This window comes from Liolophura sinensis, chromosome 13 (assembly GCF_032854445.1).
Source record: "Liolophura sinensis isolate JHLJ2023 chromosome 13, CUHK_Ljap_v2, whole genome shotgun sequence".
NCBI lineage: Eukaryota > Metazoa > Mollusca > Polyplacophora > Chitonida > Chitonidae > Liolophura > Liolophura sinensis.
In genome coordinates, this window is record NC_088307.1 from 14,286,986 (window position 1) to 14,359,074 (window position 72,089).

Below are 72,089 nucleotides of genomic sequence, written 5' to 3' on the forward strand. Positions count from 1 at the left end.
CAAACATACTACTGAATGACACGGACTGAACGAGCTGACATTCAAAAGAATCCATAGTAGCGAACGTCTCCAGCAGTATACAGATATTGTTCCAGAGTTCGACACTGGGTGATTCACGCTACCAATATTGTGCTTTCCCCTGTAGTAAATGGTGTGATTTGGAACTGGGATATCTGTATCGTTAAGAAGATATATACATAAAAACAAAATCGCTACAATATAATAGCGTAAAGTCAAGTGTTTGTTTAAATGCAGGGGCCACAGTATTCGAGTGGTTAGCGTGCCACCGCGGCGCAATGATTCAGGGGCCTCTCATCAAACGATCGCTGTGAGTTCAAGTCCAGTTTATGATGTCTTCCTCTCCGATCGTAAGTGGAAAGGTCTTCCAGCAATCTGCGGATGGTCGCGAGTTTCCCCCTGGCTCCGCCCGGCTTCCTCTCATCATAATGCCGGCCACCATCGTATAGGTGAACTATTCTTTCCCACGATGTAAAACATCAATCAAATAAATAAATACCGCATACAAGGGCGGACAGTCGTGTAAGTGGACTTACAGTCAAAGGCAACAAGACAGGTTGATGTTCGTCGAGGACAGTGATATTGCCGACGTGGACTATAATCACAATAAACCACCCGTTCACGCATCATCTCTACGTGAGCGAGGGCTCCAAAATTACTATCGCCTATACGCCTATATTAGCGGCATGCGTGACAAAGTTCGTATTAGTTGTTTGTTACAGTGACTTTGAGAATTGCGTGCAAGAGTTTTTCTCGTATAGTTGATAATACACTTCAGCTGATGGCAGTGTATATTATGGCGTGTAAGTGTTCAGTGCAGTGTCAGTCAGGCAGATTGTTTAGTATCCTTTCAGATGGGTACCTGAATGATTTAATACGATGCCCAGTCCAACTTACGTAATCCTCGTTGAACAGAAACGGTAAAAGAGGTGTCATCACGGTCAAAGTCATTTGAATGCGGGGTTTGCGAGTTCGGATATAAAATAAGGTATGGTACTTTGTGTTGTATCGCCACGCTGGGACAAGTCGATACGATTTTAGGCCTATATACAATAGCCAGGGTTAGCTACAACCGACGACTTTTATTTCCTGAAGGGGCCTCAGTGGCTCACTTGGCTAGCGCGCTATCGCAGCGTAATGACCCAGGAGCCTCTCATCAATGCCGGCGCTGTGAGTTCAAGTATAGCTCATGCTGTCTTCCTATCCGGCCTTACGTGGGAAGCTCTGCAGCAACCTGCGGATGGTCGTGGGTTCCCTCCGGGCTCGGCCCAGTTTCCACCCACCATAATGCTGGCCGCCGTCGTATAAGTGAAATATTCTTGAGGACGGCGTAAAACAGGAATCAAATAAATAAATTATTTCCTGAAATATTTCTTTTACAGGATTTGCAAAGGAAATTAGAAAATGAAGCTCATCTTCTTATGAATTATTTACATTATTGTATCATCCATGATAAAATGCATTGTTTTTGCTCTTCAAAATTCCAGTACCAAACTAATGTGGTGAAAATGTACGTCTATCCTCTACTTTCAGACTGCTTTCAACAATTCGAAAAACCGACATCGCTCTTATAGCAGACCAAAATATTTCCTGCCACTGCAATCCCAATAATATTGGGTGTCGCGGACGTTGAACCAGGCAGTAATGTAGAAATAGCTATGACATACATCCTAAGTGTGCGTGTTAAGTTAGTAAGTTAAATCGTGAGACAGTAACACCCCCGTGGCTTGTCAGGTGATCGGTACAATCAGAACACAAACAGATGAAGACGTGAGTTAGAAAGCAAAGGTGAATGCTTTAATGACATAATCAGCAAATATAAACAGTATGAGCTGTAACACTTGACGCACTACATTCATAAAGAGGCACAACCATATCGGACAGACAAACAACTCGTTGTAGGAGTCTACACATAGCATATTAGCACAACATTTTTCAACACCAGCAGCAAAATTTTCATTCCGCGGTTAATAGCAGTTCAGCAGGAAATATCCAACTCATGAATTATTGGCTCATTCGTTATCGTGCTGAGTGGTTATGAATATAACAATAATCGCTTTTCAACACGACAAATACAAAAGATCTCTTCCTGGGTTGGTTCCTGTCATTTTGGGCACTTTGTCTTCGTTAGTAACTATGGTGACACACTCTCCGCAAATCTGGCCTTATTGAAAAGGCCTAATTTCGAAATTTATTGAGAGCTTGTCATTCCTCGCTACATGTTCTTTGTTTTGTCTTTTGACAGTGTGATTTGCCCAGCTTCACGGCTAATCCCACTGTATACGAGCCTTTGTCAATATCACTCGGGTTGCGTCGAAAAAAAGGAAACGATGGTTTAAATAAAATTTATCCTCCTTGTCATACTGATTGCAAATCAAATCATCGCGTGAAATCTGTGCACTGCTAGATGGGCAAGCATAGGCACCATTATTGAAATGTGTGAAAGCGGAACATACCTTGTTTTAAAACAAGTTAAAATCGTCCTAAATTTAGAAGTATTAAAAGAAGAAATCTTGCTCTGTCGTCTGCTTGTACGTGTACACCTTTTCCGCCCAGAATTACACGGGCTCACATATTGTTTAAAAACAACCTTATATATTCTCGTCTACGTGAACAAAGTACCAAACTAGAACAGGGCGCATCACGTGAAAATATTGAACCAGAGGAAAGACATCGGGTAGAAATCTTTTCGCTGTAGACAGAATTCGTCACTGGCAGTAGAAATGACGCACAGAAGCGAGACAATACAACTTCTAAGATATGAGCCACATGTACCCCCATCACATATTTGGGTCAAATTGTATATCACGTAAAACGCAACGAAATGTTTTGTTTTCAGTTTATTCAAGTCTTTAACTCAGAAAGTAGCTATAATGTAAAACGATTCCCTTTACCTACAACAACAACAACGACAGGAACAAAAATACTCAGATTTATAAATCTGTGTAAAAAAATACAAGACGAATGCAAAATGTATTACCACCTCCGAACATACCGACAGCGTTTGTCTTCTAATATGATACTACTGCGAATATGACATATATTATTCATTATAAACCGACCTGTATTACCAATAAAATATATACCATTACGATAAGACATTTATTATACAACAAAAGAGACGATTAGCAATAAATAAAAACACGAAATGATGGCAGCGTTTGTCGTCTGAAGAGGACGTAGTGCTCGGAGGAACACGTGTCTCATGCCCTAACACTTCAAATCAGCTAACAACAACTACGGTCTACTTGCAACCAACAATCACATTCTATAAAACACTTTCGTTAGACAATGTGTTTTTTTACCAGTTTCTTTAAAGTTTTAGAACTTTGGCGTTTCGAGGAATGCAGTTTTTAAAAGTGAAAAATAAGTCGATTATTATAAAATGGTGAATATCACGGTATGTACTATATATATTAACACGAATGTACCAGTTCTACACACGCCTTTTTCAGTTAGATCACCTACAATGTTAGGCCTGCAGCCATTACTGGACAATTATTGTCACGCGACATGATGCTAAATAAAAACAACTGATTTCCTCTGTTTTCGCACATTACACCTTTTCTTTTCTCCATGACTTTATTCAGTTTAGTTTCAGGATTCTGCGTACATGGGAATTTTGAAAAACGTTACTAACCTAGTCCTACTTATGTACGTTGGCACAGTATTCAAGCCGTTCCTAAAACGACTTTCACATCTGGTAACCTGCCAAATTTAGTACGAGAAATCTACCAAGAGAATATCCCACATGCCCTTCCATGAGGGTAAACTACAACACATTGTGAACAAAGCATTTACTATCCTTTTAACAGATAACCACAACTACAACACTTTGTAAAAATCGACCATTAAAGTTGTGCAAAATAGCGACCAAGCTGTTGCTAGGCAACCAACACAACGCGCAACTGAAGCCAGTACCCTGGTGTAAATTATTTTAGTTGACTAAAAATGACTACAAAGTGTTAAAAGTGAATAATCTCTTAAGAATAAGGTGGTCCTTGGCAGTGTTTAATGATACAATGTCTTCTGGGTGTGACTGGCCTTCTCCTGTAAAAAGAGGAAGAAAATGTGTGATGAATGGGTCACAGAGGCCAGTCCTACAATACAATAACAGCCATCTTCGCCAAATCATACAAATCGACTTTACAGAAAGGAAAGACCTGTACTGAGAATTTTATATGTTTATATTTAGAAGCCAAAACCTTCAAATCAAGAGAATTTCCAGTGTTTCCAGAGAACTGACCATACTACAAACGTGTCCGCTTTTATTTTCTTCAAGATCTACGCAAACCAGGCGGGTACGTGGACAACTACTACGATCTTCTGACACAAAAGATAACCCTGGAGGGACAATTACTGGGCACAGAAGTGAGTGAGTGAGTGAGTGCTTGGGGTTTAACGTCGTACTTAACAATTTTTCAGTCACATGAGAACGAAGTTCTTAGAATCCATTTAGGTGTCAAGTGCCTCCTTCTTGCAGGAAGGATTTCCACCGCCCTTTTATCTAGTGTTGCTTCACTGAGACAACTTACTGAAATTTAGCAAACGGCCACACCCGAGCCATTATACTGATAAGTATCAACCAGTCGTTGCACTTCCTCTCAATGCTAAGCTCCAAGCGAGGAAGATACAACTTCCTCTTTTAAAATCTTAGGTGTGACCCGAACCAGGACGGACCCTGGGTTTACCGCTCCTGAAGCGAACGCTCTACCAACTGAGCCATCGCGGCCGATCATGAGCATAGAAAGGTATCATTATAGATGCACGTGCATTGTATAATGTGGCATATACTTGGCTATATTCAAGCTCACAAAATATACATGCATATATATCTTACTTCCCATGAGTTGGAGCCTTGCTCCGTCATCCATAACTGTTGACGTATGAAAGAGATCGAGGCAAAATGCAACCTAAAAGGCTCCAAATTCCTCATGGATTGTAAAGGGTTTAGCATTTGAAAAAGGGTAGTGTTGTTGTTGATTCTTACCTCGCCTGATCCATTCAGAAGCCTGGTCACTACCTGCAGACCAACACCCCAGCTGTCATCATCCTTGTGTACCAGGTCATTCATCAAAGCCTGGCTGGCATACTTCCGCGCCCAGATCTGAGAGGAGATAAATAAAAAAACGACAGTGATTTTCGGGGACAGAATCAATCGCCGCAAAAACTGGATATGGTAAAAACAAATGTGTCAAATGACCACATGTAGGCAAATCGCGCATCAATTGTGGCTCACTTGTGTCTAGTTACGCAAAACAAACATTTTGCTGAGTGGCATGTTTTCAGTTTTCAACAGAAAATACACCATTTAATCTACATGTAAATTTGCTGGCCCTCTGTATATGTTCACAGATATCGTATTGTTTTGTTGTTGTTGTTTTTGTCACACGAGCAGGTAGTTTTATGAGGTATATTGACATAAATAGGGGGAAATATTGTTCAATTATCCCTCAACATTGGTCGAAGCTCATTAAACATGGCACAATTTCAGGAGAAGGCAGAACGAAATGCAAAAAATGAGTGATATTTTACCTTGACACTCTTTCCAGATCGAAGAACGAAGCCCATTGGGAAGTTGTAGTACACCTCACTCTTGCCATCGATATTTCGGACAATTCTCCAGCCCTCAAGATTTTCATCCTAAATAAAATATCGAGATAGTTTTTCAGATTTTCTCAATAATACGTATTATAAATGAAATAAATCGCGATTATATTTGAGTCGGAAAGTTATTTAAGCAACTATCGTTTGATGGAGTTTGATGGACAAACGAAGTTTTATGGAAATGTAGAATATACTTGTCCGGATATAATATGATTCCTAAGCTTACTTTATCAATTAGTTAGTTTCTAGTTTATAACAAACGGTTAGTTCATGTAATTAGCTTCTTCTCTTCTATCTCTACCTTGCAAATATCCACACTACCTTAACGAAGTATGTTTCGTAAGAAATAGTATGTGTCCAGAGATTGAAAACAATGGTAAATAGCTACCATTATCAAAACCGGCCTTAAATTGGCCATTGTCTATAATGTGGTCGTAGAGAGTTACCTACCCTTCTGGTTGATCCGCTAGAGGTGTTTTCCAGCAGGATGTACTTCCCTTCCGGACTTGCCTCAGCAATCGACACGGCTCCCTTGGAGGTTCTCTGGTAGGTGGTTTTAGCCGAAACCTCGCCCCTCATCATCTTCATGGACATCTGGGAGTCTTGAGGAACCGTAAACAGGGAGGGGCAATGTTAATCCATGGCCCATACAATTAAAAATATACTCAGGTCGAAATAAACTTTCAATTCCGCGGTTTTGTATTGTTAAACGTGTGCTACATTGTTATTCGCTATCTGTCTGCGTCCTTCTGAGTCAAGCAATTGGCATCCTGCCTGTGTGGGATTTTATTCGCTACAAGGATTGTGCATACGAAACAGATAAGGCTAAAAGCTCTCAGTGACAGTGCGGAATATGGCAACCAGGAAACGTAACTTTTCATCTGCAAGCTGGAGTCTGGCGCACCCTTTCTGAACTATTCGCGCACCACTGGTATAACACTAGGGGAACTTTCTTTAACTCTACTCTAAAGTTATTTTTATATGGGACTGGAATTTCTAGATGCTTGCTCACTGTGTGAATACACGAAGTCTGACTGATCGTAAAAATAGAGGAATTATCATTTACTATCAGGTAAGGTAACGCTGTACTCATGTGATGAAATGGCCTTATGAATGACCAGTTGGCCTTGACATACAGTGCAACACAACCTACTAAAGTGTACACCCGAGAAAAATTATAATTGATATTAATTTTAGTAAGGTTTGTCGGATAAAACCTACATTACTGTTAATTTATACAGTAGTGTTAATTTTATACTTGTGCTGTCATCTTGGCAGTTGATTTAGTGGGCAACGATGAAGACAAGTTAGTTTTACACTTTCGTCGAATGCACTGGTGCCCAAATAGCAATAACTATTAAGGAACGAGCAGGATAAGTTGAAAATGATGTGAACAGCAACACATTCAGCGTTGTGAAACATCATGAGCATGAAAGTCGACCAGAGTGTGTTAGTGACCGTGTGGGGTTATAAGGCTACCTGCCCAAGGCTTGAAGAGTTCGTCAAAATTAGTGGGTAAATAACCAAAAACTCAACAAAGCTGGCTGGTACGTGGCTCAAAGACAGTGGTGGTATACAGTGTACATGGTAACAGGTTTTGGGAAGTTTCGTTTTCAACATCGTCTTTTTCTATTGACCTTCTAAACTGCGACTTTGGCACGCTACTTCGTATTCAAACGAAAATGACAGATTTGTGTATTTCCTGCTATTTTAGGCATGGTGGTTTATTCTTTGTTCTGTTCTTACTATGAAGAATACAATTGAGGTAAGTTTCATCAGACCGGCAAATACAAGTTATATCCGAAAAATGCTTTTCTGCGTTTACTTGTTTTACGCTTAACAGCCGAATATACAATGGTATCGCGCCAGAAGGATAGACAGATACCTGGCCAGTGTCTTTCCAATCCATTCTAGAAAGTGAAGTATTCTTCAATCTGGCGTAAAACAGAAATCGGAAACTAAATAAATCTAAACAATACCATGTATTCGAAAGTTTGAAATGGAAGGTGGGCATGAATCAGCCCAAGGGGACGCATACTCTGTTTTGCCATTTGACGTTTTCATCAGTTGTTGTGTCCTTTGGTGTTCGAACTTAAATCTGATTTAAATTATTGACTATTTCGAAATAAGATACAAAAAATCCTGCTATTACTAGTCTTTGAGAGTCTGTACCATCCAGTTGTGCTGGGGACAAACCAATCGGGGAAGAAATGCCAAAGACAAAGACAACACAGGGAAACACCAGGGTTAGTAACAACGCCAAAGACAAGCCAGGGTTAGCTCATGCTATATGGGTGGTTTATTGTTAACAATAAAAGTCCACAAAAAACGTGCAACAAGGTTAGTAATAAAAGCATTAACAAATTGACATGAAAACGCATGCGTGGCAATAGAAAGACACAACATCAGTAAACCTGCTTTGATCTGTTCGAGATTTTTGCTCGATCTTTTGGGGTCTTTCGGCACAGACGGTTTGGCGTCAGTGGGCTGGCTGGCAACCGTTTTGGCGTCAGCCGCTTGCATTTCGGCGACCTCAGCAGGTTTGAGATCTGAAGATTTTTGGCCGGTTTCTTTTGAGGGATTTGGTTTGGACAGATCCTTGTTCATCCCTGATAAGCAATACAGTTAGTCTGGCTATTTACTTGCAAGCAGAAATACATTGCGTGATTAAGCAGCGGGCATGACATGGGTAAGCAAAAGCAACGAAGACGGAAATAAAGCATATTTTCCCTACGTAACAAGGAAAATAGACAGTATATTAGGAGTGTCCGGATAACTAAGCGGAAGCATGAAAACAGGCGTCGTTTTCAATATTTTATTTGAAGTTTCAATGGCGTTTCTATGAATATTCGTGTACTCAGTTAACGTCTAACAGATGACTCCCTTTTCTGTCGTTTACCGGAGACTCCTAATAACACTGGCTGCTAACGTGGGGGGAGCGAAAACACCCAAAGCATTGGGGAAAAAAATGAATGTTTACTCTGCAGTTTGGTAGGGAAAAGACAGCCCATGGTTGCAAAAATATTCTTCCCTGGAGACACTGTGTGTAACTAAGTAAGGCTTTCTTCTAGATACATTTTCTAGAAAGAAGTTTCCCAAAAAGCCACTAAAACCATTGGCGTTATTAGTTAAAACCCTGAATCATAGCATCAGAGAACTACCTATTAAGCATTAGTGACTTCACCACCAACGACCATACCCAATTTAATTAATATAACTAATGACTACCCGCTTCCATGGCGAAAAATCAGGCGTGTTTAGTTTTCATAATATAACGAAAAAATATTATGAGGTAAAAATACGACTCCTTTAATAGAACGAAAGAGAGCCACACTGATATGTATTGGAGTCATTATGTCAACACAAAGATAACGTACATCTATATGGCTCTAGAATCACAAAGTTCTCTTATGTTTTTAAACGTCATAATTTGCTCCTTTCTTATTGTTTTTTACGCTTATGAAACCGCTCAAATTTAGTTTGGCGTCCCTGGCCGGTGAGGGACATCGATATTTGACACAATAAGTCTCTTGGTTACGATATCTGGACCTGCCTGCAGGTTAGAAACTTACATACTAGTACTGGGTGTTGTGAAACATCTTGTTAGCATGGCACAAAATTATCATTAACTTATTATTTAATTTGCAGACGACCTGACATATGAAAATAAAAAAATTAAAAAAAAAACAAAAACAAAACATAAAAAAAAAACACCTGAGTGATGTTCTTTCAAACTGGCTTGGGATTAGACCTAATTTATAGACTTCTGAACGTGGTACAGATTATAATGGACTAAAACACATCACACAATGCATAGCAAAAAGCACCGCAAGCAAACCTAGATATAAATATATCTGTTAGATTTGTCAAGTAATACTGCTTCTGTACTTGAAGCCACGTTATTCCTTGGCATCTTGATACGCACCACCGCTCTCGGCGCCATATCCCGAGCTACTGATGACTTCAGACAGACTCTGTCCGCCAGAGCTCCGGGTTGTTATCATTGACTCCACAACGTTTTTCAGACCGACTCTGTGTCAACAAAAGTACAAAGAAAATAACTGATGAACGACAACAACAACGGCAACAACATCAATGGATAACATAAAGCATAAACTATGGATGGAGCGTGTTGACAATATCAATACAACGAGGCGATGGGTGACAAACGCGCTGAAACCATAAAGGGTATGAAAAAATAAACAAGGGGGAAAAAGAAAGAAAAGGAAATTGTGGTCTGAAAGGGAGAATAAAGCGAAGTGTGACATGAGTACAAAATGCAATATTCATCCACGGCTGGCAATATGACGACATCGACAACTGGCGACACAACGACATCCTGACGACATGCTGAATGAACACAGGGTGGGCCGAGGCGTGAGCAGGCAGCATGCCAATTGTGACGCCACCTACCGTCATCTTTTGCCTCTCCTGTTGCCTCAGCAGAGCCACCCCCTCCACCAGATGTCGCTTCAGTAGAAGCGGATGATGTCGCCATGCTCGTGGAGGCAGAAGAAGAGCTAATGGCAGATTTAGATCCAGAACTTGAGGTAAACGATCCTCCCCCCGAACTACCTCCACCACTGACACTAATAGTGCCGCCTCCGGCACTGACGCCACCGCCGGCATCGCCGCCACCGCCACTGCTGCTTCCACCGCTAATTCCGCCGCCCTCACGTGTTATTGTTACTCCGGACGAACTGTGGTGAACTTCAATCCTAGTAAAAAGGTTCTTGTAAAACATGCTTTGCAACATAAAAAGATTAAAAGGCGTGCGAAAGTAGGGAGACTGGATGCTTTACTCTCTTGTTATGAGGCCCCCGATGTGGTTTGTGAGAAGGTATTGCGCGTTAACTTAATGTTGAGGCTGGCAGGCCGGACGAACAGCGGGTCCTCTGTCACCGACTGCTGGCCCCTTCCAGACCTATCGTGAGACATTTTGAAATAAGCCAGACAGCAGACTTCAGACGCATTGATTCTAGAAACGTTGACTGAAAAATAAATATATGTCAGTGCTTAGCTATAAAAGACTGTCCCCGACTTTACCGGACATAACGTTCTCTGAGCTGCTTTTATTTCAACCATTTTCACACCATCAGACACTGAAAACTTCAGCATATATCTTCTTTGAGTTAGAGTTCTGAAAATGCGCTACGAAGATTGCCATCTGGCTCATAATTAGAAAAATATGAGATCAGATGAGGTTCTTGGACCAGTGTAAACCTAACAAGGTTTCCTTTTCAAGGCAACTTTGTGGAAGATCCAAAGGAAAAATACATGAACAACAACCAGTTTTGACAGAAAGAGAAAGCTGAGCTCTTTGAGATCGTAGGTAGTAGTTTCCACCACCAAACTGAAGACACCGAAACCATTTCTGACGAAAGCTAAAATGTAATTGATCCACAAATTGTATTATTTTAGGTCTAATCGTCGTTAGACGACAAAGACAAATGTTGACGGAAACCACAGGGGCTTTGAAGGAGTCATTAAGAAGAGCTTAGTGTGGTTCCCCATCCACTTGGAATCAGGTGACGTCCTTTTTGTACTCACAAGGCCCAGCGAAACACATAACTACCTTTAGACTTAAAAATGTGTTAACAGCCCGAATGTCAAAGGCGTTGAAAGCTCTTTATTATTACTCAAACCTTCCCTAACGGTGATTCCTGCTCAGTATTTTTTGCATAAGGTCCGTATTCTCCAAATCAACAGTGATGGTCATGACTCAAACCACAAAGTCTATATCACAAAGATATATTGTGATTTCAGTTACAACGATCTTACCTGTACATCTATCTACCTGTACGAAGCTGTACTCACCTGCTCTCTTCTCCCTCCAGCAGCTTCCTGTAGGCCGCGATCTCTAGCTCCAGTGACAGTTTGGCGTCCATCAGGTTTGTAACTCTTGCAATATTTTTTCCATCTCCATTCTGAGCTGAGTTATCTCCTCACGGAGGGTGGCTTCTCTACGAGCAGCATCCTGATCCTTCTCGTCCAGCTCTCGCTGTAGTTCTCGGAGAGTTCTCTCCAGCTGGGCGTTCTGTAATGAAATTCACAAGAGGAATATACCTGTGAACTATGAGAAAATGACAACACTGTGTACAAGATGGTACACGTAACACTTATTGCGTATGTAATCGTTTGTTTTTTTCATTTGTCTAGAATGACTTTTAGCAGACACTTATGGAAATATTAGCATTAATACTTAACACTAGCAAATATCAAGCTCCGGAGTTGTGCTAAATTAATGGCTGAAATAACCGTTTGGCTAAATGTCCCGTCTAGGTCATAAATTTATGGGTGTATTTAATCATATCGGGCGACAAAACGTCTATTGTCAAGCGTGATTTTAAAGGTGTCGGCGATAGCGATTTAAACTATTATTTTAAATTACTGAATACTGAGATACAAATACCATGTACTACAGGCGCTCCTGCACATACAGATACACAATACTCGAGTTTAAGCAGACGTGGAGAAGAGCTTACCCTGGCTTCCACATCGGCCAGTTTCGCCTTCAAGTCCGTGACTTGGGTTCGCCATTTGCGGGTCTCTTCCTTGGAATGCTGAGCCTCCATGTTCTGTTTGGTGATGCCAGTGCGGATCTCTTGTACCTACAGCGTGCACAGAGAGTTCAGTAAATTGAACTGTTAAAGCAGTCATGTCAAATACGGCTAAGAACAGTTCGCTACAGGTATTAAACTGGTACAGTGAAGCAAAAGAAACGAGACAATATTAGTACACTTTGTTAGGATTTGGCAAAAATTTAGGGTATGGTGACTAACAGTGAAACAAGAAACAGTCTGTACCAAATAAATGCATGGCACTCTAGTGTCTTTTCATATCCCTTCTTGTTTTTAATCATTTATGAAGTTCACGGAGAGATATCAGCCCGAACTACGTTTGTCAGTCGTTTTCATTTTTTTTTACCTTATATATTTTTGCGAACTTTAGAATTAACTCTTCTTCTCTCTCACCTTCTTTCAAATATTTCAGTACACAAAATTTCCATTTGAAATTTAATCTTGCTTTAACCTTACGCTTACATGGAAACAAGTAGTGTTATTGAATGGTATAACTTCGATGACCTTGACCTGACGACTTCACTTCGTCAGACCTTGACCTACCTTGAGGTTGTAGTACCCCTCGAGATCACCTCGGATCTGGTCACACTTGGCGTCATACTCATACTGGATTTCACGGATGGCAGAGGACAGCTCGTTCTTCCAGAATTCCCGGTTCTCCTCGGTTGTGTCTCTGTAGGCCAGGTTCGCCAGTTCCTTCATTTCCTGTGAGAATGAAGAGGTACAAAGTAATGTTTCTTGACCAGTATGGTCACCGGTTGATCACGGATTAGTAGCTCGGATGCAGACTTAGAGCCGCTACATGAAGAGACTCCTGCTACAGAACCTGTAGTTTTATTGCTGATCGTCCCACGGACCGATTTGTGAGTAAGCCTCAATGGATGGGTTTATTTATTTATTTATTTATTTATTTATTTGATTAGTATTTTACGTCGTAGTCAAGAATATTTCACTTATACGACGGCGGCCAGCATTATGGTGGATGGAAACCGGACAGAGCCCGGGGGAAGCCCATGACCATCCACAGGTTGCTGATATACCTTCCCACGTGATGGTTTGTTTGAAGTGGCTACGTTATTAACAAGAATACACTTATAATCTTTCATACAGGACCGCTACATCAAAGCTAGATTTAATCTCAGTGAATAACGTATCAATGCCAAGTATCTTGAGGAGATCGTTACTCGGCTCAGTACCACTGACGGTAAGGCTCGTAAGGCATATTAAATTTCATTTAAAACAATTAGTCATTTATAATTATTTCCACTTGTGGTGGATAACAATCAAATCATGTTGATCCAGAACGTTTTCATGAGTTCTTTTGAAGTTTAGTCGGTAAATGTAAAAGTATAAAATGTGGACGAGCCCTTTCCATATCTAAATCAACACATTAATTCACTTGTCATGGTTCATTTTGGTGATGCCATGGAACCTAAAGACCCCATTGTAACAGTAACATTTGTGAATGGGGGACATCCCCGCAATAATCAACTTGGGCCTACGCTTTGTAGTCCATTGACGTTTAATGATCTACTGAGAAGGTATTACTCATGTATCGCCTAGAACAATAGCCCCAACTAGAGTCGCCATTGTTTGAGAAAAGATAGGCTTTTGGTGTACTAACCTGCTCGTGTAAACTTTTGGTGTACTAACCTCTTCGTGTAAGCTTTTGGTGTACTAACCTCTTCGTGTAAGCTCTTCATGAATTCCATCTCCTCGGCCAGGGTCTGCAGCCTGTTCTCACAGTCCAGGTGAGCGAGCGTCTCCGCGGCCAGTTCCTGGAGGGACAAGAAACAGAGTCAGTGCTCGGACGAAAGTCAAGGCTAAATGTCAAGGTACCCATGATATGTACAGGCATGTTTGTGTCTACACTGCTGCACACGTATCATCTATCATGTATTCCAATACGGTGAAATCTCATTTCAAACACATGATTGCAAGTGACCAGATGTCATATCGTGTGACACAAAACACTAAAATTGGTCCACACTATGTTTAGAGTAATTCTATGCTGGAATATACAGTGTCGTTTTAATGTTGCTAAAAGACAAAAAATGATAAATGAGTACTCAATACATGCACTTCCAGAACCGGCCGATGCATTTTTATTCATTTCCTTTGCGACAGAGCAACAGAGCGTTGTAACAATACAATTAAAGACGTACAGCATAGAAACTAAAACCAGAGCAGCGGCGACAGGGTGATAGGTGGAAAATGGTCACACGTAACGGGTGAATCACGGCCTCTTGTCCATTTTATTCTAACTGTCTATGTAAATACACAAATAACAGACAAAGGATTGTTTTGCTTAATCAGGTTGCGATCTACCGTTTTATCGTATTAAATGACGAACTAAGCATATTCACTTACTTTCTATATTCTGGATATTAGTGGAGCATTAGGTTATTTATAGCACAGAACAATCACGTGCAGCATTTGTACTGAAACAACTGTCTAAACTAATCCGCCAATTCGCTATTAAGCATTCTTCATCTATCACGAAAGCAAAAAATGTTTTTGCTGTTGGACCTTTCATTAGAAAATTATAATAGAATTATTATTCATCTTGATGAAATCAAGAGTAGAAACTGACATTTGATCCTTTGATGTGTAGTTTATTACCGATTTATAGACGCCCCGTCGTATACAGACTCCTTCAGCACATATAAACGAGATGTTAACTGACTGTACAAACAGCAGCTGTGTCTATAACGGACGATAACCGGCTGGTGTCCATGTCTGTATTGATCTCATAGCTGTCTATACGCCGCTAATGCGGCAGAGGTTGTTTATCATTCAGGAGCACATAACTCTAGCTGTGCACGCTCCACTGCTCTTGCGACTTGAGCATTAGGGGTAACTGTTGATGTGCTCGATGCGCTCTTGGTTGCTTGTTGCCTGTAATGGCCTTGGGTGGGGAGATTCTGTCTACATTGAACGTCTTTAACGTTCCTGTAGCATCTTCCCCAGTGTGGTATAAAGATTAGATGAGGACATAAGTGCCAAGTCAGTTGTTCTGTGCACAATGAGTATAACATTTGAAAGTCTTAGTGATGACAGCGCTCAAACCCGTTGGTCGACTTTCATGTATACACACAGTATAGCCACCATACCATTAAATGAAAGTTGTTCAAACGAAAAACTGACTAGATCCATCACCGACAGTAGTAATTCATAAAAACCAAGATAATAATTCCTATTCCTATCCCTATGCTGTCTTGTATGAAATTTTTTCCACAAATAACAGTCATATCTCATACTGTTTAATGTAAATTTTCTTACTGCACAAATTTACTGTTACATTATAAAGTCAAAATGCTAACCGTGTGCAGTTTTAGTGCCGTAAACTTTATTCAAGTTCAGAATAAAATGATTTCTCCTCTCATCTGAATCCCATTTAAGGCACTTATTTGCCAAACTGTAGATATACTGCTACTTATATATTTTAATTGCACTTGACATGTAATCAATGTTCTGGGGCTCATAAGGATAATAAAAGGCTCGTACGTCTTTTTGACATCACTGGAAACGTTTGACTGCATCTTTGTAAGTTATGGTGAAGGTAAGTTTATTAATAAAACTGGTCTTTGGGGAAGTTGACCTTGGGTATTGTTTGACGGGTTGGCGGCCTGAATTGCAGTTTGGGTTCTTCGACTACTAAACTATGTTGAACTTTTTCTCTTAAGGACTTAGGTAGATTCATTTCATCGGTTACCTTTTGTCGCTGATGTGCTTGTACTGTCTGTGTAGTAAACTGACTACCGGAACCCCGTACTAAAATGAAGTCAATACACATCTGACCCGACAAATTGTCTCCCGTACTTACCATCCTAAGCTTCTCGACCTCGGCGGTGAGTCTCTGGATGGTGACCTTGTCCCTCTCTCTCTCCTTCTCCATGTTCTCCAGTGTACGCCGTAACATGCTGATCTCGCCATCGTACTCGGACAGCTGCTGATTGAGCTTGTTGATCTGGTCACGGTCGATCTGACGGTACTTCTTGGCCTCGTCAAGTCTGCAGAAAGAGAAAACATGTATAAATTAGAGTGTGTTCTACTTGGGTTTGGTCAAGGATGGTTTTTAGCTATTTCTGCTTAAACCATGGTGCGAGGGGGCGTGTAATTTACTACTATTTAAGCATTTGCATGGACAGGTAAAATAAAATCCTGAGGTAAACTGACAGGACGCCGTATTTCAACCGTTACATTGTATATTGTGTATCAGTATTTATTTATTTATTTGATTGGTGTTTTACGCCGTACTGAAGAATATTTCACTTAAACGACGGCGGCCAGCATTATGGTGGGTGGAAACCGGGCAGAGCCCGGAGGAAACCCACGACCATCCGCATGTTGCTGGCAGACCTTCCCAAGTACGGCCGGAGAGGAAGCCAACATGAGCTGGACTTGAACTCACAGCGACCGCATTGGTGAGAGACTCCTGGGTCATTATGCTGCGTTAGCGTGCTAACCAACTGAGCCATGGAGGTCCCTTGTGTATCAGTAGACGGCTTGGATCTTTTGCTTACGATTAACACGAATACCATTTTTGAAATTGGTGACTCGGTAACAATTTTCCGGTACATGTATAAGCATATGTTTAAGAAAACGTGATCCTGATTTTGTTGATGAAGCTGGTCCAAAATTTCATTTTGCATTGGTTGACGACCTGAACTATTATTTGAATGCTTCTCTTTCTACACTTTTTATATCAGCTGTGTCATGCGTTATCCGATGGAAAAGTCTGCTTATACCAGGACTGCGTGGAAGAAATTGGTTATAGCCAGGTGGTAACCCATTGCCAAGTGTCAGCTATTTGACAAAAATCCCGGAAAAATCTGTACTCTAACCAGCGTTAGCCAAAGCTGAACCTGCGACCTCCATGTTTTAAGTCTCGTTTACTACTGTGGAAATCCATTAGGCCGCTGGGCTAGATAGTGCCTTTGTGGTGTGGAGCTGTCTAGACTGTTCCGTTGGCAAGGCTCCACAGTATTTCTTTACCATATCCCATAGCGGTTGCGTGGAGTAATAAGTAATGCTATCATATTAACATGGCCGAAGTCACGATGTCAATGCTGTAGAGGCAATGTCTGTCCAACCAGTCTAAAAGATGCCAATTTGAACGTCAGAATGTTATCTCCGTTATAGATGTTACATAACATTGTACCCTTGGGGACGTGAATAAGTTTATACAATATGTTTAAAATACATGTAAAAGCATAGATGAAGTGGGCGGAGCTGTTATGGCCACCTTTGTAGTAGGAATTGTCGGTTTTGTACAGGTATATATGAGGTTTTATTAAGAATACCATAATGGTCTGTTGCGTCTATTCATAGACCCGACTAGGATTGTTCCAACAAACGTACTGGCAAACAAAGTTCTCAAGCCCAGGAATAATCACGTCTTTGATCTTATGTTCCTCTTGGAGAAAAATGATTCATACAGACGGAGGTTTTCAGCGCGGATATGGGTGACACACAAGAGCTGTACAGTACAAGCCTTTGCACGACTCCGCCTGTGAGCAATGCGATGCTTAGACAGACTCCCTTAATGATCTGCTGACGTTGCAGAACAGCGTCTTACAAGACGATTATCCAGTTAGATTACTCTGTAAGGCCGTAGTAGACCTGATTCTGCTCTTAACAGTAACATAGGGTGGCCTACATCGCGGACAAGTTAAACAGGTTTGTTGAAATTTTTTTTTGGGCCCCAGAACTTGCCACACTGCAAACAAATTTACATGTTGACATACCAAGCCCAAAGGTAGAACGAAAATAACAGTACACATGTAAACAGTGCACGATGATAAATGATTTATCTATTGCTGTATTTATCTTGTGCATATTTAGCTAATTGAAATCAGGTCCTGGCATTTACGTCTCTGGCTTAACAGTGGATAAATTAAGCATATACAGTGTAATTATAATAATGGACAACGACACGTTTTGACGAAAACATTTAACTGATGTTGCAATCTACGATGATACAGATAGAGAGAATGACAGCAACAGAATCCTAGCAACGATGACACTGTTATGACTGATGTCTTTCCCCAAACAACCGAAATTTCACATAAGTTTAACAGTAGCATTGAGTCAAACTGTTAACATACTAGGAGAGAAATATACATGAATGATATATAGCAATTTACTTTCAGACGCATCTCCGTAATAAGAGATGAGTGATTTCTTAGAGCAACTGATGCTTTGGATATTCTCACGCTGGCGACAGGAAAAGAACCTACTGATATCGCAATAACACTATACATGCGATCATGGTATCCATATAGCACAGTATGAGGAGCGGTATCGGAGATATGTCTGTGCTCAACATACAACGTTCATAGTGTAAACAATGCTTTAATTGTATGCTGAAATGAAAAGACGGCGTTCACATATGTACATGAACATATTCATCTATTCGTTTAAACTTAAAACCTCATTACACCCATACATGTCATGCCAGCAAAGAATGGGCACAAATGTGACACTAGTTTATCTAAATGAATAAGACTTTTACGCGTCACTTCATATGTGTTGATATGAATCGCCTTGTATGTCTCTTAGGCCTATGGTGAACTATATTCTGGTCAGCATGAACGAGAAGTAGATGAGATTCAGTGCATTCTGTGCACCCTATAGATTGCAAGAAACAAACAATTGGCCAACGATAAAGTGTTTACCCCATAGTGTTATAATATAATTAAAGACACAGGACAGAGAGTGAAACAGAGAGTAAAACCAGAGGAGCGACGACAGCTGGCAAATGATCACACGTGACCGGTAAAATATGGCCTCTTGTCAGTTTACCTCAGTCAAGGTTTTATTCTAACTGTTCATGTAAACGCCTGAATAGTAGTAATTTACACGTCCCTTGTGCGCATGGCTTTAAAAATGGAGGGATATTATAGGACCTTACTTCTGACATTAATAACCAGGAAATCTTTGCACTTTAAGTTAACATGCAAGTATATATCATATCTTTCATAAATTTGATTTTAATATTTGGTGTAAGTGTCACCAGGTGTGTTATGAAGGAAACCACAAGCAGAAGAATTTGTGTTATCAAATAACTGCCAAATTTCCCACGCAAAATCGCAGATGTGTAAGTGGCAGGTAAATTGTATACGCGTGGGCCAGGCCTAGAAATATGTCACCCAGTTCGCACCGCTGTACGCTGTTGATATACAATATATACAGGCATGGTTCACTCTGGCTTCGGGATGTCTTACACGTTTAAAAACACGTTACAAACCATGAACAACTCACAGCCCATATATAGAAATATGCAGGTGTGACAACACATGCCATTGTCACTATGGTAACCAGCTTCCGTAGGTATGGAAATGGGAACAGGCTTTTTCCACCTTAGACGGGTGCGGGTAAGAAAGCTTGACCTTAACCCTTTACCCCGGCCGCTTGGGCTCTTAACAGAACCAGCCCAAGGAACTGGAGAAATCACATATTCCACACTGCATACCCTGGTGCTAATGGGGTAACTTTTCTTAACGCGGACGACAGAAAATCTTAAAAATTCTTGAATCTGCTTCTGGCAGTTACCGACAAAATGACCTATTTTAAGGCAGGCACTGTGATATACACATAGGTGTCAGTATAATGTATCGTCAATTTATGTCACATTACACACTACCCTTTGCCCAAGAGCTGTCATTAGCCAGTCATAGTGATGCTATGTGAAAATTTAATGAACTCTCCTTATATCCTCATAACTGATAAGTGTGTAACAGAACATTACATATGAAAAGTACAAACCTAAATATAAATCTGAAAAATACACAACTACAAAAAAAAAGAATATTATGCCAACTCTCACACTGTCGTCGCCGTTAGCTAGGTAGGGAACCGTTCAATTTGCCATCTCTCACACTGTCGTCGCCGTTAGCTAGGTAGGAACAGTCCAATTTGCCAACTCTCACACTGTCGTCGCCGTTAGCTAGGTAAGAACCGTTCAGTTTGCCAAACTCTCACACTGTCGTCGCCGTTAGCTAGGTAGGAACAGTCCAATTTGCTAACTCTCACACTGTCGTCGCCGTTAGCTAGGTAGGAACCGTTCAATTTGCCAACTCCTCACACTGTCGTCGCCGTTAGCTAGGTAGGAACCGTTCAATTTTGCCAACTCTCACACTGTCGTCGCCGTTAGCTAGGTAGGAACCGTTCAATTTGCCAACTCTCACACGTTGTCGCTTTTCTGGTTTTACACTCTGGGCTGTAGTCATTTATATCTACTTTGTAACAGCCGTCTTATGAAAACACCGGACAGAAGGTATATGATTCATGTGTAGATACAACACGCCTTGAAATACTACTTCAAACCCCTGGTATATCTAAGTCCCTGTTAAACCAAACCTAACAGACGGCCTCTCACAGTTCAGGCTTGCATGGCATTCAAATGTTAATCTGGCTCTACAGTAATTTAAAGACTGAATGAAATAGCAGGAGCGAGGTAGGCTATAGAAAGTTGCTGAGCAGGTACGGCCTGGGTTGTCAGACGTGTTTATACTTCTGTACACTAGGGCTGGTCACACAAGGTAGATACGTGAAAAGGGCTGTGATTTGAAAGTAAAACAGGGTTAACCTTGTAACTGTACAGCGTACCTCTATGCGTGCAGTTGTAATTTACTCAGTTTGAGGTCCCCAATGCTATGTGCATTGTCCTGATGGTTTAGACGCCCTGAATATATGCCTGCGTTGTGAACCATAACATACTACTGACAGCTTCTGTATTAATGACATCTGTATTGTGTATGCTCTAAGGGTCAATTAATGGGTGTCTTATACGCTAACCGTATTGTTAAAACCCAGCCACCTCCTCTTAAATAATTAGACGGCTTATCTATTATACGACCGCAAAATACGTATATAAATCATTTAAATGAGCATAGATTCCATTTCGAGCGAGTGGTTTTAGTAAACCATTATGGTGCTAAAATGAAGCCCCTCAAACTGTGAAATATAGGAAATTAATTTTCGAGACATCCAGCAAATGGCATCAAACCGATGCTTAATAGTATTTTACTCTTGTCTTTTTATATCACATCACTAGCATGTAGAGGATATTAAATATGATTAAAATTGAAATGGGATAAATCCAGCTTGAAAGAGTAGAATGGTGAACGTTTTGAAGTCCTACACCCATAACTTTCATGTCAAGCAGTGGAGGATTTAAACTTTGGATGAGATCGTTTAAGGCTGGCAATAAGGAATGTGGTATTGCATAAAGGATATCAAAGGGATAAAAAGATCTGGAATGATTACTGTGTGGCTAAATAATTAAATCCCTAGGGTAGTGGAAAACTTTTTATAGATAAACTAAGGCAGTTAAGTGGTCTACACATAGGAGAATTGATTCATGCCTCTAGGGAGCCTTTGTGTCATTATTTTTAATCACGGTCATCAGATGCTTTTTAATAAGATCTCTGCAGGGTTTTATGCCTCCTTTACACATATGGGTATGAACTGTTGTGCAAAAATGCGTACATGAATAAATACAAAAGTGTTAACACACCTTCGTTCACATTCAGCTTTATATATCTGAGATACATCGACACTGAATCAAACAGAGCGGCCACTGGTGCAGAAGAAGTATGTTAACGTTTGGCAAGTCGCCACAGCATACCCTCCGTGAGAAATGATCGTTTAAACTGGGTTTAACATCTCGTTATTGACAGCGGGTTTTATTCATTCACCTAACTCTTATAATCTAGGTCAACATCTATACTGCCTGGGACCACGTGACCTACATGTAACAATGCCCTATTACATACATAGGCTTTGCAGACGTGCTCATTTTGTATGTGTGAGTGAGTGAGTGCTTGGCATTTTTGTATGTGTGAAAATCCCGTTCGTCTTTGTACGGAAGCGCTAAAATGCTATTATGTATTTTAGAGTACAAATGTGGAGCACGAAAATTAATGCATTTGCGCATACTCCTGCATATTCGAAATGTTGCATGTATGTATATGTATGTATGCATGTATGCATGATTTGGGTTGCGTCGAACTTAACAATTTTTCAGTCATATGACGACGAGGTGTCATTAGGTGTGTGCTATACATACTATGTCTTCTTGCAGCAAGACTAGTCCAGCCGCAAAAATATATATGTCGTATTTTCACGTTTCGAAATGGTCTTATAACACAACCGATCACAAAAATACTAACTTCCGAAATAAGTGGCTAACAGCGATTGGCCCTTTGAATCAGATTTGTTAGAAAGCATGGCAACTACACACAAATATGCCTTATTTAGTTCTTTACGATTAAAGATACACGTGTAGCGATACTAAACACAAATTAAAACTTGCTTACTGAAGCAGTGCCTGAATAATTATAACACGGCATTGCAGAATATTACACTTTACACGATTGTTGTTCAACATCACGTATATATTACTAATATCATCACAATCCGGTACTGTGGTAAATAACGTCCACATAAAATAACGGCATACATAAAACAAACAATATGTATTAGAACTTCACGAAAAAAATCCACTGCACAAAAGATTACATCGACTCTCAAGCAAATACCCTTCTTGATTTTGAGATGTTATATGTAACTCCACATCACAAACATGTAGAACGTGGGAAGGTCTGTCATGAACCTGTGGGTGGTTTTGGTTTCCCCCGGGCTTTGTCCAATTCCTTCCCACTAAAATGTTGACTACCCATATAAGTGAAATTTTGTGAAAGGACAATTAAAGAAATAAATAAATAACAAACATGTCATATGTAGATCCTCGAATTGCAAAGTTCGAGGCTGTATTCCCACGTCTCACACCTTAATAAGCTTCTTTTCCTTGTAACTTTCTGTCGCCTATTGCATGCCTTGTCCCTTTGCATTGTTTTGATGTTATTGTGTGTTAAATGTGATGACAACACTGCATTTTGAGTAATTCTAGACCAGTGACGCCTAATGAATTAACAGTACTAAATTTGTTTTACCTAATTCTACCGTGGCTCTAGAGGCGTGTAGTTTGCTACTATTTAAACATTTACGTGAACCATTACAATAAAACTCTAAATGAGGTTAATGGACAAGAGACCGTATTTCACCGGTCACGTGTGACCATTTGCGAGATATTACGCTGTCGTCGCTGCTCTGGTTTTACTCTCTATGCTGTACGTCTTTAATTATAATGTATGTGCGTTATAGCCGATGGCAAAATACGTTGGTTAATCTGTTAAGTGAAAAAAATAAGATTGTTGATTATTGCCTGCTATCTATGTATTACAACAGAGAGTGTGTGTCTATACACTTTTATGACTGCGGCAATATATGCACACCATAAAAGCACACTGTATCATGAACTAGGGTTTGCCAAATTGTCTGATCTCTTTAAATGTTACATTTGAACACGCATTGTAAAACCATCAGTGTGTAAATTGCTAGCCCTCAACTCGCCCGTCCACAGGATGTGGTGTACAATGTATACCACCGTTCTCTAAGTGATGTTATCATCCACATGACGTATTATGACTTTCCTGTTGTAATTCCAGTGTTAAAACGCCGTGTCACACACATCATACAAAGTCGAAAATGTCAAAACAGAAACTGTTTAACAGACAGGAAATACGTTTTTATTTTTCTACCCTTACGTATTTGTCTAGTAGTGCACTTTATACACATCTGTCTGCATGGGGCAAGGACGTGACAACTGTTTGCACGATCAACATGCGGTCCGGCTTTCATGTAACCGTTATCTGCGGACATGATCTTAGGCAGAAGTAGGCACGATCTTCAAAATGAAATAAATATCAGATCTGAGAAGAGCCGCTGTCAGAGTGTCTTTGAAGTGCACTGAATATATAAGTTTTTCAGCCAAATCAAGCTATCTTCCTCAGGGTTGTCTTGATAAGCGAGACTATTCTGCCCCCCCCCCCCCCCCCCGGCCTCCTCCCCATGCAGGTACGCGTGGGTGAGAGATGATACACGCCCCTAATTGTGATGATATCGGCAGACTGTCTTGTTTTTGAGAAAGTCGATTTAACACTGACAGGATGTCAGTTAATGCTATTTTCTAAACATCTTCTTTGTGATACAATATATGCGTTAAGTTTCATGCATGTTGCTTATGCATATAGTAAACATTCACTTAATAGCTACACACCATTGTATGATATCATGATAGCTGAGGGAGTGTAACTCTTTATAGTCAATGAAAAATTGACTCTACTACGTGTAAAGTCCGGCCCGTTTATGACCGACCACCCGAGGGTTCAGTCAAGCCGTTAACGATCTGTTACGAACAGGTTGGACACGTGCGGTTTTTGTAAGTGATTTGAGAAGTGTGAATGTGAGGTATGATTGATGTCATCTGCATGACCCCTAGCGTGACTTCTACGACTTAGCGGAGCAGAAAATTGGTCTACCTGAGAGGAATAGCGAATTTGATCAGAACTTGCCATAAGTGATTTAGTGTAAACCTCGGGTAAGCAATCGCTAACAGTTTAACCGTTTGTAAACACTTCATCAATTTCTGGTGACGTAGAACTTTACTGGCTTCAAATAAATTACAGTATATTAAGTTATAATTTCGCTAAATATTACCCCTATGCCAACAACAAGTTACGGATAAGAAAGTGACAGAATTTTGTATACTGCACATTTTCTTTTTACCTAATTTTCTTAAGCAGTTGTGCCAGGAACGTGTAACAGGCTAGTGATTGAGCACTTGCATGAAAACTTAAAATGAAACCCTAACTAAGGTAAATCGACGAGTGACCGTGTTTCACAGGTTACGCGTGACTGTTTGCCAGTTGTCACACTATCGTCACTGCTCTGTCCTCTTACTGCCCTTTATACTATATAAGAAAACCAATCTACTTTTGATTGCAAGAGGGAAAATTATTTCATTGGAGAGTAGTAAATGTTTTAAATCAGTTGTTTTAATAGTTAGTGGATCATTTTATAAACACTCATAACTATGGTTAAATACTTGACTGCTGTATTTATTGATTGATTTAATAGTCAGCTGACTATCCGAAGTGGTAATTGGTCAATTTTCTCTTAGTCCTCTTTATTGTTACTTGTTTGACGTAGCAACCTTGAATTTGATAGATATCGCAGTCTATCCGTTATTCTTCGGGTGTCACGTCTCTTTCGTGAGGAATCACGTCTAATTCGACATACCTTCAGCCATGGCATGGCTGTGTCGGGCAACAAGACAGTGTGGGGCAATCCAGTGTGCTACCTAATTGTAACAGCACGTGTTATTCACCAGATAAGACAGGTAATAACACCTGTCCCTTCAGGTGTACATCTTTATACCATGGTTACAGAATTTTGATCACCCGTATACTCTTAGGTATGGGTTTTCACCTGGGATTTAACTGGGGCCATCTGAGTGTGAGGCCGATGCTCCATTGGTTTGGAAAATGAACTGAAGTGAATCCCAATCAACTGGAAGACAGCTTGCAAAGGTCGTTCACCGTTGTGAGAAGTCGCCGTTAGATGTACATACGTGGCTAGACTAGAGGGAGTTCTGGACCAGTAAACATGCATTAGTCGTCCACAGATGACCTCTTTGAAAATCTTTGGTATTGACAAATATGAGAAACGAGTGCGAAAATAGATCCCTATCGGTAAGGTGACACCGTATCATTCACATGTGATGAGAGATACATAATGACAAAAATCAGCATGTTAGGTGCATCACAAAGCTCACTTGGAATACGTCAAGGGGGTGATGTTACCTCCCTGACATGTTCAATTAAAACGTTTCCAACCACATGGGGAAACAGATTAGCTACAGAGCCTGAGAACAAACACGTACAAAGACATCTTAAAGCCAGGGCTGATTACAATAACAAAAGCAAAAACAAAAGCATAAATTTAAATTTCTGACCACAGACAAAAGTGTGAAGATTTAACCTTTATGATGACTTCGTACCACTGGGAACATATATGCAGATGTTAGGTGACACCTGTACAGTTTGTCAATGTGTACGAACATCTCTCGCTCAATCTTAACTCCTGTTTCCTCTATGTACATAAATTTGGTCTTTCTGTACCCAGATATCAGTTTAAACAAGATGTCTCTCTGGACCTATTTCTCTGCGCCTGTCTCTCTGCGCCTATGTGTGAGTTTTAAGTTAGATATCCATTTATACCCGGATGGGAAGTTAAAACCCAGACTGAGGAGAAATTAACTAGAGACCGGCTTTCACCGTGTACGTGAGAACATTCGATTTACTTTCTGTGCTAATGCATTTTGCATTAAACCTCACGTGCCCATGCATGCCAACCTGCATATGAGTTCAAACTCAAATATCTATCTGCATCTAAATCATAACCATGTATGCATGTGGGGAATTCGATTTGCATGAGTTTATGTTAAGCCTATAAACTGCCCGGACTTTTCACAGTCGTTGTCTCTGTGTGCATCTCCACTAAGTATGTGTCACCATCAGTTATGAGGTTAACTCGCTTTTCTTCGAGACGAGTTAAGAACAATGTGTTGCCGTTTAACCATGTCGCAGCTGCAAATCGCTCGATGAAGTCTGGTATCGTTTGACAGGGAGCACAGTTTAACGTCTCATAAAGCAGTCGTATATTACATTGGCAGTTTGCGGAACAAATAACCCTACTGCGGAAAACCATCCACGGCGGAGCACACTTTCACCGTTGAGTATATTGCTGAGTCAGAAGTGATGCCATGTTTAGCTAAATTGTTGTATATTTCACAGCAAGCGAAATCCATATTGGGAAAGACTGTCGACAAGTATGCTTCACAATAAAGGTCAGGGTGGTGGCCAGGTGAAAAATGAACTTTTATGACCAGCAAACGGGTTGAAGAACAGCGCATTTGTTCACTGTACATCAAATCAGGGAAAGGTGAAACGACGTGGTACTCGCCATGCCAATATAAACCTGTTAAACAAAGCTGGATTGCTATATGCGCACTGTTATCATAAAGTATATGTAGAAGAGATGGCAAAATGAGTTTCACCAAAGCTGGTCACCCAAAATAAACCCGTAAAATAAGACCACATGCCTTGTATTGCAGCCCCAAGTCCAAATACATACATCACGGCTTAAAAAGTATTAGACAAAAAGTAATAAGCATGACACGTGGCAGTGAATATGTCATGGTTGTAAAACCTGAAAATCCCGGATAAAACCCTCGTGAACTATGCTTTGAAGTTCAAATTACTGTTGAGATCAGCTGAATAACCAAACGCCGCTGGTACAGAAACAGAGCTGGTAAGACGAGCTTTGTCTGTTGTGTTGCATATACTACGGCCTTTCCATGTATATGCCAAACGACAACGTTTCCTTGATATGCAATTAGTTGTCCCAAAGCACCAGACAATGACCGTCTCTCCTGTCAGAGGTAATTCCAAGTCAATACTCCATGTCAAATGAGCGGAGAGCAAGAGAGCCGAGCAACATACAATAATTAGAGCTTTGCGCAACTTTTATCGCAAAGTTTACACAAGGCCCAGACACAAGGGCTGGTGATTAAATCTTTAATGAAGGAACTTTTTAACCTTGAAACCGACATTGTTCCCGCTGACAAGTTTGCTCTATGCCGCTTACAGTACTGTGTTTTTCCTTATCCTGGAGCTTTAGTAAATTTGTAAATACTGTAAACCTATTGCAAATAAAATAATGTAGTGAGTGAGTGCCGGGGGGGGGGAGTGAACGTCGTACACACGTGAAATAATGTAAAACTTTCAGTAAATAAAATAACACAAAACCTTCCGTATATAAAAAAATGTTAATTTATTTATTTGATTTATTTTACTTGTACGACGGCGGCCAACATTTTGATCGGAGGAAACCGGGCAAAGCCCGGCGAAACCCACGACTATCCGCGGTATTGGGAAGACCTTCCCACATACGGCCAACAGGAAGCAAGAACGAGCTGCACTCACAACAAAACTCTGCTCTATTGATGGGGGGCTTCCGGGCCATTTGCGTCGCGCGGGTGTCCTACCTCCCTCGGCCACGGAGGCCCCAAAATAATGTAAAACCGTTAGTAAATAATATGGTGACATTAAATGGAAATTTAATTCGACCTTGTAATGCTTAATCAAATGCATTTTTGTGATCATAATGACAGCATTTTGACATCGCACAAACCATCGCCCGCCGTATGACACTTCTTTTATTTCAAATTTGTGCGCCTTTCTGGGATTTCTAGGAAATAAAAATATTTGACGTCATGGAGGTTTTACTCCGTTTATGGGAAAATTTATTCGGCGGTGGACAGATGTGTTGGTTGGAGAAATCACCGCCCTTCGATAGGGACACCTGATAAACCCCCTCACGTAAGCCCGCAACGGCAATAACAGGAGATGGGAATCTAAACAGAAGTTCGGTAGAGTTTCAGGTCTTGGGGAATGTCACCATAGATACCATCTCAACTAACTGAGGGCTCTCTGGATTAAAACAATGCAGCGCATTTTCCTGGGAAATATTTCATTGTAAACTTGTCATTGTGAGGCAGATTTTGATATTTATGGCCTAACTTCATAACTATGTAGGTTAGTCGTTTTTATAAACAAGAATTTGTCATACATACGCGTTTATATATCACAATTTCAACCTACTTGTTTAAGGTTAATTAACCCACATACTTTCTCTTCGTGGGACATTTATACTTCTGTATGTTCGTTTTATGTCACTGGTTTGAAAAGTGACTAAAGTGTGCTAGTAACTAAACGTAATGTTTTTGCAGAATAAATTCAGAATTTAATCCGTAAGTAAGTTTGTCATATTATTATGATCAATTTTCATCCTTTAAATGTCACTTAAGCATGTCATGAAAATAATATATGCTTGCGATTCTCACTAAATTTCTGACTGGATACAACAATCGCAATGTATTACAGAGGGTCTTCCAGAAAGCCCGTACTTTGCGAGACGTATAGAAGAGTGTGCAAGTCAATGTGACCCATACCTGGAATAAGTTAGTGTAGGTGCACAGAAAGCCGATGCAATGACGCATATGTCAACAGTGGCAACCAGTTCACTTTTCCCACTTCATGCTGCATGTGCAAGGAATCTAATGTAACAACAGTGAACTGAACGCGCCGCCCACACACTGGCTAACGCCTAAGTAAGTATATTCAATGACTACCAGAAGAGATGCGTTTTATGTTACTTTATACAGACCTCATACATGCAACTGTAATTTTATTGACATCCACAGCCTGCAGTCTACATTCATGGAAGACACATCTCGCTCAGTATAACCACATGCAGTTATTTTATTGACATTCTTTACTCCTTATTCAACGCAGCTTGTCGAGAATAGTTTAATCTATCGTCTTGCGTACAGCACAGGTTGCATTTTACGGACAGCAAGTAATAAAAGCTAATGTCAAACACACAATGTATGACTAAACCTGGCAGTCAATCAAACAATACATAGCACTGTGCCTTAAGGCGATTCTGCATGGATTATACTCTGTGTAATAGGCTTACCTCCGAACGAGAGAACGTGCTGGGCTCTAATATCAAATTACTCATGTCATTTTACTGGAATTGTTCCGTGAACAAAACCGGAGGCCCCTGGAAAAATTATGGACTGAGTTCACTTATAGTTTTCTACGAGCAATCAGCCAACGTTGCGCGTTTCCATTTATAGCATTCTTTCTTGCATCAAAGTCATGCTATGAGAGTTGAAAGTTAAGCCGTTCAACGCTACTCAACGTATAATCTAATCATTCCGGTCCCACCAAAAGCAGCAGCCATCATGCTGGCCCAAAGACGTTTCAAGGGGTAATTGTGGTTGTCTGAGAACACAGACAGTTGTCCAGTTAAGGGCATTTCTCTGTTTATTGCACAATTCGCCTTGCATTTTCGTTACCGTGGCAACCATCTGGGCAGTATCGCTCATGGACAGCTCGTCTGATGACGCTCCAGATGTAGACAGCCGATGCAGATGCAACAGCCGCGGGGCACTCAGTGTGTAACTGATGGTGGGGAATGCATACAAGACAACACTTGTGACTTCCGGCTGCTACATCCGATGGTAAAAGCCCATGTCCACTGCGAGCTCTTCCTATACCTTATAACACGCCATGACTCAATTTTTTCAGTACCAGATTCCTATACCCAATATATTCACATTGGAACATATGCTATCAAAGACTGGCGTTTGGGTTTGACATCAACATGGGTTTGGTTTTCCTGTGATCAATTTTAGCTTTGACATGCTCTCCAAGTGCAATGCTAGAAGATATAGCTCGAATAAATAATTAGCGAAAGTACATGATCGTGGATCGTCCACTGGGAAAACACAGCGATATATCAAGATTGGAGCAGGTGAAAGGAAGGCACAGGCAATTATTGGCAATATAATAAGAACAATGGCAATCCCAAAGCAATGAAGGAACTGCACGATATAGCTTACAAGTGGTGTAACGTAATTTACAAAAACAAAGTGATTTCCTCCTTACGTAATTTAAAATAATGTTGTTTCTGTAATCTGTCTCAATTTGTGCAAAGATGATTATGGATATTTATATGAATGAGGAGTTACAGTCTGTAATAATTCAGATAATATTAAAAAAAATTACAATGGTGATGTTGAGCATCTGTATCAGTTAAGCATCCCGATCTCTACTGTTCAAATTTAGACATGGAACCTTAAGTGCCATCAGTGAGGTATAAGTCGATCCATTCTCATACATGGTATCACGTCATTTGGCCTACCTTATGCATCAATATACTTAGTTTCCTTTATGCCACCAACTAACAACATTAGGACGGCGTAACACTTCAATGAAATAAATAAATAAACAACAATACGGACAAATAATACATCATGTAAAACGGAATATGTTTAACCAGGATAATTTACACGATAAGGGTATTCATACAGGCACTAATGTGACATGTTTACATTCTTATCTGTTTAGGACTGTTCTTCACAACACGGTGGCAGAGTTAATGTTTTTTACGACATTCGTGTTTTCGCATAAGACCTAAACGCATGCATGCACATCAAATATCGACAGCGCAGGCTACAGGGATGGGTGTGGCGTGTGAGTAAACTATCTGAAATCGACGATAGATTAGAGAGAAATAATGATGTAAATCTATGTAAACGAGCTAGCTAAACATATGTTTTATGTGCCTATGTATGACGTGCTGTATTGGTTTCGTGCGCTATATCTCTATCGATGGCACGCTAAATGCATAACGCTGTGGCATGGGTCAGTGACCACGGCTCACCCGGCGAAATAACAGGTAAATCAGCTGCTGACACGGGCCACTGCGTACCCGAGACTTTAGTTGACATAACCGATGTATTCCAGAAAAGTCCAGAAAGATCAAACGAAAATAAACTTCCGAGTCGAGTCAATTATTCCATACCCCTTTCCACCAGCAATAGGAATATTTTTGTTTCGTTTAAGCTGTACTATTTCGACAATTCGTTTTCCTAACCGGTGACTAAATAGAGCTGAATGTGGCAGTTAGCAGAATAGAAACGCAGGCCGATAAAAATGACAATGGGATGAATAACAGTTGAACAATAACTCTGAGAAGCATCTGGTATAGTCTCCTGTATTTTCTACGAACCTTTTAAATATACAGCGGACAAAAACGAGCAGAAATACTCTGAATAACAATTAATAATGTGAAGATGTGTTAACTAAATCAGGGGTTAACTAAATATTGTCTATCTGTAAAATAATAGACTATTTCATCAGCAAACTGGCACATGCACAGGCTAACGCTACGTTTGGGCTTCCATACATTTGCATGGACTGAACGGAGCTCACAGGGTGTAAAAACAAATAAAGCAATGCAGTGTTATATGTATGCCATTAATGCAAGTGGACACTTTTTTGTCTTTTGTCTGTTCCGAACAGAAATTACGCAAAAACAGGTAGACATATTTATTTAGCCGGGTTGGTTAATCGATAAATCAGTGTAGTTTGTGTTGAGGAATTTTTCTGACTAATGGCAATGTTAGCGTCTCTGATCCTCAGAGGCACAGCGCGAGGTCCCGTATGGAACCATGCATTGGTTCCAGGGCGCGCATTTTAGCCCGACGTCAGAGAGCTGCCAGCCGGCGGGAAAGTCTGTCTGGGAGCGTTTAGCGAAAAGGCAAGAGGATGCAAATGAGAGGGATCGATTGTTTACTATCCCAGGGGGGAAATGCAATTCCATCGATTCAAAGGCACAGATATCTAATTAGTGATCTGTAAACCGGCTTCACTTTCACACCGCCCTAGTTACCTCGTAATGGTGTCCAGGCGCTAGAATTACACCACCGTAAGGGTGCAAAGCAACAACAACAGTTTTCTTCAATGGCTGCTTTAGAGAATCGATGAAACAGGGTCAGTTGACACATTCCCCTAAGCCAGAATGTCACTCTGAACGTTCATGCCAGTGCATATACTATAAGGCATTCAGCACATTTGTTGGCACCAAAATTTGCCCCAGTTCAATTATAAAAGCCTGATGCCTTCATTAAGCATATCACGGCATCTCGATTTCGAGTAAGTGCATTCCCAATATCAGCATACCGGCGCGATTGTCTGACTTGAGATAATCAGATAGGTGAAACAAGTTAAAACTGGAAAGGGTGGGGGTGGGGGCGGGGTGGGGGGGGGGGGGGTGGGGGAAGAGAATTATGGGAATTGGGCAATACTGGTAATGTATATATCTTTTGCGTGTCCTGGACACTTGCATATTACACACAAGTATTTGCTATGATTTAAAGCATATGCTTTAAATGTTTGAGACGCTAATTGCGCTCAGTTTTCATCAAAACATGTAAAATAATCTTCAACTCACATCTGTCTACAGAGTTCACAACGTAAGCATACGCAACGTATTTCTTCACTAATACTTGAGGTTGTTAAAAAAATTAGAAACAAAAGTTAGAGAATCATGCGCCACATTGACCAGTATGAACACTTGTTAGCGGATCATTCAAACATTTCCTGTCATCGATGGAAGATTGGGTAACATCAGCTGGCCTAGTTTATGGCTGATTTATAACAGGCTAAGAATCGTCAAATATTTTATACTGTATGGTTTAAGGATTGGTCGTTGTCCGGGGCAGGACTCTGATTGTGGTGGCAGACCTGTAGGCCGGTGAACAGCAGGACAACTGCCGCCCAGAAAGTGAAATATGTGACATTGTGTGTACTTAATACCTATCCCCAGCTGAACTTGAGGCAATACCTGCATAGAGAGGCCAAACCCGTTTAACAGCCCGACCTACAACTCGTCCTCAATGCAATTGTAAATTTTGGGCTACCGTAAACGCCTTAAATATCTCGGTCAGTCGCTTACATTTTAGGCTGAGCGACACACGCACTCTACAGGATGATATCGTTTGTTTGCAAGGCCCGTGCTAAATGTTTTACATTGTGAAATTCCTCAATGAGAAATGCTACGTATATACTAATTTATGAAGTCTTTGATACAGTGGAATTTGAAGAATGTAAACCAAATTCAGCCTCTATTTATTTGCTTATCTGCATCATAACCTGTTGAGCGACTACTTGATTTGGCCAGCTATGGAGCAGACCAGTTTCTGTAGAAAGCTCAAGGAAGAGTTATTTGGCTGCAGGGCTTATGGATGTATACAAATGGGCGTGTGGAAAACAAGCCCACTTAGACAATTGTATGTACAACCGCTTATTGTGCAAACAGCAGCTTTCGTGAGTTAATTGAAAAGATGTCAGCTATATGGCTCAGCATGAATATGTGGATTAGGTGAGTGAGTGTGTGAGTGCTTGGGGGTTTAACGTCGCACTCAACAATTTTTCAGTCATATGACGACGAAGGAATCCTTAGGGTGCATGTACGTGTAATGTGCCTCCTTGTTGCAGGACGGATTTCCACCGCTCTTTTATCTAGTGCTGCTTCACTGAGACGACTTACCGAAGGCAAGTTAGCCGCCCCGCCCAAGCCATTATACTCATACGGGTCAACCAGTCATTGAACTATCCCCTTCATGCTGAACGCCAAGCGAGGAAGTTACAACTTCCACTTTTAAAGTCTTAGGTGTGACTCGATCAAGGATTGATCCTGGATCTACCGGTCCCAATGTGGATTAAGGAAATTGAAACAAGATCTACTTTTAAGAACGGTCACATTGTTAACACAACAGCACATTGTAAATAAAGTTCACGAGTTCCTAGCAGTTAACTGACATTTGCGGCGAGTTCTTAAATTGAAAAGAACTACAGTACTCGTAATACTTCACAAATGCGACCCCAACTAGACCCCAAAGCTAAATTATACCCCGATGTTTATGTCGTAAGTCATGTGATACTCACTGCAAGCGAAGATCATGGTTTATTTCCTGGAGATTTCGAACTTCGATTTCAAGCCGGGATTTCTCCTTTGCAGTGTCATCCAGAACTTCGCGTACCTCCTTCAGTTCAGTCTCGTACATTGACTTGATGGCAGCCGTTTCTTTGCCCCATTTGCTTTTGAGATCTTCCAGTTCCGCGGCCAATTTCTTATTCTGAGCCTCCAAGAATCGTACTTTTTCGATGTAGTTCGCTAACCTCTCGTTGAGGTCCTGCATATCTTTCTTTTCCTTCGCCCGGTGTTCTTTGACGTTGGTGACATTACTGGATGACAGTTTGGCGTAGGAGCCATCTTGCATGGCAAGCGGGGGTGCAGCACCGAGCCCATAGCTGTAAGTGGCCTGGTAGGAGTAGCCACTGGCCGGTCGCCCCACGGAGATGCTGGGCGTGAAGGAAGACCGGGACTTAACGGTGGAGGAAGACGTAGACCTGGGGCCTACGGAAGACTTGTACTTGATGGGGTCGTCATTCGAGTAGTTGGAAGACGAGGGTCGTAATGACCGTTCGTTTCTCCGTAATTGCCGACTGCGACATGGTTAAGTTCAACAACAACAACGACGCTTCGCGAAGAAATTAACCCTCCAGTCTGTATATCTGTTATCTCGTCTTGCACTGAATAATTAGTTTGGCTTATTTAGCTGCCTAACGAGGCTGTAAAATGCACGCCCGGTTGCTCTCTATAGCGATCAAGACGCCGGACCCAGCCCTGTCGAAATGCCCACCTGACAATCTCTACCTCTCAAACTAGACTGGTCGAGCCACGTAAAAACTCTCCCCTGACAGGAATGTGGAGTAAAGATAAGTTGGAGCACTTTCTATCGAACGATCTGACAGCCGACAGTCTATAGTGAAAACTCTTTTACCTGCTTATGAGTTATAGGGGAACTTCACATTACCAAGTCCGCGTTGATTGGTTGATAGGGTCACGTGACTACAGGACCGCTCCGTCTAACAAACCTGTTGTAATGTCGAGCTATTATTGTACGCAGAGTAAAATCACCAGGTCGTGAAGAGAGCGAGGTCACGCTTTCAGCCCGACGGCCAGTTTTTTCGGCCTAGTTGCAAATGAAACCACCTCGTAAATACTTGAGAAGTGCGGAGAGAGCTGCGGGTGTTTATCATCAACAGGTACACCTGTAATTAGCCCTTTGACATATCACCCGGATACCTATACAGCCCCACGCACTTTCAGTGTCTATATGAACATGCTTCAACTCGATGTCTCGCAGTGAACTTTCAAGCTGCTGAAAAGACTCATTATTATTTACCTTGGAGAACCTCGATCCATTCATGGCTCTGCATGTGCTTGTTATTCAATACCTAAAACTTATCTGCCCTTGGGTGAACATGTACCTGATATCAGAAGGGTTAAGCGTTGGAGAAATAATAGCGATATTTAACATCAATTTCACCTTGAAATTAACTAGTATAAGATGATAAATATTTCATAATTAACAGGTTTACAGGTTAATTACCCAAGAAAATCACATGAGAAGTAGAAAAGAAGGCAATCAACTGCAAATCGGGATATTATTTGCTGACTAAAAATGTGAAAACTTTAGAAAATAACAGATAATTGCCACTAACTCAATTGTACACTAAAACTGAAGTCAGTCTGTGATATTGAAGTCAGTCTGCGATATTGAAGTCAGTCTGTGATATTGAAGTCAGTCTGTGATATTTCTACAGTCTTATATTAATACTCAGCAAATGTAGCAGGACATGTTTATTCAGGATTTATCTTTAAAAAGACGTTTGACGCTTTTATGGCAACTTAATAACACATAGCTAACGATATACCCATAAGCTGGTTGATTTTAACAATTTTCTGAAACCCATTTTATCACATAACATTACTTTTTATGCAGCAGGCCTGTGGCATTTCCTGATATAGAAATCCGTGGATGAATTTATAAGCATATTTACGAAAACATTACATAAAACGTTTTTGTAAAGTTGATGTTTTCTGTCGTATTACTATACAATACATTCACACGGGGTAAAACACCAATCAAATAAATAAACAATACATTCACGGATTAATACATTTGTTTCCACTGGATTATCAGTATTTATAATAACTCATCAGGCGTGTTACAGAAAAAACTATGATGCATTAAAATTGGAGGCCTACGTATTTCAATGTCTTTAACACACATATATTTAGGATTACATTAGACATTTAGTGCACTTTTTTATGTCACTGGCATGCGTTTTAGTCAGCCATGCGATTACGCCCTGAGTACTTATCTCGCCTACTCTGTGATAAAAGAGATTGGGTGTTTAAAACCCAGATTATCACAATTCTAACTTTTGGCAACCTGTACAATTGGCAGACATTCAAAGGTCAAACATGATTAAGTTCACTGAAGCAAAGGCGAATTGCAAAACACTGAATGTTAAGCGTGGATGTTGAATAATTGCTCGACACGTGACCTTTCTTGTCAATGACGAATCGTGATACAATGTTATAATGATCAGCACAGCATTTTGGCCTGGCATCAGCTCCATTTGTAGTAGCGAGAAGATCGTGATTGTGGTGGAGGCAGCCATTTCTATAATGCAAAATTATGATTTTTCCGCTTTGAAAGAAAGCTACAGGAGAGAGATATTTTAAGCATTTTAAAGAAAAAATATGTACTTCAATTTGGCAGAGACATTGATATATAATCTGACTGATTGATTGAATGACTGATTTCACGCTTAACGCCAACAGCAGGAGTAAATGATGAATTTCACAATAAACCCAATAAACCCTAGATTATAACAGATAAAATGTAGAGTTCTGGTTATATAGGAAGTTGGCTTTTATCATTTTTAAGTTACGACTTACTTAGCTTCCCGTCTAATATGATGTTACTTCTTTACGGCACAACAGGGTCAGTTCGTAAAGTTTAACTGAAATGGTGTAGATAGAAACATAAATATGGAAAACCGTTTGCATTATTATTCCGGTCTGGTTTCTCTAGGGCATATAGATGCTACAAATAGGGAAACAAACGAAACTGTAGCAGCAGTTTTTTCATCAGCTCTGTATCTGCCATTATTGATATACAAGCTGCAACGAAAACATGATCGCTTAAAGCGAAATTGCGAATAGACTGTGTGCAACGAACACAGCATTTTGAGTAGTTCAATACCAGTGACGCCTAATAAATTGCAATTAACATCGCTGCATGTTTTTTTTACCTAATTCTGCTTAAGCCTTGGTGATGTGGGGGTGTGTAATTTGCTACTAATTATGCATTTATATGAACAGTTAGACTAAAACCCTGGCTGAGGTAGATTGACAAGAAGCCGTATTTCACCGATTACGTGAGACCATTTGTGACATTGTCGTTTTACTATAGTTTACTATATTCTACGTCTTTATAATATTTTGTTACAATCTAAGTCATTGTGATCACTTTAAACTTGAGATATTTTGCACGACAATCTATCGTGACACGTTCATGCTTCACTGTAAAAGTATCTCTTCGTGTATTTCAGCTGAGTTCATATAATTTGGGATAGGAAATGGCCTTAGAAATGTCTGGAATGTAATTTGTGATAGGAGATGGGCGGTGAGTCGGGGGGGGGGGGGTGGGGGGCAAAAATAAACTCCTCTTGAAAACAAAGCTTACCTGCTAAACTAAATTCAGTTTTCAATGTTAGATTAAGCTATCTAGCCTATCAACTTGTTCTCGAGTTTACATAATGTTAGAGCAATTTTCCCCTCGAGGCTCACAAAAAATCCTTTACGTTAACTGTCTTTGTATAAAACAGTATCGTTAACTGATGGAGGTACAACTGGAATTATTCAATAAGAGGGCCTGAATTATTTACGAAGGGCCTACCCCGGGCGAATTAACAGATCATCAACACAGACTATCAGTTGGGAGATCTATCAACTGCCGAGGTCCAAAATACCCTGGGCACGAACCAAAATATCGGCCTAATATATCTAGATCGATTACCTATCCTCTGGACGAGTTATACACGGGGAAAAGGATGCGTGCTATATTAACTTAACTCAAACATATAGAAGACCTGAGCAGGGGCTGAGCCAGGGGTAATTGAAATTAATGCTCCAGTAGCCCGTGTCTGTGTGCCAATACATTTTATTCACCTTAGTTTAGGCCTTGAAGGTAATTGTCAAACCTAAGTCATTTACACTGCACAGCAGTCTATACTAGAATATCCAAAGTTGCGATGCGTTTCAGAATATGATAATAAAAAAATATTATTTTTCTAACCAGCCAAGCTTACACTGTTAAGAGAAAAGGGTCAAAACTACCAGAAAAACTAGGGTCAGATGTGACTCTGATATTCAGGTTTTAGACATGACCAACTCCAAATATTAGGGTCACTTATCCCAAATATTTAGGGTCAGTGTCCTGTTTCAACCCTAAAAATCTGTCTTCTTTAGAACAAGGACCCTTACTGTTAACATCAAACAATTCGACCTTCATTTTCCGATCCTATATTTCAGGGTCAGATTGCCTGTGACCCTGAAAAATTGGGTCGAGCTGGCCCTAAAATTTTGACAGTGTAAAGAGAGGTGAAAGTCTCCTGTAATGTTTTAAGAATCAGGCATACAGCGCTCGTTGCCTTTTCAATATTTTTAGCATGTTATACTAATATAGCTATATAGCATGCCTTGCAGGTATTACAAATGTGGATGGTCAGACAAGATTAGTGTCAAGTTGTAAGGACTATAAATATAGATAGCTTAGTCAAGGAAATGTGGAAACTATGGGTAATCTAAGCGACATTTGTGAAATCGGATGTTCTATGCTGACAACAGCAAGATCCATTTCCGAGATAAACTAAAACACGAGTTGGTAAGGAGCATGTGAGAAATTATTATATAAACGGTAAATAAATCTGCTAACGTACAAGGGAGGCAGTCATCAGTTTTAAATTATTCAGGGATGAGAGTCTATAATCTGCGCATGAAATAAAAATTTCTACACTTAACACAGACACCGAAAAAACCCGCAAGAGAAATATGATATTGTGTTATCAGATCAAAGAGCAGAGACAATATGTATTCAGTTAACAGTATTCTCGATGTTAGCTTGTGGACACGATTAGTGGATTTGCCGAAGACAATAAAGCACCGTCTAGGTATAAAAAGATTCATTTACTTAAATTCACACGATTTGTGCGATTTCTTGCATCAGTTGTTCAAGTAAAATAGAGCAAACGCTAATTCATACCATTTGCAGAATTCGATTAATCGCGTCGTGTGAAAGAGACACACACGATTGCGTCAGATTTAACCGCGTTATCAACTTAATGAGTCTTTAATGAAATGCATTCCGTTAACACCTCTCTCCATCTAACCAAGAGAGGAAATAATACACAGGAAAAACTGATTGACATATACATGTTAACATAAAAACGTCTATTTGACCATTCTAGACTAGTAGATATGTCATATGTTTTCACCAATGTTTTGGAGAAAACGTGGAAATGATTTACTGGGAAGAATGGTGACGATGTAAAATCCAGGCAAAGGCCAACGAAATTACGATTAAGTTACACTAATCCTCAATTCAACCGAGATTACCAGAAAGCTTTGATTTACTGCCTTCGTACCTACCTGTAATAGACAGCATCTGCTACCCATGCGATACGGAATTTGAATGGCTTTATCGTGTAAAAGTTTAATGCGGTTGAAATTCGTTTTCCAATCACACGTGGACTGAGGATATTTAAAAAAAAAGAATAACGATCCCCTACCCTTCGTTTGTCGTCCGTCGAGTCGTCGAAGAAAGAAAAACGATTCTCTAGCATTTGTCGTCTATCGAGTAGTGGAGGAGAGAAGAACGATTCCCTTTGCGCTTGTGGTACGGAATCTTCCGTGAGAATCGTTCAATGTTAACAGCTTACGTCTCCCATTTATCAGTCTAGGGTGAGTCTTAAGGGAAAGGGAGCTCTGGTCGAAAGCCAGGTGTGCCACATTCAAATTGTATTAGATTGTTTGATACGTACGCTTCGGCATACAGGAGCGCAGCCACCCCAGCCATTGAATTGTCTGATGCTTTAGAACGCCATCGATATTACATGCAGTTCTCTCATACGACGCCAAAACCACTCATGCGAAACGGAGCAGGGGGGTCCGAGAAAGGAGAGAAATGTTCTTATGTAAGAATGTATGTTGACCTGAATGTGCAAAGTTGCACAGGTAGACAGCCAGTTATGAGGAAATCGGCGTAGTCATATATGATGACTTACAATGCAACTGCTTGAGGCTATAACAATGGCTACAAAATATAAAACGACTGGCAACTTTATTTATTAATGTATGCTTTTATTTAATTTATCTAAATAAATGTTCTTAAATAAATAAATTAATTAATTAACATGCATTCTGCTAAGCCATTGTGCCGGGGTTGTATAAGTCGTGAGGTGGCACCCTAACGGAGGTAAATTGATAAGAGGCTGTATTTCACCGGTTACGTGTGACCGTATGCCACATATGGCATCGCTGCTCTTGTTGTACTCAATATGCTATAAGCTTTTTGCATTCAGTATAAAGATAACAGAGCAGGAGATGTTATACAGAACTTCATAATCTTTGCAAATATTTTTGTAATACTAATCTTCTTATAATGCACATGTGTAACCTAATGATAAATTTCGCGGTTTAAAGTTGCAAAGCTTAAATGTTTCTCCAACGAAATATTGACACCTTAATGGATACTTTTGTAGTTTGTTAAACCAGTGATGAAATATTTCATTTGGCTCCGGTTAAGAATCGAAAAGCTAAGTCGGTGCATTCGTCCTTCTGTTAGCGTGTTCATGTACATATTTTATTACTTAAAACTCCATTGAACTACAGAACCAGACACAAAGAGATCAATCAATCACTGACTTTCGTTTATCCTTCATTGATCAAATAATCGGAGACTTCACCTTGGAAATCTCCCAAACTGTGAATCAAAGGTAATTCTTGGCGCATCGCCATGCCAAACTCACTGATAACTTTCGAGGCATTTCGCGAATGAGGTGTCAGGTGTAGAAATTGAATTCTGCTTGTAAGTTCTAGATGGACTGTCTAGAGAAATTCCAGGAGGAATCAGAGGCGTTTACCATAGATCATGAGTTTCAACAGACAACGGTGTGATGGTTATGTTGCCTTATGTGGTTTTATCCTGACTTCTTTTAGCCATTGTTTGTGGATGCTAATGGGCTAACTTTTCCCGCCCTATTCGCAATAAACCCAAACTATGAAACTACGCTAGTTCTTCCTAGAAAATTGCCGACAAATTTCTCCTATGAACAAAACAATGATCGGCTTTATAATTGGACTATAGAAATATTACAACAGAAAACATCTCCGAGCAACTTGAGGCGAAAATTGACAAGGACGAGCAAGAGATAGGCGAAGACCTTGTTCCTATGGGAAATGTTATACCAGAAATGGGAGTTAGCGCTTGTCGGGGCGTCGAAATGAGAACAGAACAGAGTTATCATTAGAACAACCCAAAAAAATCTCTTAGATTTGTTGATGAGGCATAACAACATTAGATTGCTGCGGATCTGGAGCTTTCAGGAAAATCGATGTGGTCAGCCAGTGTGGAGTCTGCAATTCGCTGAGGGAGCAAACACAAGAAAAGGGGTATGAGAAACCATGAAAAGTGTTTATATGTATCAAAAATTGTATTTGTCTGTTTTTTGCAATACTCAGACTATAGATAGTGGCCATGTTTGACTGCCATGTAAAAAAAAAACTTACGCACACACGCGGCATATATTATCAATTCTGTGTAAAGCCTTTTAACAGGAGGGTTTTTTGTAGTCCGCCTAACTTTAGCTCACTGAAACTTATCACTTATATTAATCGACTGTTTGACGCTTAAAACCACTCCAATACAGTTTGTTATTAGTGATTGCAATGTATTTTCCCATAATTTTTAATGATAACATTAATGATTAGCTGAGCGTTCTGTTCCTTTCTTGCATTCGTCATAAAACTCCAAGTAGAGTACTGTCTGACAGATGTAAAATGGAGGGAGGGAGTGCTTGGGGTTTAACGTCGTATTCAACAATTTTTCACTCATATGACGATGAAGGAATCCTTAGGGTGTATGTAATGTACCTCCTGGCAGCAGGACGGATTTCCACAGCTCCTTTATCTAGTGCTCCTTCACTGAGACGACTTACCGAAGGCAAATAAGGCGCCCCGCCTGAGCCATTATACTGATACGCGCCAACCAATCGTTGCACTATCCCCTTCAAGTCACAACTTCCTCTTTTAAAGTCTTAGGTGTGACTCGATCAAGGATTGATCCTGGATCTACCGGTCACGAAGCGGACGATGTGAAACGGTATAATAAGAATGTCAACTTGATTTGGCACAGTGTCTATACTCACTCCCTTCTACTGTACTGACCCATAACTTTCTTTCCTTAATATGTGTTCCACTGATTAACGCTATGTGATTGTATATTAACAGCAAATCATGTTGTTTAGCCCCTGGTGGACTAGATATTCAAGGGAGTTAACCCCTCTACAAGTGTTCAGTAATTAATGTAATATGCGAGTCTCAAAATGACTAATAGATCAGCGTGTCATTGTTAAAGAAGAGAAAAATTGGCGTGGATTGACATTATAATCTCTACGGTACTCAAACACGTGGCAGATATTTCAGACTGTGCACTACATATACACAGCTGCTGTGGCTGGTTTTGCCGATGGCGTTGATCCCGACATACATAAGACTCGTTGTGTGTGTGTGTGTTTTTTTGCCTGTGTGACACAAAATGGTACCCGGTAATGGTTAGTAGTATGTGGAATATAGCCATATATTTGGCCTATAGGCTTAGAAAACCCGGAGACAGCTGCAGTTTGTACGGCGTTTCAAGATTACAAAACGCTTTCAAACGCTTGGGTCCCTGGGCATGGCATTATTTTATAATCTATTCATCGACCTTGAAAGCTCGTTATTCATCCAACCAGCAAATGGAAAACGACCTTCAGCAATCAAATACACATATTTTATTACAACACTGTGTTTTAATGTCTTTGCTTAAGTCTAACATTTAACAAGGATAAAAGGCAAAATTGTGACAGAAATGGAGGCTTACAGTTGATAAACAAAGCTTTTATACAGTCATCAAAGATTAAAGACAAACTTGTAATAACAGGATTCGATCTTACAACCTCACGGATGAAGGCCTACAGATTATGTACATGACTTCAGAGTCAATTCAGCCGTGTATCGTGACTGTATTTATTTCTGCATATGTTTCTATATGATATCCAAACTTAAAGCAGGTATGCAATTTCCGTACTCTGTCAGACATAATCTGCCATTCAAGAAGCTTGAATGCAGAAGGTCCTCGATGCAGACAACTTGTCGGCGTCAGCGAAGCCATTAGTCTGTGTAATATGGGAACAGTATACAGACGCATGTCAGGGATAGGAGAAAAAGGTTTCCATCATAAATCACTATCCGTCTCATCCCTATTACTAGAGTCACAGAATAACTAATCTTCAGTTCTCAGTGAAGCAGATAACTATGAAATCAGTCCAAACGTATCTGGCCGTTGATTTACTTATTTATTCTTTTTGATTGAAGGTTTGTATATATTACATATATAGAATATTTTACTTATACTACGGCGGCTAGCCTTTATGATGGGTGGAAACCGGGAAGAGTCCGGGGAAATCCACAACCATCTGCTGGCTGACATCCCCACGGATAGGAACTGGCTGTTGAGTATGTTCAAACCTTTGCTTACCATGTGCAGACGCCCTCTCCGGCATTTTCCCAACACGATCCGGATGACCAGAGGATAAACGGTCAGTCCGCTGGACCAGCATACTCCGGTGGAAATCCTTTGGCGTGTCAGACTTGGGAAGGCCAACATAACTAGAGGTAGTCACAAGGAATGTCAAGATCGATACGTTTGTGAGTTATTGACGTTCTTTCTCCGATCGCTCAGAATCGCCACCATGTATCACGGAGTTCTTAACGTCTTTTCCCTATTTCCAATATTGAAGAAAAGACCGAAAACAAATTTCCTTATACCCATTGGCGACGACATGTCTTTTCAATATGGCGGTGAAACCAAGCTATCACTCATCATGGCGCTATCCTTTGACGGTTCCCAGTGCGGAGAACTTTTTTCTTCGCTTAGTGAAAGTGTTGTGAAATTGCATCTAAGACTTCTATTGAATTCCCCACAGGGCCTACTGTCATGGCGATAGACAGCAGTTGATAAGAGTGATGGTTTTTGACAGAAAACTTATCTAACAAACTTCTGACCAATAGCGGTTTTATCAAAGTTTAAGTTCCCTCGGAGTTAATCAAGCTGCGTTGGCAGAATGTTAAGTGTTTCATGGCAAGGACTACGTTCATGGAAGGCTCATTATATAAAATGCTTTCAGAATAGATACTAAAACCAGATCAGAGGCCAAAGTGTGTTGGTTGACAAATGGTCACACATAACCGATGAAATCAGGCTTCTTTTCAATTTACCGTAGGTATAACACCGACAGAGCAGGTACTGAAATGAAATATAGGCAATTAATGTCGGATTAGAAGGCGCACCTTTATTTCACGTCGACGCACTAAATTAAATTAATGCCATGAAATATAGGCAACTAATGTCGGATTAGAAGGCGCACCTTTATTTCACATTGCCGAACTAAGTTAAATTAGTCCTTATGATTTACAGGGCCCAATGTGAACGATTTTTTTTGATAGGGTGATGGTTAAATATACTAGATTCACCGGTGTACTTACAGTGTAGATTGTGTTTAACTCTTATGTAGCACCCTGTATCGAGCTGCATGTATATCAACACTTAAATGCGCTGACAAAGTAGACAATCCTGTCCAAACAGAGGAAAGAAATCATATTACTGGTATCGAAATTCCCTAAGAGATCGACTTTCAATTTGTCACTGGTAGGCCAGACGTCTTGTTTGTTTACGCAAAAATGCTAACTTTGTTTTATTTTTTATAAGTAATGGAAAAAAAACAGTCGAGTCATGACGAATACCTAACAATGAACTACAAGGTCAGGTCTGCAGGCGGCAGTCCCAGCAAATTGAGTCCAAACCATAAAGTCGCGATAATGCAAGGTTGGGTAATGACTGGTTAGAGCAGCTCGACGGTTTTTGTCAACATAAATAAAATCCATTCTCAAACAGAATTTCCCATTCAGCGGTTGAGAAGTAACCCTGCTTAAGCGATAAGGAGAAATCCCACTGCTTTAAATGCAGCATAAAAAAGGACACCGTCACATGACAATGAGTCACGTGACCGTGCTTTGAGTCTGCATCTGACTCAATTTTGCCATTACTGATTAGAAAAAAAGATAAAAGGAATTGGGATAACGAGATTTAAGCTGAATCTGAACTGTTTTCAGTTCGATTACGGAGACATTGCTTAGCAAACCTACGCCTTTTTAACCACAGAGTGCACATTTACAGGCCACTATGTATGCAATCTTCTAAAGCGAAAATGGTCATGCCGCGTTGAAAGGCAAAGACAGTAATTGCCAGCGAAAAAAATACTGAAGAGGACATCGAAAGCTAAAGCGTCAATTGCACTGTGTACGTTTGCATTATGGAAACTATGAAACTGTTGTGTATAATGTGTTTTAAAGTTAAAGGGTATCTTTATTACCACAATGTCGTATTATGCATGTAGACACGGTTTTCTCCAAAATGGGTGACACATTATTCTTACAGATGTATCACTCCGAATTGTCATAGATGGACCACGCAGTATTTTCCACAGATGAATCATACCGTGTTGTCACGCGATATTGTCACTCAGTGGTCTCACAGTATTATCATAGTAAAGTCACATACTGTCACAGATGTGTCACATTGTGTTATCACAGATTTGTTACATTTCATCGGCACAGATGGATTGTCACAGTACATTTTTTAAAATCTTAGATATCATAGATGGTATTGTAAGAGATATATCGCACGTATTGTCAAAGATGGATAACACGGTATTGTCATAGACAGGTCACATGGTATTGTCACGGGTGAGTCACACGGTATTGTCAGATGGGTCACACGATATTGTCACATAGGTCACACGGTATTGTCACAGATCAATCACACTATTGTCACACGGTATTGCCACAGATGGGACACACGGTAATGTCACATATGGGTGACATATAATTATCCCAAATGGGTCGCACGGTATTGTCACAGATGGCTTACACGGTATTGTCACAGATGGCTCACACGGTATTCTGATATGGTATTGTCAATGTGGCCCACAGGGTACTGTCACAGATGGGTCACAAGATATTGTCACAGATGGCTTCTATTATGACACTGTACTATCACGCGTGGGTCACAAGACATTGTTACAGATGGGTGAGAAGATATTGTTATAGATAAGACACAAGATATTGTCACAGATGGGTCACAAGATAATGACACAGATGGGTCACACGGTATCGTCACAGATGGGTCACAAGGGAAACACACATCACCATTAACAGCAATCGGACCAACACTGAATAGTCACAAATCTCTAAAACAGATTGGTTTATTATGACCTTCAGGGTTTCCGGTCATGCGCAGGCAGACTACCTTTCCCTTAAGCCATTGAATGGACGGTACTAATACAAACACCATCCCATTTGTCAAATTGTTCCACAGAGCGATGTCATCGTGGCCTGCTAGAAGCGCCTTAATAAGTACATCAGTACCCGGGACACTGATTTATGTGACAACCGATGGTTTTGTGTGCAGACACTTTATCCACCACGGCACCTGATGATATGGCTCAGCGATCCAGTAATGGTGGTGTTGTTTAGGTCAATACAGGTGTTTGTCCCAGGGGTGACTAACACTTCGGCGTATTATGATTAGTGCTGTGTCATCGAATGCCGCTCGTAAATACAGATTAATATATGGAGAAATTTTGTGATGATGTGAAAACAGTACTTGATAATAGTGTAGTACATAGTTTCTCTACATATGTTGTCTCGAACTCCATCGGGGACGGATATAACACGCATGTCCTGGTCGCCGGTTAAAGCTATTTCAGACTTTACTTTCTTTCTTTTCTTCTTTTTACAATGATGTATAAGAATCAAAGCTTGTGCCAGTAAACTTCAAAGGGGTTGAAAAAAGGTGATTGTGTAGAGGAAAACCAACGTGAAGATAAAAAAAGGAATGCTTCAGAGTTTCCAATTAAATCTTGGTAATCCACGTGCTATGGGTTCGCCTTGGGTGATCACGGCTTCCAAGACCCGCCGCATAGTATGGCAAACCAATATGTGCTGCCGGGTGATTTGTAATCGCATTCCACGACTCTTGGCGTCAGTACCCAGGCGGAGCTCTCTGAAAGGCCCGCTTTACAACGGACCGGGAATCAACAGCGCTGGGTGAGTTACGGTGCTGAGGTTACAAGAGATGTGACTCAGCGTGTGGTCCTGTCTTCATGACTCGTCCAGGGCACCATGACTGTCACTGACGACATAATCCATCACATCGATACAAGCAGTGCCCAGATGGAGCTGCCGATAGCAGAGGTCGTCACAGGTTAAGCGTGTTACGGAGTAATAGGGAGCATCAGAACGCAATTGACCATTAACTCAACGCCGTGATTTCTGAGAATGCTTTATGGGTCCAGTCATTTAATTTACGCTTCGGCAGTTCTCAGATTGAAAAAAAAAAGAATGATTAAATTGTCCGAGGTCAGTTGAAAATTGGAAAGGTTTTTGAATGAATAAATAATTACGGTTTAATGCCACTTTCGCATTATTTCAACCATATCTTTTTTAAAGAAGTTGAAATGTGAAAAAGTGAAAGATGTCTCTTTTGCAGTTGTGAGAAACCTTAACATATAACGTAACTAATGTATTTTCGAAAGTTTTTTTGCGGAATTTCTGAAATAGATGCATGTGGTATGAAAGCTGATAGCATATCCGATACACCTATTTACAGGTTTTATTGATCATCAGCTTTTACAGTTTCAAAAGTTAAAGGTTGGATGGTTTGAGATGAAAAAAAATCTTTTACTTACTGTCTGTAGAGGTCTTGGTTTTGTTCCTGCAGGTTTCTGGCCTCGATCTCAAGTCGTGACTTGTCTTTGGCAGTGTCGTCCAAAACTTCGCGAACTTCCTTTAGCTCTGTCTCGTACATTTCCTTGATGGCGGCTGTTTCTTTTCCCCACTTGCTTTTCAAATCCTCCAACTCGGCCACAAGTTTTTTGTTTTGGGCTTCGAGAAATCGCACCTTTTCAATGTAGTTGGCCAGTCGTTCGTTCAAATCTTGCATATCCTTCTTTTCGCGGGCCCGGGTAGTTTTCACGCTGGAGACGTTTGAGTTGGAGATAGTAGCATACGATCCATCCATGGGTAAGGGTGTTGCTTGCATCCCCATCGTGTAGGAGGCTGTATACGAGAATCCGCTTGATGGACGCCCGCCATGGTAACTTGGAGTGAACGATGATCGGGACTTGACTGCAGATGTCGGTCTAGGTCCCACCGACGACTTATACCTAATACCATCGTCGTTGGAATAGTTTGATGACGTTTTTACCACGGTTCTCTTCTCTGTAACGGATTGAGACATCCTGCTTTCTACAAAAAGAACCGCCAAAAAACCTTGGTTGTCCTAGAAAGAACTTCGAGCACAACAAAGCAATGCAAAAAATGTCCAGCTATGCACAGTGACGCTTGTGGAAACAGCCGAGGTACTAAATCCCTGGGAAGTAGCCTAATCTAAGTGCGCCTCACCGATACACCGCTAAGCCGCAACTGTGATCAGAGACGAGTCCTCCCGAGCTTGTGAAGATATGGCCTTCCAATGTATTGAACGGTCCAAGCTCTGTGCTGTCTATCGCTCTCTCCTATACCTGATGGTTTGTCTGCAACTTGCACAGCATCAGCGTTGTTGATTGGCTCAGTCTGATCACGTGACCAGCAATCTCTTCGTCTGGGCGTGCCACAATAGTTTGTGTATATATCTTCATTGGTAATGTAAGTAATATCAAACTGGTATTGTTTGGTTGTGCGACACATGTCTTTATGCTGATATTACGGAAATTATAACTCCTTGAGGAGTTTGTACGTCCATGTACCCTAGTGTATTGTGTTACCGCAATGTTACGACACAGTTGTACCACCAGATAGAGTCAATTCTAAAGACGCTGGTCGAGAGCTAAGTTGCGCTCTTGCTGGGGACCACTTTCAACAGCGTTTGTCACGAAAGTCTGGTCTGTTATTAACGTGTACAAGTTTTACAAGTCGCGCAAACACGATTAAGATTAAGATTAAAGATTAAGACCACACTAAATGTTAACGCATATGAGTAGTACCGGTAGCGAATGAAAGTCACTTAGGTTGTTTCTACATATCGCCAGCTTGTATCTGTACCACGAGGTAGAGTCGTAAACATGCATACAATTATGACAGATTTAACAACATTATGATGGGTTTATACTGGGTATTGCGTATTCGAAATTTAGGAGGCCTCTATTTAGACCGTTGCGTGATGGTCAACATTGGTTATGCAATAAAGATTAATATGTCTACCTAATTTTAACGAATTATTCGGCAGCGTAAGCGATTTATAGCATATTAGAACCAGTATAGCCTGGAAAATGTTGTGTATATGTACCTTGACACTTTAGCATTTCGAATTCAATGATTCCAGCCTGGGGAAAAAGGGTTGTACGTACAAAAACGTTACTGCATTTCACGAGAAGATATTTGAGCTGCACATTCTAACATGTCTAACAATCACAAATTATTGTCACTTAAGCTTCATACGCAGTTGAGAAGAGTGGGTGTATACTTATTTATACGATAACAAACAAAGCAAGTAGGTATCAAGTATAAGAATGAAATTAAATTTATAACTGGCTCAATTTAATTAACTTATGACATTACCAGGTATGTTGAGATTCACTGGATAATGGGGGTTTCACCTACACCGAAACTGAACTGGAATATTAATTATGATATAGTTGTTACAATTATGATATAGTTGTTACAATTATGATAGAGTTGTTACAATTATGGTATACTTGTTTCAGTTATGAGCGCACATACATGTTCGATCCATGCATAGAAATAGCGCATACTTCAGGTAAATGCCGTAGGTTGTTATGAGATCAATTCTTTTGCCTTTTGATGTTTACACTTTCAGCATACCAGTACCTGAAACTTGCATATGAAAGACTACAGTGCATCAGTTTAAATGCATGTATATGCATGCGTGTATATATATATATATATATATATATATATATATATATATATATATATATATATATATATATATATATAATATATATATATATATATTATATATATATATATATATATATATTTGTATTTAGTTCAGGCATGTGATCTAAAGGCCAGCAATGCATTGACAGCAGCTGGTATTGAAGAGCATAATGGATATATAGAATACTAATGCTTCAAGTTTATGCACGAAGCAGGCTGTTATGTGCACCCAACACTGTTCCTGGACGTGGTACGACGAGGACACTAACAGCTGGCATGTCAGCAGGGATAGCGTCAGGCTTCACCAACAATCGAGAATTGTTTCCAAAGGAGGCAGGAGAATAGGAAATTGAGCAAGCACGAAATATATAAATAAACAATATTTCAACGAAAATATTTTCCATATGACCTAGGGTGATTCATCTGCGTATGACAAATGTGAATGTACACATATTTTGACACCCCTTTTTGGCAATTTGCAAAACAGTTAGAAAAAAGTGGGCCTTGATATTCTCCTGCAAATAATTAAATGTGCACATAATGCCCGGTTGCTCCTACAAATGGTGAAACGTGCACGTAAAGCACGGCTTCTCCTACAGCTGATGGAATATACACGTAACGCACGGCTTCTGTTAACAGTGAAATGTACATGTATAAACGTACACGTTTATATGTTCTTTTGCTAAAACTGTTGCATATGAGTTCTGAATACTCAACTCACGAAGCGGGACAAGATACTCTAATCCATACTATTTGTTAGATCTGGTTAGTATGTTTAAACCGTCAGTGTTAATGGCATCCACAATGTTAATGCCAGATGCATTTATTTATTGGATTGGTGTTTTACACCGTACTCAAGACTATTTTCCTTATAAAACGTCGACCAGCATTATGGTGGGAAGAGATCGGGCACATCCCGCAAAAACCCACGACCGTTGCAGGCAGGTTGCCGGTAGACCTCCCCACGTGCGACCGGAGTCAGATGCATAAAATACACTGCGATTACAAGCTTCTGCACATGTATACTTTGAAAAACTTTTAACCAACTGAGCCACGGAGATTCAAGAACACCCAATAATAATTGATATATCAACATCAATGAAGTAAATATTAGCGATACATATAACACGATCGAGTAAGGCTAAAAGGCAAAATAGTTTTGAAATTTAACTAAAGTCAAGAGTATTATAACCTTTGGGGACTTCAACAATAAGTGTAGATGTTTGGATGGAAATGGTTTACCTATCGATTCATGTAGTGGCCAGAATAAGAGCACAGTGTTCGATGTCACAAACGATGTCCTTGGCCTTGGCGTTACAGCCAGGCATAAGTGGATAAATCCTTTAAGTACGGGTTTACCGTTAGATCCCTCAGCACCGTCCGTTTTAATTCCATCAGGCTGTGCCTACACTTTAAATGATCACGTTTTCTGTTTGGAGTATATTTACATCAGGAGAGTCCTGGTATTCCGCTGGAACACGTTTTCCTTGAGCGCATTCTTCGGTCGTTCTTCTTCGCACTAATGGAAAACTAATACAACTGTTATTGACTTCCTTTAATGAAAGACATCTGGTCGCGCTCTGGCGAAATCGCCTGCCACTGAAATGTCACCGTCTTCTCGCAAATCTACAGATGCAAGGATTTATACTCCTTTGGCTAAACGTGAATTTAAATTCGATTAAGATTCCGAATTCCTCGTTACTGTTATTTTACCTCAATGCACGTCAGGCAACAGCAACAAAAGCTACAAAAAATATGTCGAATTGTTTAATCGTGTATTAGACTTGGAGATCGAAGTTACGCAATACATTTAAATGATAGCTTCACCACAAGTTTTTGTTAACTTGTATGCTTTGTTTGAGCACTCTCATGAAATAAATCGTTCCAGTCAAGGAATGGATTTAGAGGTCGAAAGATAGCTTAAACTGGATTGTGTCATTTCGATTTTGAAAACTTTTTTCTGATTTGCAAGTGCTCATTATATAAAGTTACCATGACATGTTACGCCTTGTTGACGACAGGCGATAATACGCTTCAAAAATAGACGTGGATATGTTTCGATCCAACTGTCTACTCAGAATACATATAAAACTTGAGGTGCAACTGCGTGAGATTTGAGGGCGTTCTTGATTCAAAGGGATTTTAGGTATGTTTTTCCTTCTCAGTTGGCCCAGTCTTCCCTTCATCCGTGACAGAACCTATGACATTTGCCTACGCAAATTTATGGGATTAACTATGTTCTATTCAAACACGGTTTTCATCAGTTGTGTGATCGAAATCGTTGTTATTATGTGGCGCTGCTTACAGTCCTACATCTACATACATTGTTAATTATGTTCGCACTATTTGAGTTTTCTTACTCAAATGATGATATTTACTTTTCTTTACCAAGAAGATATTTACTTTTTCTTTATAACCAGGAAAAGTGTTATATGACAGAAGTGATAAATACATTCGTCACAATGCAGACAGTCCGATAGAACATAGACAAATAGTCCGCAGAGTTTGCAGAACTCCTTGTGCAATGCCAGTACAAATCATTAGGATATTTTCCGGGATAGATATTTACATGAAGTCTCTTCTTGATAGCGTACAAATAAGTTGTTGGAACGTGCAGGTAAGCATGAAGTGATCTAAACAGAGATGTTCAATAACGGTTGTTTATCTACCATAAGTGCTGAACTCTTACATACCACGAATGAATTTAGAGATCATACATGATTAAGAGTGTTTCGAAAGAGTGGAAAGTGATATCTCTCTCTACAGGATTCTTCGACGCCGAGAAAAACCATACAGCTTGATAAACCCACTTGAAACTATGGAAAAGACAATGCTTCCGTAAGCCAATAAGTTGATGAGGGGGAAATTAGACAATGCAATGGTTCGAAAAATATTAGATAAGGTTATAAGCTGCAAATTAGTAAATTGTGCGAGCGTTGATGTTTACATATCATAACTTAAAACTTTTAATAGGTTAAAAACCTTTTGATAGATTAAAAATTAAAGCTTTGCTGAAAAAATGTGAATTATTTGTCGATTTTCAGAAATATGGATGAGGAAAGCCGGATATAGAATATGGAAGGGCATCGAAAATGACCAGCAACCGGGCATAAACGTCTGGCACTGGGCCGAGGCCGAGCTTGTCGTACTTGACGGCACCGTCGGCCCAATATGATTTTGATGTCACTGTAGTGCAGTCGTACACCCTCATATATATACTTATCTTGGAGTAGTGAAAGGGTTCTGACAACTCGTACCTCAGGCACTTCTCGTGCGTCTCCTGTGAAAGTAGACTCCAAAAATATGCGCTACAATTTCGGCGGCCTCATCTTTATTCTTTAGCTGCCCAGCGGCCTCGGAGATCGTCGCCCACGTTAAAAGGAAACCTCTCCGACATCATAGCTGTAGTGAGTATAAACAAGATCACCTCCCTTGTGTAGAGAGTTCCCATCGAAACCGTATTTCTGCCATCTCAACACAGTTCATTTTGAAACCTACAACTGCTGCAATATTTTACCCACACAGACGTGAACGACGAGTCAAAAATGCCCCAACCGTGTGGTCAAATCTTAATTGCAAGTTCAGTTTTGCTAAATTTTAAACAAAGTCAAATGCTAAGAAAGAACTGGAGTCATTGCTCACATACGGGACGCGTTCGACATCACCTGTTGATTTCGTTTTAACGTTGGGTGATAATCTCTGAATGAATGAATAAATGATCATGGCTTTACATCGGCAGTATTGCAGCTATATCCTGCTGACATAAGCCGACAGGCTGCTAAAGAATAAAGGTGAGGCCGCGGCAATTGTTGCGCAAGTCTTTGCGGAGGTCTGTGCTCCTGTCACAGGAGACACACAACAAGTGCCTGAGGTGCGAGGTGGTAAATTTCTGGCACTACTCCTAGTAGTAGTGCCAGATCTATAACGATCTATAACTGCACAAATAGTGACTTCAAAAAACATATCGGAGCGAAGGTGCCGTCGCACAGAACTAGGCCGAGCCTAGCTTTGTGGCCTGGAGTTGAACATGTCAGAAAGAGAAGGAATCGAACAGGCGACCTCGTTGGCTAAGGGGCTAATAGTCGTCGTGACAGAGCTTTAAGGATCTGAGCAAAGAGGCTCGTTTAAATGTCAATGAAGCATTGCATGATTTGACGTATGGAATAGTGCGTGTAAGTAACAGACGTGGGGTGGAGTGCGATTTACTAAGGAAAACAAAACAACAAGCACTTTTGTTATAGATTTTGATCGAAAATTTGTATACGTCGAAGCTGTATGTAGTACATGTTTGTGTGGGTCTTAGCGTTTCTTCCACTTCTTAAATAGCTACGGTAAAGTAATTCTACCGTCGATTTTTCGTACACTGCTGAGTCAGTAAGCCTCTCAATTCCACTGTATTCCGCATTTCCATTAGTCCATATTTACAATGTACAGTCATAAATTTGACATTTATTATCAAGATATACATCGGTACGACCGATTCAATTTATTGATATGGACGCAGATCCAAGAAAGAATGTAACTCATTCTAAGACGCTGAATTCTTGAAGTCAGGACAGCTAAATAAAAATCTTACAGATCAGTTTTGATACATCTGAGTTTTCCTTTAACTTATTCAAAAGATCATGAGGTCAAGACGTTTCTATGTGTCTGGATTCGAACTCCTCACCTTGTGCGATTTGTCTACTAAAACAAGACAATCGCCACATACATCGCTTCTATCTGCAATTCTTCTGAGGCTTAGAAACGCAAGAAGTTGAACTATTCGCTACAGACGAACAATAATTTAAAATCTATATCGTTCCAGCTACTGAAGCGATTTGTTTATTTTGACCACATGGCGATTTCGATTGCTTTCTTAACGCACCGAACTGAATAATCACAAAGGGGAACCTACAATTGTTCTCCATTACGAAAACGAGTTTCTAATTACAGCGCGGAATGCTTTCATTCAAGGGTTTCCTATCCCCTGCCAATGCAGCTGAAAAACTGGTTTTTCTTTTGTTTGCCAAATTACTGAAGTCGCGTACAGCGGTCTGAAACCGGTAAATGTCAGTTGAGAACAGATTCGCTGGAGCGAGAATACAAGCTGTCACAGCTGAACGTAACAAGTGTTGAAGAATTGATATTGTTTGCATCTTTTTTAAACTGCCGATATAGATTGTGTACATTCCTATATTGACACCAGACTCCTGAGGTGAAACAAATACAAAACTACAGTGTACAGAGTAAAACCAGGGCCGTGGGGACGCTTGGCTAAGACACCCAGACGTAGTGGGGTTCTGTTATATGGCGACAATATATCTTGGCAAACATTGCAAATCATAAACAATATTGTTCCAGTAAGGAATGTATAATAAACGAATGAACTGTTCCATTACCTTATTGAAGAGGTTAGTGTATTTGGTGCATGTATTTAAACTTTTTGCCAAATATTCAATGTGTTATTTTGTGTAGTCTTGTTTGGTAAATATTAAATACAGCAGAGCCTGGATCAAAGAGTATCACCCATGTTGTGTGTAATAACCAATCATGTAATAACCAACCGCGTAACAAGCAACCGTTTAATAACCAGCGGTGTAATAACCAACCGTGCAACAAACGTTCCTGGAGCAACCAAGGGTGTAGTCACTTACATCACCATACCAAATAACGATAACAAATAACACCACTGTGAGAAAAATCTGTGCGTCGAAACAGATATTCGTATCCCAGACGCCAACCAATATGGACGTTCTTGGTTTAATAATCACAAAAACACAAACCGCCAAAAAAAAAAAAATAAGAAAGTATATTTAGTATAAAATTAGGCCGCTGAGCAACACTTAAATTTACTTGATTTCGGTTCCATTCCAATGAAAAGAGACTGTAACAGGAAATGTAGCATTCAGTTTACATACACAAATGAATGCTGCTTTAGAAATGTCTAACGGCGTGGGTTCTTGAAAAAGTTACGCCGAACTGGCATGGATACAATTTCATCTTCATAAAAATGAAACTGCAGCGAATTTGTTTACAGAAAATATAGCATTTGGCAGAATGAAACAAGACACTAACGACACGGAATCCAGAGATGACACGAGGCTACACAGCAGAATAGTGTCATCCTGTTTCAATGTAGCATGTTAAAATTTAAAAACAAATTGCCTGCGGAGTAACAAGGACATATGCATCTCTTGTCCGGCATGTTGTACCCAATTCTTCAATCTTAACCGTGAGCATTCTGTTGGCGAACTAAACACGGTATCTTGTATCCCAGGATTGACCCTGGATCTACCCGTCTCGAAGCGGTCCATGAAGTAAATGTGTCGTTCGATATTAATGGTTCCGTGTTATTAATATGATGACTTAACGCATTGGTATCTCTGTCAGAATTCTTTTCTTTCAGACGCCTGTCGCTGTCAAAATAACTGATTGTAGAAACACGATATGTCCATTATCCTATATCACATTAATGAGACGATTAGTGTATTTTTTATTTATTCCAGGGAGGTTTTGCATTACGTTTATACCATTTACTGGTCGTATATCCTTCATTTCTCTGTGAAGGAAAGCCTGTTATTTCACTTCTGTTTAAAGGATATATGTCTACGCAAGCGGCATCTCCTCAACGGGTTTATAGTACTTTCTGTTAATAGTCTATTCACATTGAATCTCCAGGGACGTTCACAAAAACAGTTCTGCTCGACACGATGGCGGGATGAATCAATTTGATATGACAATGGTTTTGCAGACAAATCATTCGTTAAGTAGATAGAACTCGTCCCGGTTGCCATGGGTTACCGGCTGTTCCCGTCTATACACACAAAGTCAGTGTAATGTAGGAAATGCTCAGGTGTATAAATTCTCTGGTGATGTCTTTTGTGTGCGAGACATAGCATGCACAATGTGAATTTACCGTGCATTGTAGTTTTTCAGAAAATAGATTCTAACGTATCTTAGACATACCATTGTCTAGCTAAGAGTATAAAGGTGATTTGCGGAGAAGAAAGGCAAAACTTCCGATGCTACCGATTTTACTAATGTGTTTGATTATAAACGTAAATGGTTCTTATGTGAGATCAAAAAATACTGACTTATCACTTTCCTACCGATACCGATAGAGAAGTGAGGGTGGATTTATAGGCTTGCACCTCGTTTGTCAGTCCGTCTGTGCGCCTTTTATCAGTTTTCCGTAAATTTATTGAAAGGTTTCATCATATTTTATTATGAACAAGTCGTCATTTTCAGCGGAACTGTTAGTATTGAGATGTTAGCTGTTTACAGAGAGCTAAAAAGGAGAAAAAGGATCGGCGATACCTCAGTTTATTTGCACCGTTCGTTGGAAGGAAGTTGACCGCTAATTCCTGACAGCAGTGACATGGATACAATCTTGGAATCTAAAAGCAGCAGCAAGCTGAGACACGACTGCCACATCAAATCTCACGGTTGGAGTCTTGATCACCATTAATTTCCCCAGTCCATACAGCCGTGTTGAGGATTTCACAGGCTTTTGCAGTGTTGTTTGCTGACGGGGAAACCATGTTTGTAACGGTCATCAATATCAGCTCCAAAATACCCTCGAGAGTAGGCCTACGTCATTGATTTATAGGGGATTGGAACGAAGATTTGGAGGCCTGGATTCTGAAAATACCTTTGGTTAAATTAAGGCATATTGCTGCCTGGTATATATCGATCGACAAGCCCCAGTCATAACATCACGAACGCTCCTATACGGCTGCACCCCCCCCCCCCCCCCCTTTCTGATGCGGCACTGGCCTACATCAAGCACACTATCTAATAACCGTATCAGCACCCCCAATGGACCCGTTAGTGAGACAGGTAGCGACGCGAGGCTGTGTAATGACTATAACTGTCGGTATAATGACCAATAAAATCGCCTCTCGCACAAGAAATGCAGGGGGAAGGAGAAAGTATATACATCTTGGCTTAACGGAACATAGCACTCTTGGACGAAAGCTCAAATGCAGCTAGACCTTCCGGAGAAAAGCTCAAATGTAGCTAGGCCTTCCGGAGAAAAGCTCAAATGTAGCTAGGCCTTCCGGAGTGAAGTTCAGATGTAGCTAGGCCTTCCAGAGAAAAAGCTCAAATGCAGCTGGGCCTTCCGGAGAAAAGCTCAAATGCAGTTTAACTTTCCGGATAATGCTCTAAAGTAGCAAGGCCTTCCGGACAAAGGCTCAAAGCTTTATTTCATTTCTGGATATAGAACTTTCGTGACAGGACAGACTGGGTTTTTTTTCAATCGTATCACATTTCTTTAAATGACTTTCGCCATATTCACGACGTAGTTGATAAAATTGTGGCTCTTTGATCATTGATTGGAAGACCAACCTTTGCCAGGTACCTGACAAACCAACCCTTGCCAGTTCGATTCCAGGTTTGCAACAATGCTGCTTATGATTGTTAAGTTGTTTGTTAAGATTTTCCCCTTCCCTGCGTAATCTCTTCTTGAGGTGTAGGCCAAAATTGTTGTGAATTACCGCTTATTTATTTTTTCTTCTTTTTGTGTGCATATGGGACTTGTATCACTATAGGACTCAATACAATACGCTTGTCTATACCGATCAGTCAAATGTGCAATGTGTGTAAATGGCAATGTTTGTTCATAAATTTTAAAGTCTGCGTGTAAAAATTTTTCAAGCCCTTCCTACCTAGGCGTACCACCAAAAAGGGGCTTATTTTAGACAAGTCGCGGTGTTGTATGAATTCTCGTTTTAAACAGGATTTTATTCCACATGGTAAAAAGGCAACATCTAACAGGTATTGTCTATATTCCTGCTTTCTTAATGCAACATTGCTATTTTTAAACAATTGTAAAAAATTTAACATACCCTTAAAACAATAAAGCAGGTAAAAGCGCCATTTTGAATTTCTGAAGTTTATTTATTGATTTATTTATTTGATTGGTGTTTTACGCCGCACTCAAGATTTCACTTATACGACGTCGGCCAGCATTATGGTGGGTGGAAACCGGGCAGAGCCCGGGGGAAACCCACGACCATCCGCAGATTGATGACAGACCTTCCCACGTACAGCCTAAGAGGAAGTCAGCATGAGCTGAACTTGAACTCGCAGCGAGCAACTGAGCCATGTTATAAGTGTCCAGGTAGATGCTTCATCACAGTCATCTATAACGAAAGTAATCTTACCAATCTGTGTCGATGTATTTTCTTGTAAGACGTCCCAGTGAACTTGCTCATTATGCGTTCGAAATTGTTTGCAAAAGCAGTTTTGATTACTGTTTATATTTCCCGATGTTTTCGTGCGGCATATTGCGTATTTACAAGTCTTGTCCTGACGCGCCTTGATTTGTAGCAAAATGCAAACGCTATGAATATAACAACACCGTCAGTGGCCTAATAGAGTATAGGTAATGCGCAAATAAATATAGGTCAGCTAGTAAATTAGAATAATCTAGATTATGTATTCTGGCTGCTCGACACGGTTTTTCCAGTTGTGGTTGAGATTTTCCGTCCATCCCGTGCATTCCATCGTAACCCGCTCAACCAGTTTTACGCCGGACATTTCATGCTTGGATCATCAACGCGTAGGTGGATTCTACACGATCGTGGTTTTTCGGCTTACGATCTCCACGCTCGGGATAACTCGGCCCGATACGGAAGTGCACGACTGGGTCCTAGTAGTTTGTCAACGAACGATTGGTTGAAAACTGTGTCTCCTTTCAGCGTTACTTACTCCAAGTGAGAAAAATATTAAACAAGACGATTAGTGTTTTTTAATCGACATTAGTGAAGGTACGCGAATGATGAATAAGTTATTAACTTTGCATATACTCAATTATTTCATATCAATCTGGTTACACTTACAATTTTCATGGAATGTTGAGATTTTGGTGCCGTTAAAGGTGTGCTAGTATAGGTAACAATGCAAGAGGAGAGCGACATAATGGCTGGTCATCTCCTAGGCAGAACGTTACACCGGAATCATGGCTATTTTATTGAACAAATTTGCATGTGTATTTCTTTTACAGTGAAGATTAACTTTACATAAATGCTCCTTTTACTTAGATCGTATCATGCCAGTGTGTATCCTTGTAAGATACCCGTCTATTTATTTACGACGCTGCCTCACTGAAACGACATGCCCAAGACAGCGAACACGACACCCCATCCAAACACAGCATGATGACTTCAGTGTCGGCAGCACTTTGGCAACATGGACTCGCCCTGCGGCAAGAAGACACAGTATGTATATACACACACCAGATGACTTCTCGTTGTCATGTGACTACAAAATCGTTTAAGTATGACGTTCAACCCCAAGCGCACATACTGGCTCAATATCTGAAGCTTAGTAAACAAGCTTTCTAGTTTTAAAAGAGATGGATTAAAGTTGACTGCTTAGTTTTCCGAATCTTTCGGCACTCTTAGTTATGCACATTGATGCCCACGTCAACGTCCATCACATGCGCTTGCGCGATCGGAAACACGCGGCACAGCAAAGCTTCTCTGCCATACATATAAAGGAGCACGAGTTGCACATGCTGCGAGCCACGTCTCCCCGAACAAGTAGAGGATATTTGCATTACAATTCATTGATATACATGTACAGTGAGTAATAAACTGTCATGTTGTTGTCGCAGACTTTGCCATCGATTATGTAAACACACCAGTGACTTAATGTATGTGTCAGACTGACATTCAGTGACGTACGTGGAGAACAGTTCAGTTTACAGGTGTGTGGCACGGTACTAGGGGGCGTGTGATTTGCTATTATTTATGTATTTACATGAACCGATGGAATAAAAACATAACTGAGGTAGATTGACAAGACTTCACCGGTCGCTGCTATGGGTTTTCTCCCCATGCTGTACGTCTTAATTTTATGGCACTGCATGCATTGCTAGTTATATACTTGTCACGAACACCCATTAGTGATGCGGTCACGCAGTTGTCTGTTCTAAAGGTAATAAAAGACTTAAAGCCTGGAGAGAAAAATAAAGACAGTGTGATACTTGATAGATAGTCGCGCCTATTACTGGTGAAAACTTGTAAATTTACACAGTTAAAGTTTCTTCTAACGTGGCAAACATAGCAGCGTACAATTCATTTAGCACTATAGTTAAAGCAACCCTTGCGGTTTAACGCCGTACTCAACAATTTTTCAGTCATATGACGACGAAGGAATCCGTAGGATGCATGTACGTGTAATGTACCTCCTTGTTGCAGGCACGGATTTGCACCACTCTTTTATTTAGTGCTGCTTCACTGAGACGACTTACCAAAGGTAAGTAAGCCGCCCGGCCCGAGCGGGCCATTATACTGATATGAGTCAACCAGTCGTTGCACTATCCCCTTCATGCTGAACGCCAAGCGAGGAAGTTACAACTTCCTCTTTTAAAGTCTTAGGTGTGACTCGATCAAGGATTGATCCTGGATCTACCGGTCCCCAAGCGGACGCTCTACCAACTGTGCTATCCGGGCCGGTCCCCTTACGGGAAAAGGAATGACAACTAGACAAGGTGATCTCAAATGTGCTTCAGGGGTTTGTCATAAGGGACATTACGTCACAAAATTAGTCAAGTTACAAGACCACTCTGGGCAGAGATAATTAAATCTTGACGTAAATGTTTTCCATGTTGTGACATTAAGTAAGACCTCAATCTAACAAGCAAATCAGAGAAAATTTTGTTCTACACCTTTTAAGTCTTAAAAGTGCTAATGTAAAGTTCCAAACAATACAATGTTCCAAACTAAAAGAGGAAGCGCAGTGACTATTTCCCGCGTTATTCTCACAATCTAATTACTGTATTACATTTGATCTTCAGGCAGAGCTGATTAATGTTGCTGCTTTGTAGTACATGTTTTGTACTAATTTCTGCTGTAAGTCACAATGTTTAGACAATGGTTACATTCATAAATAACGAGGACCTGCACTGAGTATATAATTCAGGGGACGTAACTGGTGATCAGCCCGACAAGGAATATGCCTTTAATGTGCTACAGTCAATCGGCACTTAACGACAAGATATTGATAAACTTCATGTTGACAGGGTCTTTAAATACTTCCGGTAATGTTTTGTAACAAAACCGTCAGAAAACCGTCACTGAGAAATGAAATATCCGTAAAACCTAATTACGCTTCCTCTCCTATCGGGCGTTGGAAGGTATGTTCACCAGCGCATTGTGGTCGGTTTCGCTCGGGCTGTACCCGGTTTCATCCCACCAAAATGTTGGCGGCCCTCGTGTTAGGGAAATATTCTCAAGTGTAGTGTAAAACTTCAGTCAAGTAAATAATCAATAAACAAGCTAAAAACAACGCCACCACATCCGGGATTTTCTTGTATTTATTTATCTATCTGACTGATGCTTTATACGTACTCGAGAATATTTCACTTATTTGACTGCGGCCAATATTATGGTGGACGGAAACCGAGCAGAGCCTTTCCGCAGGTTGCTGGAATACCTTCCCAAGTACTCACATGCGTATATTTGAGTGAGTGAATGGGTGCTTGGGTACTTCACAATTTTTCAGTCAAATGACGACGAATGAATCCTTAGGGTGCATGTAGGTGTAATGTGCCTCCTTGTTGCAGGACGGATTTCCACCGCTCTTTTATGTAGTGCTGCTTCACTGAGACCACTTACCGAAGGCAAGTAAGCCATTATACTGGTACAGGTCAACCAGTCGTTGCACTATCCGCTTCATGCTGAAAATAAAACTTCCTCTTTTATGGCCTTTGATGTGACTCGACCCAGGATTGACCCCGGATCTACTGTTTCCGAAGCGGACGCTCTACCAACTCGTATATTTGAGATAATTATGTGTCAATTGATGTCTTCTTTTTATCGCATCTTGCATCAATTTTCAATGTAATGGATCTCAGCGAAAGTCGGGTGAGTCCTTTTTCGGATATGTGGAAGTTGTATAATACGGCATCTTTTACAAACGTCATAATGTGAACCCAGAACTGGATTTCTTCAGATAGCATTGAAAAAATGCCAAAACGGCATATCCACCGATCGAGCTAGCCATTACTAACATGTCAGCTGGTTGTGCATCGTTAAGATTTGAATTAATACCGAGTTAAACTAAATTTGTTGAGTCATGTTTAAAAGTATAAAATTTGGAAAGCAGAAACCAATTGACTAAGTACAGATTTGGGGGGAAATATGGCACCACAACCAGTGTTACAAAGTAATAACCAATGAGATATGTTGTTTGACGCCAGTTTCTGTTGGTTAGGCTGGGGTTTATGGTATGTTAAGAGCTTTGTTAAGTGCATGGTGGTTGTTTTCTCCGGAATGGCCATGGTTACCTCTGTTTATACATTTGTCCAGCGTAATAAACTGCCGTAATAAACGCATTCGTTTCACGTCGTGAAATCCCAGTCAAATAAACCAACGTATAGAAAATATTGTCAGTTGTGTAGTCCATTCGTAAGCCAAAGAAGAAGCCAGTGGTACAGATACACGTACATTTAGGTAAGACTGGACGAAATATCCGATACCCCTTATACAACATTGTTGTACTGAGCATAAGTACGTTCTCTTCAGGTGCCTTTGGGATTTACCATCCATCCGCGTTCCACTGATAGGTCTCTGAGTGATATAGCCTCGCAGCAAACTACCACAAAAACTAAAACTATGTGCGTGCTTCTAGATAATTTGGGGCAGTAGAGAGGAATTGGTTGGGTTGAGTTTGATAGCCATAAAAAATAAAATCTCGGGCTTGAAAGACTTATTCTCCAGAGAGCTGATATTGCACGCATTCTCGGAGATTATTATGATATGAAGATGGGGCTATAGAGAACATACGACAGTATCAGCTGACCACTTTGAAAGCTTATTTCAACAGAACATCTTTATGCCTTATTAGAAAAGAAGGAAGATGAGGATCCTCACATGCACAGTTGCAATAGTTTTTCCAGTCAAAACTGAAGGCAAATCTTCAAGGATATTGTATTGTTAGTCCCTTAAGCTGCTGTGTTAATGCTAATAGTGTTAATGTCAATAATGTTAATGTCAATAGTGTTAATGTCAATAATGTTAATGTCAATAGTGTTAATGTCAATAGAATGATGATATATGGTGTTCAAACATTTGATGAAATCGGAAGATATTGGCACATTCTAAGAGGGTAATGTAGTCAAGAGTATAGATTAATCTAAATTAATGTCGACTCTTTATGATTTAATGTATCCACAGAGTTTGTAGCCTCCACCCGCAATACTCAGAACTATACTGAGAACGAAAATATTTGTGCATAATATAATAACGACATCTATAATATCATTCAAACTATTATCATAAGCGAGATAAAACACTGTCAAATTGTACGAGTTGGGAAGTTGTGGGAGCAGACATTGGTTCGGCCCAAACATTCAGAATAGGAAACAGCCGAACTCGAGCTATCTTCCGGAAAGATTAAAGATTAAAGCAATATGATTCGCTAAAAATAAGATACGTGGCTCTTTTTTAAATATACGCTTATTTTTTAAACTGATTTGGTATGATTACATGCCATATAAAGTGCCGTTATCAACGAACAGTACAAAACATTATGTACTTTTTAATAATTCATCGACTTAATCCTTGGATCATCTTTTCCTTTAACGCGAAACAAAGCGGATTGTGGAACAACCATTTTCATGGAACATATCCATCCTCATATAGCCTTCTCTCATATTACGGCAAATGTAACTCGTTATATTAGTCAAAAAGGATTGTGAGTGAAGTTTTCTGTATCCATATGGCATCTCCTGAATAATAGATACCATTTGTGTTAGAAGGCCACAGTGCAGACGCTGCTTGTGTACCCTGCGGCTGTCATAACACACCTCACTGCTGCGGGAGTGGTGATAAATCACCCATTGAACCTAACATCTGTATATGTCTGCATAATCAAATCATAAATGACATTCTTTGTTAGCACTGCCAACAAACATGACGCCTGTTTTAGCAACACGGCTGTGTTTATTTATAAAACAATAAAGGCGTGATTGGGTTACCAAATTATAACATTCCTTAGTTTTGCAATATGCATTACTGAACTAAAAATAAGTTTGCTTATTAATGTAAAAAGTGAGTCGTATAAGCTACAGATTCGAATTGACGTCCTGGTGAATGTCGATTTTATTAAAACAGATTTTTTAAAAAGCATATGCTCATTTGAACACACTGATCATATATAACTGCACTATTGAAGCAGCTTATAGTTGGAATTTGACTCGGAAACTACGTTTTGGCTGACAGTCTGGATCACGTGTTTTGACTCTTTCCTTCTTTAAGCTGTACACGTAAAGCGCTTCAAAAAGCTGCAATTGAGTTAAATGTGCCGACCATATTAAAAAAAATGATTTTTAAAAAAATTTACACGTGTAGCAAGTAATAAGAAAATTACCGAAAAACGACACATTATTTCACTATTTTGGAAAAATTTTGAGAGATTTATTTGTTGGAAAAGTGTAATACAGTGCTAATGATTTTGGATTAATACAACACGCTATTACAATATAGCTTTGTTCAAAATCCAAAAGGCCATAATTAAGGCGTTATTTCTCAGCTGTTAACGCGATAATTTATCCGTATCGCATTCTTTTTGATATTCTTTTGGATTTGAACCTTTCAAAGCTAAGAGTGCTTTATGATACAGAGGAAGTATGGTTACGGATGAGGATGACAATCAGCAGTCGATGACATTCGTCTGACCGTTTGAGGTAGGTGGTTTACGCCAGGCCTCCGTTTTCCGCCGCTTATAAAACCGAGCGCTGTCACAGAACTGAAAAATGTCGTTATTTTTTCCCCAACATAATGCTAATTGGAGTCGTGTAATGAACAAAAATTGAGTCGGGCTTTGAACAAACAGCATACAATAAATCATTTCTCTGTCGTTGCTATCTAGTTGTCGGAGCTCCAAAAGTTAACACTGTCACCATGATCGCAGGCGTATAGTTTATGGGTAAAAAAAAACCCCTAACGCAGGGCGTTGAAACTGAGCAAGCATCAGACAAAACCCCTAGTGACGCACAATCGCTATATAACCAACTGGAAGTATATACTGGCTAAGGCCTGGAATGGTTGAATGGATGTTTCAACAGACTGCTAGTGTCATAAGTGCAGTCAAGAATGCATGGTGTGCTTGGACTAATTTGGTATGCTTGTCAGATATATATATCGTCAGACACTCATGTGGGCGGCTAAGTTTCCTGGATTCCATCTAGAGGGAAGACGAACCCTATACAATCGGCCATCGGCTTTTGGGGAAACTGTTCAGTTGCTCTCATGCCAGTGTCGTAGTTATTACCAGTATCCTGGGGCTGCTTGATTTCATAAAGTATTTATCAGACAGCCGGTCACCTGTGAAGACACGGGCTCCCCCGCCACAGGGGAGTTATTGATTCTCGTGCTATAGTAAAGGGCTAAGAGGAGATCATAGCCGTTTTCTGTCTCATTGCAGACACGTGGCTGCCCTAGAAACACTTGGAAATGTGATGTGGCAAACACGGACGACGTTTTCAATGAAGGTTGATCAGTAAATGCCGAAATACTTCATTATGAACTGAACAGTACTGCATAATACAGTGTTCGGTGATTTTGCACATTGCTCAAGATGGCCAACAGTGCTGATTTATTTTTATCTACGTATTATTGCTAGTTTCCTCAGAGTTTCATGCAATGCCTCTTATACCAGCTTACTATTATGAAATTGGTGCTCAAGTATTCCTGCCTTTCTACTAGCTTACCATACTTTGATTTGTCTTAAATACTGGCATGCATTTTAAAATGTAAATTGACAACTATTACTTTTACTTTGTGAAATCACTGGATGATTCTTTTTGGGTGGTGTTTCACGCCGTGCAAAACACATCAATGAAGGCTGACAGGTTCATAAAAATATTGGTGGAGGAAACCAGGGTGCCAGGTGCTAAGGGTCCCTCGCTAAGTACCTTACAAATACTGTGACTTAAACCCAAAGTCGATACAGCGAGAGTTGATTTCGAACACACGACGTCACTGTTTATGAGCTTGTAGCTGATTATTCTGTCATTGCAACAGATTATTTTGTCATTGTAGCAGAATATTTTGTCATTGTAGCAGACTATTCTGTCATTGTAGCAGACTATTCTGTCATTGTAGCAGATTATTTTGTCATTGTAGCAGACTATTCTCTCAATGTTGCAGATTATTCTCTCTTTGCAGCAAATATACTAAAGATATACTGTGTTAGTAAGATATACTGTGTTAATCATGGATATGATCTGAATACCATAGCCATACTGTGTTAATTATATATATATATATATATATATATATATATATATATATATATATATATATATATATATATATATATATATATATATATATATATATATACACACTGTTTTAATCACATGTATATACTGTGTTTATCATAAATATATTGTGTATATTATAGAGTTAAGTGTTTGCGAGTAATATGGACAACCTACTATTCACCTGGGGACAGCCTATGTCCGATTGCTAAGATAAACGAGGTGCTGTTTCACTTCCGGTTTTAGACTGAGAATTCTGGATTCCGCCGCTCTCACTTTGAGGGGGAAGGTGGGAGAGGGAGGGGAATGGGCATTGGTGACGATAAGCAGTCGACTACGCTGATGATGTTGTTTGCACAATGTAACGTTTGTTGAAGACAACTTTCACTAACGTGTTATGTACACCTGTAGCTCACAGTTATAATGGTATAAGTAAAAAATTCTTGAGAATGGCGTTCAACATAAATAAATAATACGTTGGAAATTCTTAAGAATCGATGCGTAGAACGACATTCGTATAGCAGCCGTCAACCATTAAGGGTGTCCCGGGTCAACAATCACAGGGCCAATTCCCCAAAACGACTTATAACACAAAACACCAAAGAACTACAAAGTATATAAAATAGGACGGAATCATGCACAGAAAAGCTCCTGACGCAACGCTGCAGCCGACCAACTCAGGTAGGAACACTATATCACAATAAAAACATTCTTTTGCTTCCGTAAAGTCCATTTTTACTTGATTCAAGTAATATGTAGCCGTCGTGGTGTTAAGTCAAGATCAGACTTTTACCTCTAAATCAACCCTTTAATCCATCGTGTCGTGACAAGATAAGTGTTCGTCGGGACAACACTGGGTATGACCTTTGCAGACGTTTGCCAGATTCCGTCCTACCTAACATGAACCTGGTTTATGTCTAACAGCTATTTCAAGAAATAATATACAGAGATATGTCCGCATGGTCAGGGGCATGTAGGCTATTTAGATGACCGTTGTTATTCGCCTAATAGTTTTCTTGTGACAAGTCAGGCTATGCTAAAATTAAAACACATACGGAAGACACCCGCAGGTATCTAACGCAATATTAGCTGTACACTGTAGCAGTGTTGAAACTTGCTATCGTTCTTAAAACCTGTCAAAGGTTCAGTAGTAGTTTTATATCGGTCTTTCATCATGTAGTAGCTTATAAGATGTATCAGTTATAAGATGTACGGGTATCAGTCAAAATCAGAACACCCGTAATGTGTTTGAACATGTACTAGTAGTTTCTTACCTTCAGCTCCCTTTGATATAGTAAAAGTACAACAGCCTGTAAGAATACCGCCGCGCTAATTTGTTTGTCTTCAGATTCAATTATTCCTCACACCATAATGCTGGCCGCCGTCGTATAGGTGAAATATTCTTGAGTACGGTGTAAAACATCAATTAATCAAATTAAATCAGATTCATTTACTTGATTGTGAGTTTGTTTTTAGGTCAAAACGTCCTATCTTACGTTAATTCGTCTTCGTCGAGACGAAAATCGACATTTTGTTGGATAAAATCTAGGGTTTTGATTGCATGGCACCCCATAAATTACCACAGTCGTCTAAACATCGGTTATGATGTCTTTGGAAACTGTTCATTGTCGGATCTTCATCTGCACTTCATATAATCAAGCAGGATCGCCGTGGATAGAATTGCTGGCTATCTAGGTCACAAGGGGTATTAAAGTCTCCGCATGATTTGACAGGCCAGGGTCAGCTGACCAAGTCCGTACGCACCAGTTTCTGCGTTCACGTATTGGGTAAACACATCGATCCACGACCTAATGAGAAGAAACGTCCTTTGAGTCTTCAATTCCGACCACAAACCAATAACACTGAACAAAAACCACGCCTTTGGAGTGCTTCCATAACGTGAGGTGTAACTCACATTGACGCTTAGCGTGTGGCTACACTGCGAAATGGTGCAAATGCTAGAACATCAATCCCGTCTGGAATCCGGAAAAGGGTATTGTAGGTGTTCACGTGGACCATGCACCATTCCACTTTACTGTAATTGCGAACCGGACCCATCATGGTACAAATTTCCATAGGCAGCAGTAAAGTCAGAGGCAATGGGTTATTCACTATCAGCTATCTTAGTTCATATTGTAACTGTAAAGTATTATAGGGATACAGAATTCATTTAATCTTTCATTCATTGGTTCATTTATCAACCAATCAGTTTTGCTGTGAACATTATGCCCTTAGGTGGGCACAATAACGTTCAAGGGGTTTTACTACATGCATTGCTTCAGCCTTTAACAAGGCAAAGGGATTGGCTATGGATACATTTAATGTTGAGTACCGATGCAGCGTATGCCCAATAACTTAGGACATAACTACTATTTTGCTTTTGTTTTATTGTCGAGTGCACTTTCTGTGGATGCCATATAACTAGAAAAAAACTCGGCCATTCCTCCAGTCCTTTATCTTGTTTCAGTAACAGCGTTTTTAGAATACAAGAAAGAACATTCTGAGTCGTCACGAATTGCAGGGTCAGTCTGAAAACATATACAAACTTATATTTATGGACTGAAATTTCACTATGAAGTAACTTTGAGGGAGAGGGGGGGGGGGGGAGGGTCTTGGTGACGATAAACGGTCGACTTCCAAAACGACGTATAACACAAAACACCAAATAACTAAAAAAGTATGCCCAATAGCTTATGACATTCTGGTTCACTACTATTTTGCTTTTGTGTTATTGTCGAGTGTACTTTCTATGCATGTCAAATAACTAGAAAACATCCGGCCATTCCTCCAGTAGACCAAGACCAAGGCACTGGGCCGTTAGACCACCTCGGCGAAGGGAATAAAGAAATCGCGGCATCTGTCCTGAAAACATCATAAGATAGACACAACCCCCCACCCCCACACCACCCCTACCCCCATGCGCACCGCTCATCCAACAACTTCCCACACCTATCACGACTGATCACCTATCACAAATGCATTGACTTCTGTGTGCTCTGTGATCGCATGATTTCAACATCTGTGACCACAAAATGGTGAAACCTCGGCGTGAACTTTAAAACCGTGTTCACGGTATTCAAAATCGTGCATTATGCTAGAAAAGAAGAATTTTGTCGATAACGAAATATGTATTTTATTTGTGCTTTCTGTGCAACTGTTCATATATCCAATGTGGTGATCTACTTCATCACGATGTACAGGCCGCCTCTCGCCCCAGGGTAAGCGGAATTAGACACAATCATGAAGCAGAGTGCCAAAAATTATGGACTCTCTTGTCACTCGTCCAGGACCGTGTTAACAAAACCTGAGAAGTGGTAAATCACACTCGATAAGCCGGTTTGCACACTATTACTATTTACCCAATTTAACAAAATTCTGATTGATATGGTTTTTTCTTATGGTTTCATACATGCATGGCTACAGTAACGTATGGAAAACATAATCTGTTTCGATATTTCATTGTTGGTTAATACCATACTCAGTTTGTTGTCACCGGTAGGATAGGCGCCCGTTCATGAGTAAAGGACATCGGAGTGCTACTGCATTCGCGAACTCTCCCACGTCTTACACTGTACACTTTATATGTACACGGAAATAGACACAATCATGAAGCAGAGTGCCAAAGATCCTGGAAGCTCTGTCCATATTTACTTACAAGAGAATTACACTCATTGTGAAACTTATGAAACTCAGAGTGAAGGCGTTTGATGGAATATCGTTGACCCACTAGTTTTTGTAGTAATAACTTCTGACGTTGATTAAAATAGTCAGATAACACAAATGAGCGAAGGACAGTGTTTGACTTATTCAAAAGCCTGTCAGATAACCACAAGGATAACACGCAAGCGAACTGCGGTTAAGAACACACAGGAGAGCATCCTTAAACACTCGACTTCGGTCCGCCTCCCATGACAACGATAAGGTTAACAGTGAAGTCCAGCAGTCATCAGCATAAGAACCAAGGTCCTATAAGCAAAGGACTGCCTTTGCATTATCGAAACCCTGTTACAGAGGTTTTCGAGATTTGCGGACTAGAACATATAGAAGGTTGTTTTGATATATGAGATAGAGAGATAACTGGAACACATCTGGAATGATTC

The 72,089-nt window shown here is 40.2% G+C and overlaps 1 protein-coding gene across 1 annotated transcript; it reads right to left on the minus strand.

Moving 5' to 3' along the window:
* Positions 1–1,799: 1,799 nt before the first annotated feature.
* LOC135480247 (70 kDa neurofilament protein-like) lies at positions 1,800–49,214 on the minus strand. Its single transcript, XM_064760029.1, is given in 12 exon segments — positions 1,800–4,068; positions 5,009–5,125; positions 5,554–5,661; positions 6,076–6,227; positions 9,551–9,657; positions 11,443–11,518; positions 11,521–11,662; positions 12,111–12,236; positions 12,750–12,911; positions 13,889–13,984; positions 16,033–16,219; positions 48,521–49,214. Coding segments are annotated over 12 exon segments (1,863 nt in total). The 5' UTR covers positions 49,072–49,214; the 3' UTR covers positions 1,800–4,029.
* Positions 49,215–72,089: the final 22,875 nt, after the last annotated feature.